The 72,089-nt window shown below is 33.9% G+C and overlaps 6 protein-coding genes across 7 annotated transcripts; 2 read left to right on the forward strand and 4 right to left on the reverse strand.

Moving 5' to 3' along the window:
• The first annotated feature begins 17,531 nt into the window (after positions 1-17,531).
• On the forward strand, positions 17,532-20,056 carry LOC148206182 (uncharacterized). The gene is made up of 5 exons (XM_088107075.1): positions 17,532-17,740; positions 17,854-18,826; positions 18,918-19,141; positions 19,218-19,475; positions 19,564-20,056. The coding sequence occupies exons 1-5, from the start codon at positions 17,532-17,534 to the stop codon at positions 20,054-20,056; spliced, it is 2,157 nt and encodes a 718-aa protein (XP_087963201.1).
• Positions 20,057-22,792: 2,736 nt separating this feature from the next.
• LOC124822118 (glutathione S-transferase U17-like) lies at positions 22,793-23,935 on the reverse strand. The gene is made up of 2 exons (XM_047294086.2): positions 23,617-23,935; positions 22,793-23,296 (listed from the first exon to the last, which is right to left on the reverse strand). Exons 1-2 carry the CDS (start codon positions 23,929-23,931, stop codon positions 22,943-22,945), a joined length of 669 nt encoding a protein of 222 aa, XP_047150042.2. The 5' UTR covers positions 23,932-23,935; the 3' UTR covers positions 22,793-22,942.
• A 2,732-nt stretch (positions 23,936-26,667) lies between these two features.
• On the reverse strand, positions 26,668-31,357 carry LOC124822119 (Pentatricopeptide repeat (PPR-like) superfamily protein). The gene is made up of 2 exons (XM_047294087.2): positions 28,658-31,357; positions 26,668-26,806 (listed from the first exon to the last, which is right to left on the reverse strand). The coding sequence occupies exon 1, from the start codon at positions 31,025-31,027 to the stop codon at positions 28,811-28,813; it is 2,217 nt and encodes a 738-aa protein (XP_047150043.2). The 5' UTR covers positions 31,028-31,357; the 3' UTR covers positions 26,668-26,806; positions 28,658-28,810.
• A 9,605-nt stretch (positions 31,358-40,962) lies between these two features.
• LOC124838074 (hydroxyproline O-galactosyltransferase GALT6-like) lies at positions 40,963-44,792 on the reverse strand. Its single transcript, XM_047313591.2, has 7 exons — positions 43,746-44,792; positions 43,037-43,269; positions 42,675-42,962; positions 42,431-42,559; positions 42,179-42,349; positions 41,533-41,640; positions 40,963-41,431 (listed from the first exon to the last, which is right to left on the reverse strand). Exons 1-7 carry the CDS (start codon positions 44,578-44,580, stop codon positions 41,222-41,224), a joined length of 1,974 nt encoding a protein of 657 aa, XP_047169547.1. The 5' UTR covers positions 44,581-44,792; the 3' UTR covers positions 40,963-41,221.
• Positions 44,793-52,107: 7,315 nt separating this feature from the next.
• Positions 52,108-55,012, forward strand: LOC124838073 (uncharacterized). Its single transcript, XM_047313590.2, has one exon. It carries the CDS (start codon positions 52,453-52,455, stop codon positions 54,379-54,381), a length of 1,929 nt encoding a protein of 642 aa, XP_047169546.1. The 5' UTR covers positions 52,108-52,452; the 3' UTR covers positions 54,382-55,012.
• A 96-nt stretch (positions 55,013-55,108) lies between these two features.
• Positions 55,109-59,432, reverse strand: LOC124838072 (uncharacterized). Of its 2 annotated transcripts, XM_047313589.2 has the most exons (9): positions 59,159-59,431; positions 58,335-58,418; positions 57,825-58,220; positions 57,056-57,191; positions 56,727-56,889; positions 56,214-56,342; positions 55,894-56,088; positions 55,381-55,503; positions 55,109-55,285 (listed from the first exon to the last, which is right to left on the reverse strand). In XM_047313589.2, the coding sequence occupies exons 1-9, from the start codon at positions 59,358-59,360 to the stop codon at positions 55,178-55,180; spliced, it is 1,536 nt and encodes a 511-aa protein (XP_047169545.1). In that variant the 5' UTR covers positions 59,361-59,431; the 3' UTR covers positions 55,109-55,177. The 2 variants fall into 2 exon arrangements, with proteins under 2 accessions (XP_047169545.1, XP_087960251.1); XM_088104125.1 differs by lacking the exon at positions 58,335-58,418 and having other exon boundaries at positions 59,159-59,432.
• Between the last annotated feature and the right edge of the window lie 12,657 nt (positions 59,433-72,089).

Genomic DNA, 72,089 nt, shown 5'->3' on the forward strand with positions numbered 1-72,089 from the left:
AAACATGTTTAGAAGAAAATGTACATTATACATATATAGCAAGTTGAGTGGTACATTATTATTTCCTTGACAAGTGTACCAAGTTGTATAAGTAAAATGGAAGTCTTAGTATTGTTCTCCCAAGATAATTGCTTTTTTTGGTTAATAACTTTTATATACCAATCCAAGTTATGAATATAGACATCAATTGATCAAATATTGGCAAAAGATGAAATCAAATTATAAGCATGTAACGCTACTAAATTAAAGTTATAAAGCGGCCAAGAAAAATATTAAGTGGGTTGGATTTCAAAACCAAACTCAATGTAATAATCTACACAATGTATTTCTAACCAACTCCAATATTCACACCATAAACACACAAGCCTTGATTTCTTAGAGACGAGTTCTAAACCTCGACGTTTAAACCTTTAGTTATTTTAACACAATATTTGCATCAAGAAAATATGTTTGGGATGACCAAGCAATTAAGTATATGTCTATAACCAAGTCTTTCAGTTGTTTTATCCATGTCTGGTTTCAAAACATTGTCCAATGATCAGATATCACAAAAAAAGCATAAATACTTACACACATTAAGATTGCAAATATACACAAGAGTAATGAAGGAGATTATATTTCATAGGAAAAGTTACAAAGAGTTTAGATACATTACATCAAACCCTAATCAAATCAGAGTTTAGTTACTTTTACATATTTAGAACTAAAAAGGTGGACCAAAGCAATGGAATGGGTGAAGAAAAATAAAGTTTTTGAGTTCTGGATGTGTCTTTGTCTATCACTTGGTCTCTAGTTTCGTTCCAAAACAAAAAAAATCTCCTTCATTTCATTCCCTTCTTGACTTTTCAACCATTTTCAAAAAGCGGATTCTTGTTGGATGAACATATAATTTCGTTGAGCGAGAAAGCGCTTACGTGTCAGGACAATTATTTTCCTTCGTTGGACGAGTATTTTAGTGGCTGAATGAGAAAGTCCTCACAAACACTTATTCATTCTTCTCTCATCTTTCACCTTTCTACAAAATAATCCAATTCAAAGATGATTATATCTATCTTAAAAGAAAACATTAAAATTCTAAATCTTTTCATAAAAATAACAAAATACAAAATGCATTCTATGAAAATGAATAACGAGTTATTAAATAAGTAATTATCATATTTATCATACATAATAAAATACTATAAAAGAAGAACATGTTTAGAAAAAAAATGTATTTTATACATAACAAGTAGAATAGAGTAGTACAAAGAATGATGTCAACAGAAAGACTATCAACCTTTCCTAAATATATTTGCACATAACCTGAATGGTCTTTTTAAGACAATTTTTAATCAGAGGGTTTGAGAGTTAAAATAAATAAAACAAAATCTAAAACAAAAGAGATTAATCAAATTATTAAACACTTTAAGAATCACGAGGAAATTAATAACATTCAATCTTTAAATCCAAATTTAATGATATTCTAATTCATAGGGCAAAAGCTGAATTTGACTGAAATCTTAATTCAAATAAAATGTGATCAGATGAAAAAACTTCACTATTTGATTAAAACAGAATCAATAAATTCAAAAGAATCTATAATTTAATCAAAACATTAATTTTCTATACCACTTAATAACCCTAATTTTCCAAATTTGGCTCATACACTTCAACTAAATATTGACTAAAATCAATTCATAAAATTAAACAGATCAGAAAAAAAGAGTAAAAATCTGAATAGAGTACAAGTATTGTGCAACCCGGTTCTTAAGAACGAGTGTTCCTTGATCTTTTGGATAAAAGAACATGAAAATATGTGTTCTTCTAATACTATATATTTTGTGTTTTCCCATTTCTCCATTAAATAAACATTTTAAGGAAAGACAACAACCAAATTATGCGTAATCTAAATTTTGAAAAGATATTATGTTTTTAAAGAAAAAGATATCCTAACAGATAATGACATAAATTTCTAGAATAATTACGTTGCTCCTATGATTCAACTTATAACTTCACGGTTTTAAGGTAAATTAAAACCTTAAATATTTGTTTTCAAATGCTACAAGAACGAGTCTCATTGAATATTATTAGACGAAGATATGGCCCACACACTCGACACCAACCAGAAGATTTATGTCAGATTCTAGTTCTGCAATTTAAACAATTAAGAAGTCATAACAAATCTTATCAAGAAAATAATACTACATTAAATTGAGACTTTTAATAGTGAATCAAATGTGTTTCGGTATAGATATTCGAACCGAGATACAGATCTTGCTGATGTGTCTTTCTTGCTTCTAGATGTTCGGGACGTTCGCTTCTCCTCAACTAATGTCGTTCGCTCATCTTTCTGGAAGTCGTTCGTGTTTCTTCAGTTCGTACTGCTCGTCCACTTTCACCAATGGAGAGAGAAGGTATCTGCGAAGATACTCTGACGCTCAAGTCAGGCGTGAGTTATGGAGCATCATCTCTCAAGAAAGTGATTTTATTATTACTATAAAATATTATCTAGTCCATAGAACGTAAGTGGAATGTACCTGGCCTTTGGCCCTACCATTATATTTATAAGTGTTTCATAAGCCAAATAAAAACAACCTTACCTGGAAGTCTGGTTAGTTACTCATAAATATCTTAACCGCATCATATCTTTAATCAGATATTTTATCCAATAACTTAAATGTTGGCCCAATTGTGGCCCCACACCTTTTAACCTGGTTTGACCTGGTGTTGACCAGCACTGCTAAGTGGATAGACCGATTGGCCCTAGATGCTAACCGTTCGGCCTAGATATCATACTATACATAATGTCCCAAGTTTGACTTAAGCGTTAGGCTTTAGCCATGGTTAACTATAGGACTTATGAGTTTGAGGGAGGCTGTATTCGCTATGTTGGGGAGCGTGCTTCTGGTTATTGCTCATCTGTGGATCGAATGGCGGGCTTTATGAGTTCTCTTTTTGAACTTTGTCATAGGCCGAGAGGTTAAATGATGGGAGTCCTTTTTAGAACTTTTTCCCATGTTGTTTTATAAGGTCGTTTGCCTTTGACACATTTGATACGTTGCTTTGATATATTTACGATCGTCTGGTAGAGTTTGTACCCTCCGCCTGGTTCCATAATAGGTAAATAGCCTTTTATGCTAGCATGCGCTAGGTGTTCTTGGGCGAACATAACCTAGACCAGGGGATGGTCCCCTAGGTTTGATGTTCTGGAGGGCGAACATCTACCAGAGGGAGTGTATCCCTTCATTCAATGCGCTTGGGTGTTCTAGGGCGAACATCCACCAGAGGGAGTGTATCCCTATATGCAATAAGCTGGGTGTTCTAGGGTGAACATCTACCAGGTATGGGAGTGTTTCCCCGGTTTTGAGTGCTTCAGCATGAACGACTCTCTGGTGTCCGTCTTTGTATGCAAGATGTGATTATCTGCACTGTAGAATGAGAAAATGAGTAGCCAAACAAACCAATGCATTTATAAGGTTAGGCAATTAATATCAAAAATAGATTATGCTATAAGGCCGATTGGCCGAAAGAGTAAGACTGGTTGGTCTTCGGTTGATTGTCTGGAGACCAAAATTTGAAATTCATATTAGGATGTGTCACGGATGAGCTTGTAAATGCTTTAGTGCCTTGTGACCTGTAAGATATGCAATTTCAAAAATATTGGTAAGACCGTTCGGTCTTTTATTGAGTGTTCGAAGAATCTATATTAGGAAGTATGATAGTCGAGGTGTAATTGCTTTAGTGCCTTATGACCTGTAAGATAATATCAAGAATCTAAACGAGACCGTTCGATTGAGATGTAACTGATTTACGGTCTTGTGACCTGCAAGATACATAATATAAAAAATATAACGGTCTTTGGTTGAATGTCTGAAGAATCCATATTAGGATGTATCCCAAATGATTTGTGAGTGTTTAGCATCTTGCCTAAGAACTGGAGATGTTGATGGTGACTAAATCCTGCACAAATAGAAAAACGATCCAAGAATGGCCAAAATGATCATGCACTTATTGACCGACTTGAGAAGGTGGGATAATCGTTTGGCTATACTAAATTGTTTTGATATTTATGAATGTAGCTTCTCGTGCACCAGTTGTGGTGCTTTATGTATCCTGCAGTTTTATGAAACCTTTGGATCGATAGTGATTGAAGATCACGACTTATGATTCTGCTGAGATCAGTCTGCGTACGACATCTGCTAAATTTTATTTAAGCTTCAAAGAAAATCCTGCTCTAAAGAATGAAGCAACGTGAGAAGCTACTTCCAGATGCCCATTAGGCAATTCAATTGATGTCTCTATAGGTGCAGACATCTTTTCTTCAAACCTGGTTCTAAATTCAAACCTGAAGATAGGAATCAATAAGCTCACCAACATTTATAATTAATTTCAAAGATTAACAGTCATCCACGGCGCCTGGGGACATTCTTCTACAAAGCATAAACAACAAAAGTGGACTTAGAGATGGCTTTGGATCATAAGTTGGATGATGGAGATGCCCTTGCTTTTTAACCGATTGAAGTTTCGAGATTTAAATTTTATATTGACTTTTTCGTCAATACACTCATGTTAGTTTCATTTGCAACCAAGTAATAAATCAACATCACTGTCCATCACAAACATAAGTAGTGAACAGAGCAGTATGATCTTGCGATTATGCACCCCCAAGCGAGCTAACGTGGAGGCTGGACCGGACGGTGCGACGGATGACGCGGAGCGGCTCTACTGATTAACAATCTATTTCTGCGCGAGAGAATCAGATTCGCTTTGGATTAGAAAAGGATCTGGGAGACGCGGGAGCAAGGAGATGATTCTGGAAACGACAATCGTGACACTATTGCTGGTACATTTATCGGCAACGCTTGTTATGACCGGAGTGAGGCATACGAGCCCAACGCGAGCACAATTGCAGCCTCGCTCTGCCCCTCGTGAGGCCTCCGTGGCTTGACCCTACATTCCTGCGTTAAAAACATTAATTTTGTTTCATAGTGAAATCTTCACTACCTCTGAAACGGCCGAACGTGAGGGTGATCGATGGAGGTGAAGATTTGTTTGATCTGAGAGAGACAACGTTCGTAGTCGGAGAGATCGATGAAATCGTCGTGCCGTAATAGAAGATTCTGCTCTTGTCGACGAAGAAAATGAGATTTCCAGCGAGGAAGCCTTGACGGCCCCGATGTGTGGTTCTGGTAGCGTTTGTGATTTTGGTCATCTTATTGTTACAACGCTCCAGATCTAATGAGATGGCAACAATGTATGGTTTTGCCCTTGCTTGTTTCTTAGGTGGATGACGCGGATGCAGACCCTAACAGCGCGACGGACGACGTGGAGGCAAAACTGAACGACGCGGTGGATGCGGCGAGTGTTGCGGACGACACGAAGGCTGGACCGGACAATACGGCGGACTTGGAGCCGAAATAGTCGTATGGGGACTGTCGAAAGATAGCGTAGGTCCAGCTTTCTCTGACGCCCTAGAGAGGGCCTGTAGGCGGTGTTAGAGGGTGTCCTGGCTGAAGACGGCGCACTCAGTGCCCAACATTAGTTTTTGTGCTGGTGGCATAATTTTATACGACATCTTTTCGTTGCGTACAAGGAATGTCATCCTTCTCTTCTTAATTTCATGATGCTTGAGCTTGTGTGCCGAAAGGGTTTGTCTCTGGGTGGTAGTCGTCTCCTCCATAGGTGACGGGGATGCGGTTGATAAGGGCATCCAAGGTCTTTCCTCAAACTGCAGATTGAATTTCCTTATGAGTTCTGTTTTGACAAGAAGTCAACTGATATAGACCCTCTATCTGGAAAAGTCATGCTATCCATTGTTTCAAGAATTGTTTACATCATGAACTAAATGATGGAGATCACTGGATCAGAACCCTAAAGGAAAAGAGTTCCCCTATATGATAAACGAGGTTCATGTAGACGGCAACGGAGCCATAGAATTTGTTTAGTTTTTGAACCCAACGCCAAGTAAATATATTATTATAATGATACATTTTTCTTTTTTATATATCATTATATAACTTTTATAATGATATAATGAAAAAAGTGATTGTAATGCTCCTAGGTAATTTACGGTAGGTTTTTATTATTTTATTTTCAAATAAAAAATACTTATCTGGTTGATGAAACTCCACATAAAGATGATGACTCATGTGGTGTGGTGTAGTTTTCGCCTTGTTGTAGATTCTTGATGTTGATCCGAATAGTGATGTTGATATCAAGTGCTTGTCTTGGTTTCTCATGGCTTTCATGGGGATATCGCTTGGTTCCACGGTGGACGCCAAAATGTTTCAGTATATTGCTGATGTGTCTTTCTTGCTTCTAGATGTCCGGGACACTCGCTTCTCCTTAATTAATATCGTTCGCTCACCTTTCTAGAAGTCGTTCGCTCACCTTTGTGGAAGCCGTCCGCTCACCTTTGTGGAAGTTGTCCGCTCACCTTTGTGGAAGTCGTCCGCTCACCTTTGTGGAAGTCGTCCGCTCACCTTTGTGAAAGTCGTTCGCGCTCCTTCAAGTCAGGCAAGTTATGGAGCCTCAGCTCTCAAGAAAGTGATTTTATTATCACTATAGAATATTATCTAGTGTCCATATAGAACGTAAGTGGAACGTACCTGGCCTTTGGCCCTGTCATTGTATTTATAAGTGTTTCATAAGCCAAATAAAAACAATCTTACCTAGAAAGGTTAGTTACTCATAAATATCTTAACCGCATCATATCTTTAATCAGATATTTTATCCAATAACTTAAATGCTGGCCCAATTGTAGCTCAACACCTTTTAACCTGGTTTGACCTGGTGTTGACCAGCGCTGCTAAGTGGATAGACCGATCCTGAATGCTATACAATGAAATTTGTAATTATACATTATCAAATGATTTCAGTTCTGCAATTTAACCAGAAAATTCTTTTTTAACTTTTTTATTTTTTATTTAATAATAATATTAATTATTATTATTATTATTAAATAAAAACAAAGTAAAATAAAATAAATAAATAAAACTTAAATATAATCTTAATTGATTTTTAAAATCAATTAAAAATTTTCTTTAACAACTTTCGAAATCTAATTATAAAATGATTTAAGCAATTTTTAAAGCCGATTAAGAAATTTACTAAACTGTTTTTGAAATTAGATTATGATTATTTGTTTTTAAAATTTATTTAATTTTGTTTTTTTTTATTATTCTTATTTAACAATAATAATAATGTAATTATTGTTATTATTAATTATTATTAGTATTATTATATTGTTATTATGAAATAAAAAATAAAAAATAGACCAAAATAAAAAAATCAAAAGAAAGAATCGATTTTGAAAGTAAATTAAAGAATTATTTTAATCAGTTTTCAAAATCCAGAATTTACCTAACTTTCGAAAATCAATTAAAAATTTACTTAATCGACTTTTGAAATCTAGTTAAGATTTTTTTTTTTTAAATTTTTTTATTTAATAATATTATTATTATTAAATAAAAAACAAAAAATAAATTAAAATAAAAAAAACTTTAATAAATATTTGAAAGTTAGTTAAGAAATTTCTTTAACTAGTTTTTAAAGTTGATTGAGAATTTTACTTAATTATTTTCAAAAACTGGTTAAGAAATTTACCATTTTTAAAATCTGAATAAGATCTCATTGATTTTCAAAATTTGATTAAAGTTACGGTTTTTGAAATTTATAAAATTTTTAATTTGATACAGAAATTTAGTTAAGTGTTTGTGGATTTTAAAATTTTAAAGATTTTCGAAATCTATTTGTTTTTAATGAAAATGATAGAGTTGGAATTTTGGAAGTGCTGGAAGAAAATAAAGAGGTGCATGGAGGAGCACCTATGGTAAAATGCAACAAGTTAATTATCGAAAGTAACTAACAATTAAATAGTTAAAGACATGTGGAAAAGTTGTTGTACCTAACGAGAACAAGACTTAACCACAACATATTGGCAAGTATTGATGTGTGCTCTTCCCTATATCATGGCATTACAGATAGTTTTAGTCCAACTTTCTAGCATAATATTATGCATTATTACATATTTATTGTTATAATATATTACTATTATATTATTGTAAAAGTTAATGTGTGATTTAAAAACATTAATTGTGAGGTTGAATTTTGGAAGTTTGGTGGCAATTTTCATTTTTCTTTCAACGTTCCATCTCTTTAATGGTTGCAACAATCATTTTGCTTTCAACGTTTCATTTTTCCTTTCTAAAACATATCAAAACCATTTTCTCTCCTTTTATTATTTTCTCATTCTCTCTTCTTTCCTTCTAAAATTATTCTGGGTTATTTTATACTCTTTTTAGAGATCCTTGCTAGTTTTGAGATCTCAAAAATTCTGAGAAGTTCCTGTTGTATCCTTGACTTGCGCAATACACCGCGAATAAGTTCTCAAGGAAAGTGACTCGACATGCCTTAGAAAACAGCTTTTCTACAACAATCTTAAGGGCTTATGACTACATCAACAACATGCCTTCGGAGAGCCAAACCATTGTTTCCGGAACCCAGTCGGTCTTTGCAAAATCACTTCCGAACATGCCAAAAATCGAGGTTTTCTCTGGACAGAACTTTCGACGTTGGCAAGAACGTGTGTCCACCCTTTTAGACATGTATGGAGTTGTTGCTGCTCTTTCATCTCCGAAGCCCGACTCCACTATTCCTTCAAACTCAAAACTAGTTGAAGAGTAGACTTACTCGAACAAGGTATGCCGACATACTCTGCTTAGTGCACTTTCTAATGATTTGTTCGATGTGTACTGTTCCTACACAAGCAAAAGACATTTGAGACTCGTTGATTCTCAAATACACTGTCGAAGATGTCGTCAGACAAAGATTCGTCATAGGAAACTACTATCGTTGGGAGATGATTGAAGACAAGGACATAAAAACTCAAATCAATGAGTACCACAAGCTGTTGGAAGATATCAAAGCATAAAATATTATGCTACCGGATGAATTTGTTTCAGAACTTCTGATTGAGAAATTGCCGCCATCCTGGACATATTACAAACAACAGTTGAAACACAAACACAAACAAATGTCTCTACCAAAACTCATTACACACATAATAATTGAAGATACCAATAGGAAGGAGTCTGCTACTACAAGGGCCAAAGCTTTATCTGCGAAAGTAAATATGGTAGAAGTAAAACCTGCTCCCAAAAGGTACGAATACAAACCTGATCACAAAAAGAAAAATAATTTTCTTAAATCCTGTCCCAATGAATCTAAACCCACCTTTAAGAAGAAAGGAAATTACTTCGTATGTGGAAAGTCGAGCCATCATGCACCACAGTGCAGGCGCAGAGCGAGAAACAACAATCCTCTTAGGACTAATATAGCCGAAGAAGATGACATTATTGTTGCGATCGTTTCTCAAGTAAATCTGATGACCAATATGAGCAAGTGGGTGGTAGACTATGGTGCTACCAAGCATATCTGTGCAAACAGAAGTGACTTTACCTCTTACACTAGTGTAGGGGATGGAGAAGAACATGTTTACCTCGGAGATTCTAAAACCACTCTTGTTTTGGGAAGAGGAAAAGTTCTTCTCAAACTCACATCTGGAAAGACTCTGAACTAGAGTGATGTGCTACATGTGCCATCAATCAGAGTTAATTTAATCTCTGTAGCACTATTGGGAAAGGTAGGGGTTAAAGTGTCATTTGAATCTGACAAGATCATTATGACAAAAAATAATGTTTTTGTGGGAAAGGGATATTGTGATCAAGCACTCTTCATTTTAAATGTTTATGAAAATATTAATGAATCAAGTTCTTCTGCTTATATTGTTGACTTGTATGATATATGGATGCTAGATTAGGACATGTGAATTCCTCTTATGTTTTGAAATTACAACGACTAGGATTGATCAATATGCATGATAAATAAAGTAGTAAATGTGATATATGTGTAGAATCTAGATTAACAAAGAAAACATATTTTTCTGTAGAACGCCAAACTCAGTTATTAGAGTTAATTCACACTGATCTAACTGATATGAAACAAACCATGTCTAGAGGAGGTAAAAATTATTTGGTGACCTTTATAGATTATTATCTAGATACACCAAAGTTTACTTAATCAAACATAAAGATGAAGCCTTTGATGTGTTTTTAACCTATAAAGCAGAAGTAGAAAATTAGTTGAATAAGAAAATTAAGAGGATTAGATCAGATAGAGGTGGTGAGTATGTGCTCTTTAATGACTTTTGTGTTAAAGAATGAATTATCCATGAAGTGACCCCACCATATTCACCTGAGTCTAATGGAGTAGCTGAGAGAAAAAATAGAACCCTTAAGAAAATGATGAATGATATGCTTATTAGTTCTGGTGCACCTGATAACCTTTGGGGAGAAGCCTTGCTTATTGCATGTTTTTTACAAAATAGAATACCCCATAAGAAAACCGGTAAAACTCCTTATGAGTTGCGGAAAGGTTACCAACCTAACCTTAAATAATGCTTAGCTAAGGTGATGTTACCCGATCCTAAGAAAAGGAAAATAGGCTCTAAAACCTCTGATTATATGTTCTTAGGTTATGCTGAACATAGTGTTGCCTATAGATTTCTAGTTGTTAAAAGTAACATACTTGAGAGAAATTCTATAATGGAGACGAAAAATGGTGAGTTTTTTGAACATGTGTTTCTCTTAAAGGTTAGTGAGATGTCTCAACCTATTGATGAACATAATAAAAGTGATACCATGAATCGGGATTTGAGAATAAGTAAAAGACAGAGAAAGGAAACTTCCTTGGGAGATGACTTTTATACTTATCTTGTTGATAATGATCCAATAAGCTTTATAGAAGCTACTAGTGCTCTTGATGCAAAACAGTGGGATAAGGCCATTGGGACTGAAATTGAATTAATTCAGAGAAACAATACTTGGACTTTAGTAGATTTGCCTAAAGGAGAAAAACTCATTGGTTGTAAATGGATCTTTAAGAAAAAGTATCACCTTGATGGATCCATAGATAAATATAAGGCAAGATTAGTAGCAAAAGGTTTTACTCAAAAACCCAACATAGATTACTTTGATACTTTTGCTCCAGTGACTAGGATTTCCTCTATTCTAGTGTTGTTAGCTCTAGCAGCTATCCATAAACTAATGATACATCATATGAATGTTAAAACAACCTTTTTGAATGGTGATTTAGAGGAGGAAATTTATATGACTCAACCTGAAGGGTGTGTTGTACTTGGTCAAGAGGATAAAGTATGTAAATTCTTAAAATCCTTGTATGGGTTGAAACAAGCACCAAAACAATGTCATGAAAAACTTGATAATGTGTTGCTTTGTGATGGTTTTTCACCTAATGATGCTGATAAATGTGTGTATTCTAAGTTTGAAAATGGTGATTGTGTCATTATATGCTTGTATGTGGATGACATGTTAATCTTTGGTACATGCAATGAGATTGTCGCTAGAACTAAATTGTTTCTAGGATCAAAATTTGAAATGAAAGACATGGGTGAAGCCAATGTGATTTTAGGTATTAGAATCATAAGGAAGGGAGATAGTATAATACTATCTCAAGAACAATATATTGAGAAACTTCTTAAGAAGTTTGAGTTTTATGACTTAAAACCATTGAGTACCTCTTATGATGCTAGTTCTAAATTAATGAAAAATAAAGGAGAATCATTATCTCAACCTCAGTATGCCCAGATAATTGGGAGCTTACTACACTTGATGAGCTTTTCTAGACCTGATATTGCTTATGCAGTAGGTAGATTGAGTAGGTACACTCAATGTCAAAATCACGAACAATGGGATTCACTTGCTAGGCTTATGAGATACTTAAGAAGTCCAATGGATTATGCCATTGAATATAGTGGATTTCTCGCTGTACTAGAAGGGTATAGTGATGCTAACTGGATCTCTGATTCAGATGAGACAAAATCCACTAGTGGTTATGTATTCACACTTGGGGGTGGTGCGATTACATGGAGATCAGCCAGACAAACAATTATTGCAAGATCAACAATGGAATCTGAGTTTGATGTTATTGAGATGACTGGTAATGAGGCTGAGTGGTTGAAAAACTTCTTAGCAAACATTCCACTACGAATGAAACCAACCCATCGGTGTCAATACACTGTGATTGTCAATCGGCAATAGCTATAGCTAAAAACAAGATTTACAATGGAAAGAATAGGCATATCCAATTGAGACACAATTTGGTGAAGCAGCTGCTAAAGAGTGGAACTATTTCCATTAATTATGTGAAGTCATAACGGAATATAGCAGATCCTTTGACAAAACCCCTGGAAAGACAAATGATATTAGAAACATCGAGGGGAATGAGACTTAAGCCACTTGCAAACAAACAAGTGATGGTAACCCAACCTTTGTGATTGAAGATCCCATGAATAAGGTTCATATGGGTAAAAACAAGTCACTTGTTAGTTCTGATAGCACTAAATTGATTTTTAATCAATTATTTCCCTTCCTATGGTGTGTGTGTGTGTGTGAATGTGCTAGAGAATGCATTATTGAGAGGCTAACCTTTGTTATTAAAATTCTATGTGGTTAAATAATTTTAGTTTAAACAAAGTTTTTAACGATTTTCATGATCTCTAGAGCACTCATGAATACTGGGCACACACATGACCTAGTAAGCGCAACACAACGATAACAACAAGGGTTGTGGGGATGTATTGTGATTGATAAACCTCTAACACACGTCAAGTGTCTTTGGTTCATATAGTTTGCTATACCAACTACATTGTGTGTTAAGTATCTCAATCTAAGACTGGTTCATATAGCTTGCTATATCAGCTCTGATGCATTACATCCTATGAGACCCAGAATAAAAGTTTCTTATCTTTCTTTTAATGATTGAACTATTTGAGTCAAAGACTGTTTTTCAACTTCTTTTGCAATATGTGGGGGATTGTTATAATATATTAATATTATATTATTGCAAAAGTTAATGTGTGGTTTAACATCATTAATTGTGAGCTTGAATTTTGGAACGTTGGGCGGCAATGTTCATTTTTCTTTCAACGTTCAATCTCTTTAATGGTTGCAACGATCATTTTGCTTTATTACTTGGTGCTTTACATGTTCTATAAATAGAACAACTTTTTCCTTTCCAAAACACATCAAAACCATTTTCTCATTCTCTCTTCTTTCCTTCTAAAATTATTCTGGGTTATTTATACTTTTTTTAGAGATCCTTGCTAGTTTTGATATCCTCAGAAATTTTGAGAAGTTCCTATTGTATTCCGGGGGACTTGCACAATACACCGCAGATAAGTCTTTAAGGATAGTGACTCTACACGCCTCAGGAAATACTATTTTGTCAGCTTTTCTACAACATTTATTCCATGATCTTTATACACTCTTGATATCTAAATCACATTTTTTGTTGTTGTGATATTTAATCAACTTGTCTAACTTTTCAGGAAAGAGTAAAGTGCCTAAAAATCGATTGCCACATTATTTCTGAAAAGCTTCAAACCGAAATGTTCAATCTTTTACAAAAATCAAGTTTTCTGCAATTGACCTATATATTTTAACCAACATTTGAATATAACTCCATTCACAGAAAATTTCTCCAAGCTGGGAGTAAATGTTATGAACTCTCCAATATGTGGGGATTATTAGAAGATAAAGAAACAAATATTTATACTTTTTATTATTATCATTACATATAGAGTTAGTTGTTTCTCCTCATTCTATGTATAAATTTTTATTAAATGATTTATTTCACAAGATCATCACTACTACTACTAAACAATTTTACCCATTGAGTTTTATGTGCAAATGGAAACGAATATGGTCAACCTTCATTACAGTTTTAGATTGAGTTTAACAATTAATTGAGATAAAAACTTTTAATAAATGAATATTTAATAGAATATGTACAAACTTGGTTGACCAATGTTTCAAGGTGAAAGAAATAGATCTTTTAATATATTTATTATAAAGGGTGTCAATGTTAGTTTGAAAATGGTACAACAACAAGGTTATGTCAAGGAAACGGCAAATACGAGAAGGTTGGAAAAGCAAAGAGGCCACATCATAAAAACAGCTCTGACATTAGACTTGTGATGGTCTTTTGGTTTTAGAGAGATGAGTACCCAGGACATCCCGACTTTAAGGTGTGAATCGATAGTTTCGAATACATGTGTCAATCTTTTTCCCTTCTTTTGGCTTTTCTTATTTTCTTTTCATTTTTCTAAAGGGATTTGCCTTTTCTATGTATCAATTTCAAAAACAACAATAGCTAACATTTTATATTTGACTTGAATTTTAAATCTCCCATGATTAAAGGCAAAAAGCAAAATATAAAGAAGAGAATCCTAAGGAGTCAAGTAATATTGAGAAAACCTCAAGAAGACATAATAGAAACCTAATTCTAAAGAACTTGTTTTGAAACTAAAAACAAACATGAACTCAAGATGTAACACAAAAGAACAAAGAACCAACAAGACTAAAATGTTTTGTAAACTTCAAATTTTAATGATGTAAAATGAAAATAAAAGGATAAACCAAGTAATGACAAATTGGACTAAACATGACATTAGACAAAACATCAAGATCATAAAATTCAAGAAAAGACACAAATATGGATATACTGCGTATATTAATCGATTAAAATTTCTCCTAATCAATTAAAATAGAAATAGAAATCCTATTACACACATGAATGATTCAAGAAGAACAAATGGTTGTGAACCAAGTTTAAAGACAATACGAAACACATATATCATTCAAACACAAACATAATACATATAAGGAAAGCAAGAAACAACATGGAATTGGATCAAGAACACTTATCTCTTAAAGAACCATGAATGGAACCCATATTAGGATGTAGCCATTGTTGGGGATATCAAAATGATGGTAAAGGTTCTAACCATAGCTCTGAATACCAAATGATGGAAAAGTGATTTGGTGCAAATCCAAATGATGAAGGTGGACAAAATCAATCTTCATTAATATGCACAATAGACTCCAATGATAGAGTATGATCCAAAGAATGGGTCAAAACCCACATGAGGAACATGTCTTGGTGCCAAGATGATGGAAACCCTCTTCACTCAAGTTGAAGAAGAATCCATGAAGATGATGTACTAGACGCAAAAACATAAAAAGATGAAGGATGTTGTGTTTGAAGAGTGGGTTTTGAGTGTTTCTTGAAGAAGGTTGGGCCAACCTTCAAGGAAAAGGTTAGGAGAAGTCAAGAATAAGACTATCCTAATGAACTTAGAAAAAGGGAGAGTTGGAAAATTTAGTGACAATTTTCTCTATATTCAAGGCTAAGTTGAGTGTATAGTTGTCTGAGCACTCCTTTTATAGAAGGGGAGTGAACTCAAGTCTTAACAATGAAGAAAACAAAGGTATATTGAATCAACAAAGGTGCATTGAACTAGAAAGCTTTTTGAATCTTCTTCAAGAGTAGATGCAATATATAAGAGCCTTTTCATTTAAACCATTTTTCAGAAGGTTCCTTAATGCCCAAACAAGCCTAAAAACATGTTAGATTGTCTTCCACTCAAGAAGTAAGTTAAAAATCCAAAATTTCACTTTCTAATGTAGTCTGCCTATTTTAATCGATTATGAGCTTTCTCAATCGATTAAACCAGTACATAATGTTGTTTTTATGAAAACTTGTTTGTTTAATCGATTATGAGTTTTTTTTAATCGATTAAAACAATACATGAAAAATAAAATTGGCCAAAATACAAGTCCAAATGAAATGTAACATTGGCCAAAATACAAGGCCTAAAGAAAAGACTTATTTACATATTTGCAAGGCTTAAGAGAAGGGAAAAACAAGTCAAACCACTATCTTCCACAAGAGTAGAAGTCCTTTAAGTCCTTCTTCCTCTTCCATTCTCCTAACCCTAGTTCAAGTTGTATCTCCCTTGGATGAATCTCCATCAAGCTTCCTTCGATGAGTTTCCATCATTTCTCCTTGTTCGCTTCCATGTAAGAATTATAACCTTGTTTTTGTGTGTACTAAAAGTTTTAGAACAAAAAAAACAAGTATTTTTAATTTTAAAAGTCAAATAACTTCCATATAAGATCCAAATAACACCAACTCACAAACATTTTAATAAAAATAAACATACACAAACACCAACATTAATATACAATTGACAAGAGAAACTAAACACAACTTATCCCATATGCCCAAATTTTGGAGTAAGAGAAACAAATTGTGACATTTAATTGATGGAAACATAATTTTTAATTTATGCGGACAAGCCCTACCCTGCTATGGGGTCACGTGAGCTGCATGTTATGCAAATCTGGTTTAGTGAATCAATAGACTCAAAATGTCAGTCTACCACTCGTTTTACTAGTGGGCTTACGAACTGACTCGCTTGACCCGCCCCACTTTGTCAGCCTTTAATTTATACACATTAACATTCTTCTGCTGAGAAAGATTCCAAATTTGGTAAAAACAATTGTACTTGAAACTTTCTTTATATACATTTTATGATTAATAATATAATTGGAAAAAAAAATAGAGGTTCGCTTGGTTATTTGTTTTTGTTTGTATTAATCTTATTCTAGGTAATATACTTTTCATTTTCTCAATTCAATTTTTGTTAATAGACTTTTTTAAGATACTGTTTATAGGTGTAGTTTAGGAACAGGGTTTCCTAAGTGAGTAATCAACTCTTACATGCTTCAAAATTTAAGTTTATGAGTTCTTTACTGTTGTTTTGGTTGTATGCTAGTAAAAACTTTCAAATTTTAGTGTGAACTTAATTAGTAAGAGCAACTCGATGCAAAACCAATATAAAAATGTATTATGTTAATGTTTCTATATGTTTATCATTCAATTTACTGATATAGTTTAGTATTGTTTTTAGGTTTAATCCTTTAATACATCCCTATTTATGTACGAATGTCTCAATTGGGTCCTCGTTTTTTAAAGTGTATCAAAATGGTCCTTAATTTTGAAAATTCATATCAATTGAGTCCTTCCCGTTAAGTTGGCTGGACGGCGTTTAAAAAATTGATGACTGGGATGCTGAGATGAGGAAATGTTAATGACGTGGCATTGAGCTGGCTTTAAAAAGAGTTTTTTTATGGTAAATCAAAACGCAACGTTTTGATTTTGAACACAATCAGTGAGTGTTTTATGAGAAGGAGAAATCCCTAAATTGCAGAGGGTTTTGTCGAGGGTTGTCGGTTGTGTTTTGTGGTTCCAATTTGGCGGACATTAGGTATCGTTTCTAGATTTGCGAGTGATCTATCGGTGGTATTTCGGTAGAATCAGGAAGGTGTTGGCGGTGAAGCACGTGGAAAGCAGTGACGAAAGTGTTCGAAGTGAACCACGTGTTCAGGTTAGTAAATGTGCTTTTGATTGAATTTTGTGATGATTTTGTCGTTTATGGTTGTCGTAACCTGTTGTATGTTGTATATTGTTTCGTTTTCGATTGCAATGTGGTCCCTCGTTATTAAAGCGTTGTTTGATTGTCTTTTTCAGTGGGTTGTGTATATTGTTAATGCTTTTTTTTGTGGTCCCCCATTGTTAAAGTCTTTTCTTACTTTATAGGTTAAAATATAATTGTTGTGTTGTACGTAATGGAAGGAAATTTTGAAGTTGTTTTTCACCATGGTGGAAAGTTCATAAATGAAGGAAAACTTAAGTATGAGGGGGAGAGTACAAGTTTATCCTTTGACCCAGACATGTGGAGCTATTTCCTTGTAGTCAGTGTAGTAAAAAGTCTAGGTTATGATGGGTTTAAGGAGTTGTTGTACTGCGTTGGTGGTGGTTCTGTTTTGGAAAATAGGTTGGAACCTTTGTTGGATGACATAGGAGCCATGCACATGATTACCTTAGCCAGGCTTAATGGTGAGGTTCATCTATTTGTTGTTCACAACGTCTCTGAATGGAAATCAATAGTGATGTGGATCATGGAATCAATAGTGATCATCATAGAGGTTTGTCCGATGATGAATGGAAATCTGATGAATTAGACAGTGGAGCAGAAAGTGAAGCAGAAGATGCGGAAGAGGAGGGTTATGGGAAGTTTGTAACCTTCTGCATGCCTAAGACAATGGTAGATTATAAATGGGATGTGGGAACTTATTTTGCTAACAAGGAAGACTTTGTGGATGTCATTAAAACATATGCAATAGAAAATGGCAGAAATATTAAATATATTAAAAATGATAAGAAGAGAATGAGGGTAAAATGTATGGGTGCTAAAGGAGAGTGCCCCTGGATGGCATATTGTGGTTATATGGAAGCCATTCATACGTGGCAATTAAGGACTATTGTTGATGACCACAAATGTAGTAGAGAGCACAAATTAGGATTAGTTAATGCAAAATGGCTCAGTAAAAGGTTGGAAAAAACTGTTAGAGAAAATCCACAAGTAAAGGGAAAGGAAATTCGTGAGAAGATAAATCGAAAATGGAATGTGGGTGTATCTAGATGTATGGCTTATAGGGCAAAGGCCATTGCTTCAGAAAATGTTGATGGGTCTTTCAAAGACCAATATAGAAGGATTTATGATTATGCCAATGAGGTTTTAGTTCGTAATCCAGGATCCACAGTAAAAGTCAAAGTTGAAGAGAATGTGGATGGAATCAGTTTTATGAGGTTTTATACATGTCTGAAGGCCTGCAAGGATAGTTTTGTGTCCTGCAGGCCAATAATTGGGTTGGATGGTGCTTTTCTGAAAGGAAAGTATGGTGGTGAAATGTTAACTGCTATTGGTAGAGACGCAAATGATCAAATGTTACCTCTTGCGTATGCCGTGGTCGAAGTAGAGAACAAGGATACTTGGAAATGGTTCCTTCAACTTCTGGTTGAAGATCTCGGTGGGGAGGAAGTAAGTTCATCATTTACATTCATGTCGGACCAGCAAAAGGTAATGCACATGACCTATTCCCCGATTATGTTAATTATCTTTGAGGTTGAAATCATATCTCTAACAACACTGTCATAATTTGATTCAACAGGGACTACTACAAGTTGTACAAGAAGTCGTGCCTGGAGTTGATCAACGTTTCTGTGTTAGGCACTTATACGCTAATTTTAGGAAGAAATTCCCTGGAAAACAACTCAAGCGTTTGATGTGGAAGGCAGCTACAGCAACCCATCCACAAGCATGGGAAGCAGAAATGAGAAATATTAAACAGCTTAACGATGAGGCTTTCAAATACTTGTTAAAAATCCCTCCCAGGTGTTTATTTAAATTTCTATTCTTAAAAATCTGCCAAATATTCACAGTAACATTGACGAACATATATATGTTGTAGGTACTGGTCAAGATCAAGATTCAGCAGCAAGGCTCAGTGTGATACTTTGGTTAACAACTTGTCGGAGGCTTTCAATAGTGTAATGCTGCATACAAGGTCTAAGCCAATCGTAACCATGATGGAGGAAATCCGGCTTTACTTGATGAAGAGATGGGCAACTAACAGGACAAAAAGTCAATCACTTTCTGGGAACATTTGTCCAAAAATAAAGACTAGACTAAAGAAGGAGTCTCAATTAACTAAATATTGGATACCGTGGTAAGAATGAGGTTTGTTGACTTATGATTTCTTTTTAAATGTGTTAGTGGTTTATGATTATAATGTGTTTCTTGTTTGGATTTTACAGCTGGTCAGGAAACAAGATTTTTGAAGTTCGACATGTGTCCCAAGCCGGTGACAAATTTGTAGTCAATTTAGATGAAAATTTGTGTACATGCAGGAAGTGGGAAATCACTGCCATACCATGTTGCCACTCGTTAGCTGCTATGAAATTCCTAAATCTTGATGCAGAGGAATTCATTCCATGTTGTTTTAGGAAGTCAACATATGAAGAAACATACTCTTCAATTATCTATCCAATAAATGGTAACAATATGTGGGAGATTACCACATATGAAGATGTTCTCCCTCCACCAAAAAGAACTTTGCCTGGAAGACCAAAGAAGAAGCGAAGGTTGGAGCAATGGGAGTTGGTGAAGAATGACAAAAGAATGAGGAAGGGTGGTTTCAAGAAAAGATGTGGCATTTGTAAGGAAGTCGGCCACAACAGGACTTCTTGCACCAAAGCACAACAAACACAACAAAGTAACCCATCAACTCAACCAAACATCCCATCATGAAATGAAGAAGAAGCTGCAGTTTAAGGGGATAAATGAACAACTTCAATGTATTTTTTAATGTCTCTTTGTATTAGACAGTACTTTGGTGCTCGTTTTGTATTACACAGCAACTTGGTGCTCTTTTTGTATTAGACAGTACTTTGGTTACACAGCAACTTAATGCTAATTTTGATGTTAAATCCTCTTTTTTGTCTTCTTTTGTAAATAATTATGATGTCTTCTTTTGTAAATAACTCGTCGCCCACCGATAAGAGGACGCTCGTCCACTCTGGATGGTCGAGAGGACGCTGCCCAAGCGATAAGAGCACGCTCGTCCACTGCTGACGCTCGAGAGGACGCTGGCCAAGCGATATGAGCACGCTCGTCTACTGTGGATGGTCGAGACGACGCTGGCCAAGCAATAAGAGCACGCTCGTCCACTATTGACGCTCGACAGGACGCTGGCCAAGCGATAACAGCACGCTCGTCCACTGTGGATGCTCGAGACCACGCTGGCCAAGCAATAAGAGCACGCTCGTCCACTGTTGACGCTCGACAGGACGCTGGCCAAGCGATAACAGCACGCTCGTCCACTGTGGATGCTCGAGACGACGCTGGCCAAGCGATAAGAGGACGCTCGTCCACTGTGGACGCTCGTCCACTATGGACGCATTAGACAACGCTCCCTCAGCGAGAAAAAAAACGCTCGTCCACAGACGACGTTCGGTGCACGGTCGGCCAGCGAGAATAGGACGCTCGTCCACAAAGGAGGTCTATGATAGCAATATATACACTCATAAAACAGTGACCCTGACCAATGCAGATTGTATTACACTCATAAAAACACCTCAGATATGCAGAATTTTTTAGACTCATAAAAACATTACAACTTCAACATAATAACATTATTTTTACTCATCACATTTCATAACAAAAATAAAGTTTTCAGTAGTAAGAAGTCTGACTTTCATTGAAATGGAAGAAAAGTACAACACGGTTACAACCCATCAGCCCATTCTCATCAACATTGATACGCAAATTGTATTTATTACACATAAAAGAAAAACCAAAAATATCAACACCTTCATCCAGTTTTGAACAACCAACAAAGATTTCTCAAACTTAACTAAAATTTTCCTATTACTATCCATTTCTTCACTGTGCACCGAACTTTCTTTGTTTCCTTCACACTTTAAGCATTTGCCCCTTTCCTCTTCCACAACATCATTGAACCATTTGAAGTAGTTGCAACCACCCTCTTCAGCACCATTCTGTATAAACAACAATTGATTCTCAAAAACACTTCCACATAATACAAACGTCAAATAAATCATACCTTATACTTCGAGCATCCCCAAAATTGCTTGCCACGATTCTTCAAAGTTTTAGCAGTTCTCAGCGCGCATCTCAGTCCACAGTGGCAAATCGGTGAACACAAATTACGGTTTTCCTTCCGCCACACACTGCATGTCGACGAACAACAAGAATGCTCCTTCGACATCGTCTTCGAACAACTACGTTCTTAAACCCACCCACCTGCGACGAACAACTACGTTCTGCAATTTAGGGATTTCTCCTTCTCTTTATGGTTCACTTGGAACACTTTCGCCACTGCTTTCCACGTGCTTCACCGCCAAGACCTTCCTGATTCTACCGAAAACCCTCGACAAAACCCTCTGCAATTTAGGGATTTCTCCTTCTCATAAAACACTCACTGATTGTGTTCAAAATCAAAACGTTGCGTTTTGATTTACCATAAAAAAACTCTTTTTAAAGCCAGCTCAATGCCACGTCATTAACATTTCCTCATCTCAGCATCCCAGTCATCAATTTTTTAAACGCCGTCCAGCCAACTTAACGGGAAGGACTCAATTGATATGAATTTTCAAAATTAAGGACCATTTTGATACACTTTAAAAAACGAGGACCCAATTGAGACATTCGTACATAAATAGGGATGTACTAAAGGATTAAACCTTGTTTTTATGCATAAATTTGAAAACATTATATCCTTAAATTCGTAGATTTAACAAGATTCTAGATCCTTAAATTCGTAGATTTAACAAGATTCTCATTCTGAACTTTGCAAGATTTGGTGATAGTTTAACTCATTTACATTTTGAACTCAACCCCTTAAAACTAACATGACATTATAAATAATTTTTTGGTCCAACTCTATAGCATAATGACAACCAATATGGTTTAATTTCTATTATAATTTCATATTGGGTTGACCAAAGCATTTGAGATAATAACTTTCAATAAATATATGTTCGAAGGGGAAAAAAAAGACAATAAGAGGCAACTCTTCTAATTTGAGGTATGCATTTGATAGACAAAGAAACGCCATATAACTTTAATGTTTAAATAAATACACTTTACGTGGTTAAGACTGTCATTTTTTTTTCTTTGAGGGACTAATTAAATTTTACTCGTTATTAGTATTTTATTAACAAAAATTGTACATTTTCAGCCTCTTTATAGTTACTGCTACTATATTACAAAATTTTAAAGACAATATAAAAGTAAACAGAGATTAACTTTAAAAGAAAATTCATATTTTCGTAAAGTGAAACATGTTCGAGTTGTGCTGAAATTATAGCTGCGTTAACTTTTTTTTCTTCTCTCCAATTCTTTTTCATTTTTAATCATTTCTCTCAAATTACACATTCTGTGCTTATTTACGAATTTAAAAAAGAAAAACTTTCCAAGACTCCTTTTGCGTCTGGTTTAAATTTGTAGGCAGAACAACAGAAATCAGGCGAGAAACAATATTCATATCAACTTCCAACTACACAGATTTCAATTAAAGAAAAGAAAACTAAAGTCTGAGGAAAGCATGAGCAATACTGCATGGCATATTATTTTATAGAAAACTTCAATAACTTTGAGTAGAAGCATCCATTTTCAGCCCTTAGCTAGAGTTTTGGAAAACTCAAGAAGCCTCCCTGTCTCTGGCATAACATCTTTGACAGCAGAATGTGCACAAAACCTTTCAGCCCATTTCAGCAGCTCAGGTGTGTTGTTTTGGTCAAGCAACTTCACCCCGTTGATTATCTCTACCACCCTCAGCCACCCCAAGAAGCTTCCAAGTGCAATGTCCAACAACCCAATTTGGTCACCACCATAAAAGCCCTTGCCTTTGCTGCTATCTTTAAACACATCCTCCAACATTGCCAATCCTTTTCTCACTTCCTCTATCAACCTCTTCTTCTCATCCTCTTCCGAAGCTCCTCTAATGGATCTCATGGTTGGATACAACTGCTCACGTAGTCACAAACTTCATAAGCTACACTTTTTTTTTATCATACATTATTTCTTAGGTTAAAATAATGAAAATGAGTTAAACATTCATTCAATACAAAAAATAGTACACTTTCAGCGCTTGTTAATTATCACTAATCATTAGATATGCATCATTTTTACAATTTCTTTTTCATGAAAATTTATTTGAAATTTACAAAAAGAGTAAACTTGAAAAGAAATTTCTTAAATTGGTAAGTTGCCTTTGGAAACATAAAACTGCATCACTTTTAAAACTAAATGGGGAACAATGACAGGGATTAAGAGAGTTATTATACCGTTTGATCAATGTAGACGGTCCAGAAACGAGCAATGGCGCGGTCATAAGGATCAGAAGGGAGAATGGGAGAGGCAGAGAGCCAAACATCATCCACATATTGCACAATGATCAAAGACTCGCAGAGGGGTTTGTCCTTATGAATGAGAACTGGGATTTTCTTGTAAATGGGGTTGGATTGAAGAAGAAGCTGGCTTTTGGACGATAACTTTTCCTCATGGAAGTCATACTTCACTGATTTCATGTTTAGAGCTATCCGAACCCTCAACACGTATGGGCTTGGCCATGCTCCCAACAACTTCACCTCACTCTTCATTGTCACCTGTTACAATTCCCTAGGTTTGTCTTTCTACTTGGATGCTCATCACTAATAATTAAATAGAAGAAGGAAGCAATAGTGATGAGAAGATTAGTTGATGTAGAGTGTTAGGAGGTTAGTTCACAACGTGAACGTAGAATGCTAGATGAAGTTGTGTACTGTTACCTACCCCTGTCCAATATTCTACTGCACCTACTTCCTACCTTTCATTAATGTCACTGCTAAGTTATTAGATTGAATTATTAAATATTGTAAATCTTATTCTTCAACGTTCATATTCACATCCTAAAATCCACTCAAGAATATACATGCTTTGATATGAGGCCTCGAATACAGGCATTATAATTGACTACAAATCAGATAAAGCCACTGTAATTGCAAAAACTGGATCCCAGGGAAAGCAAATTCATACCAACATATCAGAAATATGCATCTAAGTCCAGTATCCCAACATCAGGGAAATCTCAAGCTCCTGTGTGGACATACGGGTACACCAATACCCACATTTATGCCTGTTGAATATAGTGAAAAACTATATTTGGATTTATCTTCCTTGTGTTGAATACACACATAGGGTTCTCTATTTATAATAGAAGAAATATGGGCTAAGCTCAAAATACAAATGAGAAATAATAACAAACTAACTAAAAGATAAAGGATATAATATATCTAACACTCTCCATCAAGCTGGAGCATACAAATTGTATGAACTAAGCTTGGAATAGATGAACTCAGTGTTGAACTAGATGATTTGTCTTCAAGAGTGAGGCAAACATAGATGGACTAACAACAGCTTGTGAAACTTCAACTTCAAAAGTGGATGAAGGAGAGCAGTTGTGGATAATGACAAACTGCAAGGACTGATTCCCAATCAATGATGGATGAGTGACGGGATCAACAGTCGTAGCTGAAAGCTAAGAGCTACAAAACTGCAGGGACTACACTAAATCCTCATCAATGATGGCTGGGTGACGGGATCAACAGTAGTAGCTGAAATCTACAAAACTGCAGGGACTACACCCATATTTATGTGACTTGTAGTGTCTTGGAAACGTACTCCCCCTTAGTGTGAAGGGCGGAAATATGAAATATCACAGTTGCTGGACCACTAAAACAAAACAAAATATTAAGCTACAATGCTGAAACAAAGGCATCAAAGATCCAAAGATATGTTGGAGGTCCAAAATTCTTTGCTGGACAACTCCCAAGTGGTGATACTTAGTAGTGTATCATAAGAAGATCGGACTAAACTCTAGCCCAAGAAGAACTGACGCAGTTGCGTCTGTCTGAGGCGGTAGCGACTGCAACGGCAATTGACTGCTATAAAACTGTAGGGACTAAATTGTCATCACTAACTGATGGGGCCTGTAGTGGCTGGAAGCTACAAAACTACAGGGACTGCCATCACTAACTGACGAGGTGATGGGGGCCTACAGTGGTTGGAAGCATACGGTGCCTGGACAGCGACAAACGACGCGTGGACAGCGGCAAACGGCGCGGGACAGCGGCAAACGGCGCGGGACAGCGGCAAACGGCGCGGGACAGCGGCAAACGGCGCGGGACAGCGGCAAACGACGCGAACAGCGGCAAACAGTGCCTGGACAGCGGCAAACAGTGCCTGGACAACGGCAAACAGTGCCTGGACAACGGCAAACGGTGCCTGGACAATCAACGACGGAGACGAAGACAGACGAAGATGGCAGCAATGGCTGCTCTGGAAGGTCTGAACAGAGAGAGGGAGGTCCGGCGAGAGCTGTGGAGGTGTCGCGGTGAAACTCCGACACCGGGAAGGCGGCGCGTGGAGGCGCGTTGAGCGGAGTCTGTGCTTGTCTCCGGCGGGGTTGGCCGTTGCTCGAGGAGACGCTTCAGATCTGCTGGTCACCAGTCGAAACTGTGACGGTGGCCGGCGGTGACGGCAGCATGACTGACTGGCGGCCGGCGACGGACTGGCCGGAAAGAAGCGCTGCGTGGCGGCGCGTGACTGAGAACTGGCTCCCGAAACCGGCGTGGTTGGCCGTCGCTCGAAGAGACGGTCCAGATCCGCAGGTCACCCGTCGAAACTGTGACAGTGGCCGGCGGTGACGGCAGCGACGGTGGCCGGAGTTAGCAGCGACGGCAGCGGAAAGTGGCGGCGACAGCAGTGGCACACAGGGTCTGGACTGGTGCTGACTGTGGCAGAGATTTAAGAAGAAAAAATGGACTGCCCACTGAGATTTTAGGGACTGCCGGCGGCCGGCAGACAGCAGAGACCACCAGAAGAGGATCAGAGAACTTGCTCTGATACCATGTTGAATATAGTGAAAAACTATATTTGGATTTATCTTCCTTGTGTTGAATACACACATAGGGTTCTCTATTTATAATAGAAGAAATATGGGCTAAGCCCAAAATACAAATGAGAAATAATAATTATTGAATAAAAGATAAAAAATATAATATATCTAACAATGCCATATTGATTTCTGTTTTCCACTTAGAAGAGCACTCCTGCATCTCTTTCAAGAACAACTTGTATATTGCAACATATGATGGAAGAAACTGAGTCATTATCATGTTTCACCTTTTATTGGCTATCTATCCAGGTAACATCTTACCATAGGCAGGTGAACAACCAACAAGACAACTTTGTAGCCCTGGGTTGGAGGCTACAAACTGTACAATCCCTGTCACAATTCGTCCCTCGAACGGTGTTAACCCCATTCAACGATCAGCTTAAAGTAATCCCTCAAACATAGTTAACATGGCCAAATAGAATCATCAAATATTGAAATTGTCAAATACTTGCCTTTGCCTTGACATTTGTCAACTGAGAATTACGACTAGTAAGAAAATATTTCTTTAAGCATCGTACCCTCTCCATATACTGAGAATACTGAAAGAAAAATAATCACAGTACAGAAATAAGATAGAAAAAGTTACCAGCAGACCATATGGATATAAAAATGTATCTATGCTCCCATGATACAAAATTCTAAGTACCCAGGTAGAATACCAATGCAAGAAAAAAAACACAAATAAGCAAACATTATTATTCATATGTTTTTACAGCTAAAATTTTCTAGGAGTTTATTTCCTCCTAGCACTAAATTAACTAGAAATTGTTTTAATGGATAGAAGAAGCAAGTTATAAAACTAATACAGAGAAATGATAGTGCAATAAAATATGAATCTTTATTATGTTTTTCAGCCCTCCAACCAGTATCAGTGTGATAATCAGATAAGTCACTGAAACTAATAATACAACTCGATATACGCTCTTTAGTGGTTTGTCACATTTGGGCCTCACTATTTTTTCTTGATAACAATCTTCCCTCTTCTCTTCTCCCTCTTTCACCATTTATACCATTTTGTTATGCTAACTGATGGCTACTAATCTGTTTATATAAGTAACTATTCTATTACAATTTTCTTAAAACATTTCCAACCCCCGTCCCTCCTTTAATAATTTCTCTTCATTGAGGTCTCCTCTTACAAGTTAAATCAAACTTTGACAGAAATTTCAGTGAGATGAAAGGAATTTAGACTTTTAGACCTTGTATCAAGTAGAAAGTAAATCGTCATTTATTACTGTTCTCCGTAACAGGTCTCAAAGGATGGAAAAAATACAAGAAAAATAGAAGGTTTCTAGAGTTACTTTCCATAAAAATTTCTGTTTAAATATCTATACTGTTGCGCTTGATCTTGTTATATTTCCAACACTGTTTAGATCTCCATGCTATCAAAATGCCTGATTTTTCACTTTAGCCGTTGCTGATTATTGTTATTATTCTTAAAAACAATTAAGCCTGTGTTAGGTTCCTAGGTAGAAGAAACCAGGAAAAACCCACTGCAACCACCTATACTCACTGAATAGATCTTGTATTATTGATTCTAGGCAACATGTACAGCATGAATGCAGCCAAGGGACAATGTTCCCTTCACAGGATGCCAATGATCCTGCCAACACTTCTCCAAACTTTCAAAAATGTCCCCTGCATACAAAGACCCCCATTATATATAGAAAGCCTCACTCCACCTAACAAGCCCCTAACAACCCAACTAACAGTTACTTCTATATATGTTTCCTTCTAATATACACATTACATATCCTATCACCCTGGTACCAAATTCAGATTACCATTTCAGACATTTTAACGAACCAGTAAGTAATGACTAAAAATTCTACCAATTAATATATTCTTTCCACCAAATTAACTAAAACTAATTGTAATAGATTCAAGCAAACTAACATAATTTTTAACACCATGTAATCTTTACAGATTTCAATAGATATTAATAACTTATTTACATCAGCAGTAATGCTTTTTCATGAAAACAAGTCTTAGCACTTCATGACTATTAACGATTCCTTTGAAAGAATTTCAAATTTTAGCAGATGAGTACGTCAACTCTGAAGTAAATCATCAATTTTTCATTATTCATCACAGCTCTCTATAACAAGTCTTAAAGGATAGGAAACCTACAACAGGAATATAAAAAGCTGCAAGAATTACTTCCATTTAAAATCTCTATTTACATTCTTCTACTAAAAAATGTCTATCACATTCGAAGAAATCTCTATTACATTTGTTCAGTAAACTTACTAGGGCAAAGGGATTTAGGTGTATGCACAATTCCAATATTACCCTACAACATCTTGAAGTTTTCTAAGGGATTTGAACAAGTAAAACTCCCTAGTCGCTACTGTGATGTTCTGTTTCAATATTTTGGAATTGAAAAATACCTGGAGGTCCCATGTCACTCCTTTAATCATGAGAGTAACTGGTAGCATCATATGCAAGTTACTTTCAGTGGAACTACCAAGAAAGAACGAGCAACACAGACAACAATTACTGCCCTGATAATTCCATCATAAAGTGGCATACGCAAAACTCAACTAAGTTCTCCTAACAAGACATTTCTCTATTGCTTCATCACAAAGCTCAAGAGTATTTTCCCAGTTTCCTTCTTCATAGTTTACATCAACAAAAATATCATATATCTCTTTTTCGGCAACAAATCCTTGAGTTCTCATCTCCTCAAATAGCTTCTTAGCCTCCACATATTTCTTCCTCTTACAGAAACCCTTTATAAGAGCATTATAGGAAGCAGCAGTTAGACTAAATCCCTTTTCAACCATTTCTTTATGCAAAAACCATGCCTCTTTCATATTTCTAGCTTTACAATGCCCTTTAATCAAAATATTATAGGTATTATTGTCAGGCATCACTCCTTGAGCATACATCCTCTTATAAATCTCTGTTGTAGCACGCATGTTATTTCTAATACAGTACTGCTTCAAGAGAAAATTGATTGTTGTGGCATTCGGCCTTATACCTTTTTCGAACATCCATTTAATTAGTCTTTCACCATCTTCCAGCATCCCTGACATGCAAAACCCATTCATTAGCACATTGAATGTAACAATTGTAGGCTGAAGTCTTTTACCAAGCATAACCCACAGCATTTCATGAGCCTTGGCCATTTCACCCATCTTACAATAAGCGTCCATGAGTGTAGTATATGTAATAGTGTCAGGATAAAACCCTGCCAGATCCATTTCTTCCATAATTTTTATGGCTTGCTCTATATTTCCTACCTTACAAAGACCATTGATAAGTGCATTATATGTGTAGACATTTGGTTGAAAGCCCTTCTCAGACATTTCAAGAAGAAGTTCATTTGCTATATCTACCTCACCACGTTTACACAGGCCATCAACCAATGCTGTATAAGTGACAACATTAGGAGTCAAACCCTTCTCAACCATCTGGTTGTGAAGAGAGAATGCATCATTCATTTCCCCGGCCTTGCAATACCCATCTATAAGAGCAGTATAAGTAACTTCATCTGGTTCCAACCCTTTCCTAAACATTTCACTAAACAGTTGGCGTGCTTCCACAACCTTTCCAGCTTCACAGAGCCCGTTAATCATGGAAGTATAAGTCACGAAATCGGGAACTATTTTCTTATGCCTCATTTCATCAAACAGTTTGTATTCAGCTGAAACATTCCCAGACTTGCCGAACCCACTGATGAGAGTTGTATACACAACCTTATCAGGAAAAATACTCTGGTTTATCATCTCCTTCAGGACTTGCTCCGCTTCAACCACTCTACCAGTCTTACAAAGAAGGGAAATTACGCTATTGTATGTGTATTGATTTGGCTTACACCTCTTTCCCTGCAACTCTTCCAGGAGCTTCAAGACCTTTCCTATCTGTTCAACCTGACAGTATCCATTAATTATAACACTATAACTTACAACATCAGGAAAGCTCCCCCTAAACTCCATTTGTAAGAGCAGATTATGCGCTTCTTTTAAGCAACCCAATTGACAGAGTGAATGGAGAATAATATTATACGACATGGTGTTCCAACAAACACCCACTTCTGGATACTCTTTGAACACCTTAATTGCCATCTTTTTCCCATCAAAACTGTTAGATAGCCTAGCTAGAAACAAATTACAAGAATCTACAGAAACAAGAACGCCGTAATTTACCAATTTATCAAACAGTTTCCGAGCCTCTAGAACCCACCCTGCTTCAACAAGAACTTGGAAGAAGACATCAAACACAAAGGGATGTGCACCCCAGTCCTTGTAAGTATAAATCAACCTCTCGGTAAATTCACCAAACGAGTTACCAACATCCAAATGAGGCTTTTCCCAGAACTCAAAAACCAGCCTATGAGCCGTTCTCAAGTCCTTAGAAGCCACAGCAATATGAACAACAATGCAAAGGGCTTCCAAAGAAGGGTCCCTCCGCAGGCGCGTCCAGTTGAAGAAATCCAACACCAGTTTATAATCATCCTTGATGTTCATAAGAACCCAGATGAAATGGTCAGGCTTGAACTTTGCCTCGAAGGGCTTGAGAATCCGGCGAAGAGGCTCGGAGCGGCGCTGCTTAACGGTGGTGGAAATATGGTGCACAAAGTCAGTGTCTTTAACTGAAGGCTTTCTTGGGGAGTAATCAGGAAAAGGTCTGGCATTGCTTAAACCCAAAGAAGAGGAAAACTTCACACTCAGACATTTTGGACCAAAACCCATAAATGGATTACGATCATTATAACGAAAACAGTTGAAATAAGAGGAGATAACTGCTCTCTTCATGTGAAAAAGGTAAACCCATTACACAAGTTTTGAAATTTCTCTTCTACACTGCCAACAGAGAAGGTTTCTCATGGACAATTCAAATAAGTAAGCAACAAACTTTGGTGGGGTTTTGTCAAGGAAAGGAGAAGCACAACACAGTACGAGAATACTGCGTCTTTTTCTTTATTATTATGGCAATTTTGTAAACATAAAATGAAGATTAGAGTGAACTGAATGATGAAAAAATCTGAGAAGAAGGAAAAGGTGAATGGGGAAGCTCTAAAGTTTTGGTCTTCGATTTAGGGGTGCCGCTATGGTGGCAAAAAGACTGTTTGGAACCTAAGGCAAAGAGGGCCAAGAGACCAAGCCAACCCAAAAAATATTTCCCTTTTTATTTTCGCAATAATATATTTGAAAATACCTATAATGATATACTTTAATTAATTGAAAAGTAACCAAAGGAGAAAAAAACTCTATTTAATTTATTTGAAAAGTTTATTCCTCTTATATTTTAAATTTACTATTATTCATTCAAATTATATATATTGAACATAGAATGATTTGGTGAAATTATTTTACCATATTATGAATTCCTTTGAATATGGCCGGATCATGTGGATAATTTTGGTTAGGTGTAGACATACTTTAATTTCAAGTTTTTCATCTTCTTCTTCATTCTATAGTTTTTATTATGCAACTAAACGTATCCACATTTAAAATACTTTAATTATGTTTTATAGTTGGAAACAGATATTATTTTGTTTTATACTTGGAATGAGATATTATTAACCAAATCGAATCAGATATATAATTATATAATTCAAAAACTCGTCTATTTGTAATATTATCTCTAATATAATATTTGATTGCAATAATATATCGTAACTTAATAACATAATAAAATATAAATATGCAAATAGTTATAACTAACTTTTAATAATAGAGAAATTATCTCTAGTATAAATACCTAACTATTATATTAATATTGAGAAATATATACAATACCATCACATCAATATTTTACTTTAAATTATATTTTTTCTATATTTATATACGTTATTATTTATTATATTTTTATTTATTTATTAACTTGATAAGTGTTAAAGTATTATTTACAAATGAAGTTTCGTCTGTTCGACATATTCGTTTATTATTATTGTTGTCCATAATTCACTACAAAAGATTAGACTTTTTCAGGAGGTTATTTTTTTCGTTTTCGGCGGTTTTAACTTCAGGAAAATATGTTATCCGCGATTAGGAAAACCGTTGGGAAAACCTGCGTCGCTAAGTAATTACCGGCGGTATTTTGCATAACCGCCGGAAATAGCGGGGGTTTTCAAAAACCGCCGGAATTACCAGGGGTTTTACGAGAATCGCCGATATTAGCAGGGGTTTTGAGAAAACCGCCGGTATTACCAGGGTTTTATGAGAACCGTCGGTATTAGCGGGGGTTACTGGAAAACCGCCGGAACTAGCTGAGGTTCTCCCAAAACCGCCCCTAATTTGCATACGGGGTTTTAAAACCGTTAGAAATGTATCTAGTTAATTTTTTTTGTATTTTTTTATTGTAATAAAATTGGATTATAATAAAAATGGTTTTTATTGAGAAAACAAACAATAAATTAATATGAACTAAAATTGAATAATATTGTATAAAATAAACATTGTTCAACCTAATATCGTTCATACAACTAATTGTTCATACATAAAAATTAAAAAGAAAGATGTTCATTACATATGTTCTATATAGATGTTCAATACATATATTCAATACAAATGTTCAATACTAAAAATATGACTCATAAAGATATTCAATAACAATATCTAATTTTCTTCTTCTTCATTACATCCATTGTTTGACACACTCCCTTGATCAGATACCTACAATATAAAAATGAAATCACAAAAAATTAAAAATAAAATTCGTCAAAACTTTAAAACTGAGGGGTACCAATTTTCTTATTTTTTCAGTTGAATTGTACAATTCTAGAGTTGTCAAATTAAAAGAGAGAGAGTATGTATCAAATAGTATATGGTAAATTAAAGCACAAATAAATCTCAATCAGTAAAACTTAGCAAAAATTGTCCAGAATAATGAGCTGAATAAAGAATCATACAGTTAATCAGTCCAATATTGAGGCAAGTAACCCATAACAAGACCACTTAAACACGACACAAAAACACATAATGAAAAGAACATCAAGGTGAGCCCTTACATTTACCCACATAATGTTAGGAATTGCAATAAAACTTGTCAAAATGGTGCACCCAGGGCGGATATAACCCTCCAACTCCACAGGCATACTTGCCAACCATTGGAATATCTGTAAATGCATTTGGCAGCCTGTTAATCAGTTACTAAGACGTATACAACAGAAGGACTTGCCACTATTCAAATACTAAACTGCAATAACAATGCTTTAATATACTTGGTGTCGCAGCCTTCTAGGAAATTCTGCTGGATTCCAATCATAAAGCTTAAACGAAATCCAACCTGTTTGGCACTACAAGTGAACTTTCAATCAGTAAAAGTTAACAACAATTATTCCACGATACTAACATACATTTGGAACAAAAACATAAACAAGAAGGTTAATAAAATGATTGACTCTGTAATGCATAGCTTAGGCATAATACAGCTTGAGAGTGAAACTAAAATAAAAACAAGATTAAATTAAACCATTGGCATGGCAAATTATATACAAAAAACTTGATCTTATCATTCCAGTGACTTTTGAATTTTGGACTAATATGTTTGATAGATTGCATTCTTAAATACTTATTTAACATAACAATATAATACAAGTTCCTTAAAAACATTCTTTGTGATATGAAAAATGCATGTTCTTCTATGATCTCAGGTTTATATTATTGTCAATGCTCGTTCAAAGATTAAAACTGTTAGACCCCTGGCACAGGCTTATCTATCTATCTTAGAAAAAGGACAATGATATTGAAAAAGATAAGAAACCTTTTGTGAAGCGGATGAAGGTTTGAAATACTTATTGAGAGGAGCATGCTCTTCTTGGAGCGGTTCCTCCACCTCCAACTTCAACGACACCATTTCAAGGTAAGTCATGAAACTCGTTAGTAGAACCATGAAAAACTTTGAGTGAAGCAAGAAATGGTGAGTCGCAAAAACCCTTAAAAAAGAAAAAGAAAACCCTTTCAACCTCTTTTCTTCAAGACGGAACTGTGTTTTCACAGTTTGGGTGGCGCAATGTTGCTCGTGGTAGCGAATTGCAATTTTTGGTTTTTTACAAGTGCTGATTTGTGATTTGTGGTTGATCTATTTGTAGAATGTGGTGGTGATTTAGGGCTTTGCATTTTGATTCAATGAGAGAACAAAAATGGCATTGTTGTAGATTTTGATGACTCACGGTGATCGATATGAGCGTTAGGTGGTGGCTGGAAGGTGAAGAAGATGGAGATCTAATGAAGGTGGCGCAGTGAATGACGGCGTGAAGGAGATGGTGGCCGACAAAGATGAAGAGTCGAAGTGGAAATGAAGAGTTGAAGTGGAGATGAAGAGATGAACTCAAAACGGCAGTGAATGAAAATAAAAACGCGCTAAGGAAGGCAGATTAGGTTAACCAAAATAATATTTTACTCCAAAAATGATTTTTTAAAAAAATATTTATAACTTAACTGCGGTTTCATGAAACCGCCAAAACTTACCGGAGGTTTCCCACACCGCCGAAATTAAACCTCTGGTAAAATTGAATGTTTTTGTAGTGATTTACACCAATATAAATAGAAATCACAACTTAGTAATGCTTAAATGAAAAAAAAAAGGTATAACCTTAATATTTGGTTAAGTTTGAATATTTTTTAATAATTACATATTACTATATATGTGTTTTTTTTAAACGATAGAATATTAGAGTTAGTAGGTGTTTTAAAATAATGAAATCAAGTATTATAAAATTAAAGTAATTTGATAATAGAATTTCTTAAACTTATCTTATTATCTAAAACATTCGCCTTCTATCTAAAACTCTTTTCCTTGAAGCTTTCTCACTTCTCTCTACATGTTCTAACTCTTCGATCATTTGTTTGACGATCAAGAAGTGTCTAAGAAATCATGACGGAGTAATCTCCACTTCTACTCTATCAGCTCTTTGTTTAGAACAAGTAAGTTTCAACCTCTTTTTTCTTTTATTCTCGGTCTTTAATCATGCATAGAATTCTATTTTGCATGTATCAAATGTGGTTCTTTCTTGATTATTGGATAATTTGATGTTCTTCGATCACCATTCGGTCCATTGTAAGCTTTTCTAGAGTTCCTTGCGATGGAAGCAACGATCAGGTGTTATAGAGTTGAAATAGTTCCCCCTAAGGTAAGGGAAGCTAATTTGTCTTTCATATATGTAATAGGAAGATTTTAATTTGTTATTGATATGTATATAATTATATGATGGCTTGGATGGGTTGTGTTGAGAAGTTAGAAATTGTTTGCGACCCATGATATGTTCTTGAGATTGTACGAATGTGTGAATGTTGTGCAAGTGCATGTATGCTGAAATTGGAATGGATTTGAATGTGAAACTGTGATGTTGATGATATTAGTGGAAAGGAAATGTTGATATACTACTTCATGGTTCAAATTGAGGAGTGTTGTTATACAAACTCTTGAAATAATGAGTTTAAAGTGGACCTTACAGTTTGGTAAGTGTTATAGGGTATTTTGTGGTTTGTTTATATATCCTTAGATGGTCAAATTATGATGTTAAGTTGAGAGGGAGAAATTGAATACACTTTTATACTTGTTTTAGAGTGAAATTAGGAGTTTTTATAGGTAAGTTTTTTTAGGAAATGGTTGGTTGAGGGAAACAACAGTTTGAGGTCAGTTGTGAAGTCACTTAAGACTTATTGAAGCTTCCAAACCAGTAAAATTTAGTGTATGACGCAGTAATTGGTTAGTGAGGGTGTTTTTGCATGATTGTGGTCCAAACAAGGGGGGTTTTTGGTAATGAATTTCTAAAGGAGTAGATTTATGATTAATTGGATGGTTTAGGGTATGTTGTTAAGTCAATTATGACTTGTTCATGTTGTTGGTTTTTTGCTGAAATTGGTGTTATAAGGTATATAAATGAATTTAAGTAGTATAGTGAAGTGAATTTGGTTTGGGATAGTCTAATTGAGTAAGGTGTGTCTTTTGAGTTTTCTCAATGACTAGAGGGTCCTAGGAATCCAACAAAATGGTGGGAGAAGTGTCCAAAGTCAGATTATAAGTGTATTAGTTATTGTCATGGTGTTTGGGCGCCAATTCTCTGTTTTCGGGCGTTGAGCGCTACTATTGGGTGCCTGAGCACCAGGTCACTGGTTTCAGGGCGTTGAGCGCTAGTTTGGGGCGCCTGAGCGCCAGTCTATAGGTGTCTAAAAGTGTGTTTTAGGTGGTTTGTGATGTTTGGTTTAATTGTTCTTGGTTCTTTTCTAGATGTTCAGTGATTATATGTAATTGGTATGCAGTAAGAGTATGAAATTGTAATTATGAAGAGAATGTTATGGAAAAGAATTCCAAGGAGGAATTTCTTGTTCAGGATTCAACATGTGTCTAGTATAAATGTAAGAAGCTCAATATGGGGGTTATCTTGATACTCTAATGATCATTTATGCTCAATTAGAGAGTGATGAGTCATATCGTGAGAGAAGTAGGAGGTTCTAACCTGGGGGCCTTTTTTCATGGTGGCAAATGGCATTTTAACAGAATAACCTTGTATGGTAGCTTTGAGTATGTCAGTTGTTCCACCACACAAGTGCATAACCTTTTCATGACTCGACATTTATACTATGTCCGAGTTAAGGGTGAGAGTAGGAATGATGTTATACTAATTGAGAATGTATGATAATTTTTATCTTACCATGTTTAATTGTTTTACAATTAACTTATCTTTCTTGTGTTTTTCCTGGTTGTTTGTATTATGTGTTGTCTTCTTATGGCGATGATCATCTGGTGGGTGTGAGTAGAGCTTAATTACTTGACGGTGGAGCAAACATTAGTTGTTTTAGTAGTTTTCTTTCTTAGTAGACTTCTTCTCTTTTGGTTGTTTTGAAAACACTATTCTTGTACATAGTTTGATACATGTACTTTGTACATAAAGATAGTATTTATAGTTGTTTTAAATTACTTTAAACATAACTTTATGTTATCGTGTCTGTAACTGATCTATATTTTAATTATGTGATGGTTCCTTTTATAGTTTAATACTATATAATCGAGATTGTAATATATAATAAGACCTTTATTCAAAGAGTATAATGTGATAAAATAAAATAGTTAAGAAAAAAATAATATAACAAATCAAATACTTATACTTAGATATATGATTTCTAGTATAAGTCTTTTTTAAGCTAGACTATTTTACTTTATATCAATCATGACAAATAAACTTGTTTAGTGGATGTTTACTGAATTTCTTCCTATTTTAACGAATAATCTCAATATTGATTGGGTATAAGTATGGAGATAATAATATCCAATTTTTTTCAATTGGGTATTAAAATGAGGATGTGTGTGTTTGACTTCCATGAGTAACATTATTTAGTCCATGAATAAAATAAAAAGTAATTAAATGAAAAACATGATGTTGATTTATTTCTTAACTCAAATATCTCACATTTCCTTTTCAAACTCCAAATACTTTCTAAAACTCTTCATTCTCAAAACTCCAAGAATGTCTTTCTTATAAAATCCCGAACAATGTCATTCCTAACAATGTACTAGTGTTCATAAATCTCCAACAATTTGGGGTTGCCAAATTCCTAATAGTGCCTCAAAATCCTAAATCCATAAATTCAATAAAGCTTTATATATGTTCAACTTTTCACCCTGAGTGTTTAATCTAATTCTCCGTGAAAGCATTGAATTGACGTTTCAATTGATATTGAAGTTAAGCCACCTTGAAGAATGTAAGTCATAACAGCCAAACTCCATGGAAGGAGACCTTTAAGGTGGCCAACATTGAAGTGTCCTAGTGAAAAGTACTCTTTTTCTTTCCTACTCGATGTGTTTAATTGTTTTTTTTTTTTTGTGTATTGTTGGTAAGCAATGCACTTGCTTATTACACCACTATCTTAACAATGTCTTTGTTCAAAAATCACACTAAATGTACGTTGAAACTCGTGTTTTATTCTTATCACTCTCTCTATATATATAACAAAATTTAAATTTTCTACAACTTATTGAAAAATTATTCAGGTATAAATGATACATGATAGTGCCAACTTTGTTATGACAAAATTACAAGCAAAATTTTGTTTTAATTTATGAGTACATTAATGAATATGACGTGGTCGACTTATTGGTAATATATATAACTCTTGATGTGTTTAAAGTTATATAATCTCATTTTATAAGTGGTTATAAAAGTAGGTTAAGTGGCTAGAGTAAAGTTAGAAGTGGATAAAGGAAATTTTATTCAAAACATTACATATATTTTGGTAATTTTTTCTTATAAAATATTAATATGATAAAATCAAGCTTATTCTGTTAGGTGGTTAACCATATATTTGCTTTGTGCAACCTAAGAAAGTTGTTGACAATTATATGAATGTGGAAAATTGTCTCAAGTAGTGTATCATAACAGCTTGTGGTTTTTTTATTGAAGTCTTAGACCACTAAAGAAGGAGAGAGCTTTCATTCAAATGAGAAACCTTAATTTTAATTAAAGTTAATATGAACATTTTTTTTTTAAAGGTTGATGTGGTTGTAGAATGACACTTATGAATTATATTAGTCAATTCTAACCATAGATAAGTTTTGGTAAGTCAATTCTATAAGTATCACACTACTAAAACAAAACAAAAAAGGAGAAAAAATTATACATTATGTGGTCGCAATGCATGTATATATAGAATTATGTGGAAAGCAAATAAAATTAATAAAATAATTATATTGTGATCGATGTTAACAGTGGGATATAGTCAACTTCATACATGGAATGTGTGAAAGTTCACCTTTTACAACTTCAGATGATATAACATTTACATTACCATTCACATTTATTGTTAGTTTGACCTGATGTAATCACTTTATGAAGATTTTACTACAAATAAGTTACATAGTAATTACTCTTTTGATGTGACATCCATCCCTTATTCCTACCATTATAATAAAAAACTTGCTAGACTTTTGAGTGCTTTCCTTTTTACCAAGTTAATCGAATTACTATCAGTTGAACAATTTTCAGCCACCATCATAATATTGTATGTGTAAAAGTAGTCAAAACTTTTAAAGAACTATAAGATTGTGTCTTGAATTTATTGACCTTTAAGATAGATGTTGGCAATGCTATAAGAAATGGATTCTACAATATTTATTTTCTGATAACTAATTTTATCTAATTAAGAAGATCTAGGTAGATTCATATAATATTAATACAAGGGGGATGACTTTGGCTTAGAACGGTATGCTTAAAGGTCTATAACATTGGATTCGAATGCAAATGTAGGTTTTTCAACATTTGAACCAAGTAAATGTTGCAAATGATGCAGAGGTAAAATTACACAAAAGCTTATAGGATGGTACTGCAAGAGGAATTTTTGAAGGCATTATAAGACAATGACAAGAATAAAAAAAAAAGAAGGAGGTCAAAGCATATAGTGGTTGCATTTGTGATGTAGATCTGGGATGAGAATGAGTGTCGACAAGAGATCAATTAATAGGGTATCTTTAAAGGTGAAACAAAAATTAGGTAAAGAGATACCTTAGGCATTGGAGCAAGGTCTCTCAAAGGTTGTTATCATTATAGCACAACAATGGTAAGACTTCTTCAATGGTAAGTTAATTGGAAATAGTTTCTCTTTTGCTACAAAGTTAAAGGCAATAAGTGTTAAGTATCATTACTTTAAGAATTTTGTTCTCTTGGGGTTCAAAATGGGTTATGATCAACTTTAATGGTAGGTGTGAGAAATATTATTGAATATTTGTAGTCTTGTTTGAAGTTAATATAAAGTAGAAACAATGTATTAACATATTATTGGTAAAGAGTTTATTTTTCCATGTATAAGATTAGATGAAGGGAGATATTAGAGGCTTTAAGAGTTTCCTCATATTTTAGGTCATGTTGGTGATATACATTTTTCATCTTCTCACATGTATTTTCTCTGCTAAGCTTAACTGCAGCTATAGACTTTTTGCTTGCTAGTTCCTTTTATTATATTTGTTTAGGTATCTTTAACGTCTATCATGCTACATGGGGGATGTAGTAAGACATCTTTCATAGGATTCTTGACATGGATTGTCTGTCTCAATAATTACTTAATGAAATTAACTTAAAATGAAATTAACTATCATGAGAGGTATTCAAGCCTTATTGAATGTTTCATTATGTGTGGACCTCTTTATTATAGTGAAATTTATTTAACTTTTGTGCCCAGTGTGTACAAGCCTAAAAAGACTAAGCTTAAAGAAGCAAGTGGTTGTTTACATACATGTGACTTCATTGGTACACATGAATATGTCATTCGTATGATAATTAGACACAACTTAAATGCTACTTTATGTTTGATTTAATTTAATTTAATTTTGGATTATGTTTGAATATAATTTTGGATTATTATTGAAATTAATTTTGAATATATATGATTAGGCAATATTACATTGCATTATGTTTGAAAGAGGTATTTGAGTAATTGGCTAATATTGCATTGCATTTGGGTAATATTAATTATGTTTGCTTTTAGGAATGAGTTAGGTCGTCCTGTATATATTAATGAGATATTTACTCACATAAAAAGGCTAATGACAAATTTGTTGATGAAAGATTGAGAAGGACACATGTAAATTTGTTATTTTGATGATTTGTAATGTATATATGAAATTTCGTTTATTTATGAATAACAATAAGAATTTAAGAGTGAAGAAAAAAGAAGGGGAGATTGAAGGTCTTTCCAAAAGACTAAGCTAGACTCAGTATTCACACAGTAATTTTGGTATGGCAAACCAAATATGAAGTAAAACCAGAAATAAACATTTCATTTGGCTTCTGGTACAATGTGTACCACATTACAAATTCACAAATCATTGGTTTGCTCCTTCAGCGATCGCTGGAGTATCCAACTTTATATGATACACCTAGGCCTTCTACTTATGAGAATCCAAATGGGGAAAAGTAGGAGGTAAAACAATGAATGAATATGTGGAGGCCAAAAATGTCCTCAGTGCCTATGTACAAATATATAATATGAATATTATGATCATAGGCTATATTATCTCATGTTGCAACACAAGGGTTTTCCCTCCTGTTGCAACTTATGCCACATACAAGTCATTTGTCGTGGAGATTGGTAATGTGCAGTGTAGTAATCTTCAATGCAACCAAATTGGCAGAACTTCAAGCTGTGCACATACTCAACTGCTCTTGAACTGTTGAATTGTTCTACCCACATTCCCATGCTCACATCCTCCATTTTAAATAACTACAACACATTGAAATTGTCCTTAATAAACAGCCAAAACTTCAACCCTTTATGTGACAACACAAGTATATGCACACAAACACAAGATAATGAAAACGTACTTTTAATTTGTGCTTCTCAAAGTTCGATACAATGAAGTGGGCAATGTCTGAAGAGATTATATAACCTGGACCATTAGCATAGGTAGGATACTCTTCCTTTGACCATTCCTGGTAGATATGAACCATAAATTTAAAAGAATACAAAAGGGCATAAAACAATTAGTCTGTGATAACAGTTTTCAATCTTGAAAATCCAAGGGTCACAAATATTTTGCATGGAACTTCCTAGCTTCAAGCTCACTGAAATGCAATCATGCTACATCTAAGCTGTAACTCTTACAGTCATATGCCTAAATATAACATTTGGTCAGTTAAGAGAGGAATACAGAATGTTCCATAAACATATTGTGCAAAACTTCAGGTAATTCAAATGCACAAAATTCATCAGCCTCCCAAATGTGATGGCAAGTTATTTAAGCAACGAACTTGCATTCACACGAGACATTCAGAAATAATATCCCTGATCAAAGTATTAGTAATAGTTTCTTTCATCACTAAAATTTAACCAATAAACCTCTGAGCGTTCTTAGAAAATTAAATGTGATAGCAACTGTTTTAAGCCATAATCCACAAAATAATCTAGTAAGCTAACTATATATGTTGAAGAAAGATACGCTATAAACAGAAATGATAAGAGAAGCTATACCTCAAATGTTACAGCCCATTTGCCATTACGTAGAGGCCTGTGGTGATAATTCATATTTCCAATATACAGACTTCTACCATTTCTTACATTTCTTACTTCGTTGATCATAGAATCAACTCTGACAAATGTGTCATCATCGCACTTCATGATATATTTGGCAGCCACTCGAATCTGCAAATAATAATTTTCAACAACAATGAATAACTCAACTCTGACATTACTCGCCCTATATTCAACTCTGCTATTACTCACCCCATATTCAGTGATAGCTATTGTCTTCAACACAACCAGGTCATAATGATCCATGTATGGGACAATAACAATGTCGCCAAAATAATCAGCTTCTTTCTTTATCTCCACATTTAAATCTTTCCTTCCATGCTATTATACAAAAAATGAGAAATGAAAAAATTGTAGATATTTTTAACAAAAAGAAAGGTAGTTATGGATTATACTTTATCATCATTGGTGGGTAGGGAAGATGCATTACTCTTACCAAGGCTACAAAGAACCGAGCCACAACATTTGAAGATTTGACTAGTTTATGTTGCATCCATGATTTCCTCACTGCCATCCGTTCAGCAAAATGGTTGCCAGCAGAAAGTATTCCAATGAAAAGCTCTACATTTACATGAAGCAGTGGAGCTTTCCACTGAGGAAGTAATTCAAGATGCATTTGTGGAGCAAAACTCGGATGTGATGTAGGTAAGGAAGCTGCAAATATAGAGTGCACATCAACATCCCCTTTTACGGATAGACCAGTCGCATCCTCAAGAGAGAAGCCCTGTCAATATAGCACAAACAATTCAGAAATGTCTGAATTCACACAGCAAAAGGAAACATGATCAGTGTACCAACCGTGCGATAGGGAAAAGATGTCACATGCCTTCCATCCACACTAACATGGTAACCTTCCAATCCAGCACTTACGGTTAGAACAAATAATCTCCCCTCAACAAAAGGGTATGGCCAATCAACAGTCACCTTCTTAGTTCGCCCTATCAGTCTGGTCAACCACCATGTTGCCTTTGCCTCTTCCGTGCGGCTGTCATCATCACGAATCCACTTTTCACATTTCACCTGTTCATCAACTACAGAAAGCACAGAAAATCAGCATAGGGGGCAATGTCCCTTGGACCTGCCATGCCACAGCAGAGAAAAATGAAGCACACCAAATGCACACATCCACCATTGAAAATGAAAATCGCAATAAAAGAAAGCAGTGGTGCTTCTTTTATATTCTAGTTCACAGCAGACAAAAATCAAGTTAATTTGTGGTCGCAGTTCAAGTTGGGTCGTTTTCCTAGTTATCTTAAAAAAGTCGCTGAGGTGGCTATAATTGCAATGCCGGATGTTTTTAAAACCTTTTCAGTACATACATGTTATTTGCAGTGCCTTTGACAAACCCCCTGTACCTATATTTGGTTCGATTCCATTGGAAATCAAAGATGCTAACCATGGTTTTAATGCAGTTCACAGCCCCAATTCAAAATCATGATGCTAATCAAAGAAAGCACATAACAAAACATTTTCAAAACTGAAAATGAGAAAGGATGAAATGCATCACCAGTATCCTCGTGAGCCCGGGATTTCCATCCCTCGCACCTGAGAGCAGAGCCCCACTGCATTCTGTAACAAGTGTTCTGCTCAATAACAGGCTTCCCACTGTAATCCCCCTTCAACCTGGGGTTGAAATGCAATATCCTGGGAGGGTCTTCCTTGTCCACACTCTTCAAACCCTGAAGCTCCATCATGAACTGTGACACCATCACCTTCCCCTCCTGTTCCTTCACCACGGATATCTTAAGATCATCCTCCCAGTGAGCCCAACGAGGGGTCCCCACGACAGTAACATGAGACCCTAATGTCAACCCACAAGGAAGCATCATCACCGTGACCCCTTTCAGCCCCCTCAATTCAGTACCAGATAAAGAAATTGAATGCTGACACGAATCAGAAAGGTTCTCAGCCTTGAACCTTGTCACATTCTCGATTTTCGTCAGACTCTCCACTTCTTCCCAAAGCCTCTTCCCTTCAAACCAAGCATGCCTGGCAGCCTTGTGGAGTTCAGAAACCTCGTTTTTAGCAACACTACTGTCGTTCAAAACCTCAATAAAACTCAAGGTAGAAACTTTCTGCAACCCCTGCATAGTTTTCCGATGCACTGAACCTTGGAACACCCCTTGTGAGGGAAGGTTTGAGGCTTTGCTGAGATGGGTGTATTGGAGTTCCGTACCCAGCAAGGAGGACACTGACACAAACCTGGTCTTGAAAGCAAGAGAAGTTTCGATTTCGAAGGTGGTGAAGAGCAAATAGAGAAGCATCATGGCCATGAAAATTTGAAGAGGTTTAGGCCTATAGGAAAGAAACAACAATTGTTCTAGCTTCTTCACCCTCTTCATTGTCTTAAAAATTCTCAAACTTTTGCATCAACCAACCAGGGGAGAATGAAGTTATTGCTGAGTTCTACTCAGAAAGAACAAATGGAAAATTTCCCTTTTAGAATATCGTTCAATGCATCAACAGGGGCTTTGGAATAGAAGCTTAGCCGTAAAGAGGAAAAGAATCAACTGGGCCAGCTTGTGCACTACCGAAATTTTATCACATGTATGTGCAAAAAGAGAGAACCAGAGAAAAAAAAAAAAGCTTGTCCTCTGTGTAAAGTTTTAAACTTTGTTAAAAATTATTTTCTTTTATATAATGCCAAAATTTGTTTTCTTTCTTTTGCAGCTAAAATCTTTTTTTTTTGTTTATTAAAACTTGGTATATTATGTATTAAAGATTAAAAATTTCTTATCACGGTTTCCATAACAAAACGCTGCCACGTGTATTTATCTAAAAAATAGTGACACAAATTATAATTGACTATTTTATAAAGGAATATTTGTTTGTCCATAATAAAATTTTGAGTTAGTTTGTTTAAATTTAAAATAAGATTTAAAAGAAATAGTTGATTTGAAAAGTATATAGGATGTGCGTATTAAAACATAAATGATTGTTTAAGAATGGTGTTTTAGGGGGCATCATGAAAGAGTTGGAAAAACACGTTGTGTTCATGAATTGTACAGCTCACATTCTTAACCTCCAGCTCCGGCTAGAGCAGCTTAGGTTGTCAACTTGTTTGTTCTGTATCTATCAAGCAACATAGTTTTGCTATTGAATAAAATAACATAATTTGACTCGCTTTATATTGCATGCTTAAAGAACTTTAAAATACTGCTATCTTTTATTTTAGTAAGTGGAAAAAAAGGTTAGAGTTGGGAGAAATGGAAAGAAGAAAGGGGAACAAAAAGGATTTTGAAATTTCAGTTGGGAAGTGAAAGACCGTTGGAAAGAAGAAGGACAAGTCACATTCACATATGTTTTTTTCGACATTTAGTTTTCTTTCATTTGGCCTCTCACTCTGTTAGCTAGAGTTCCCACGTAGTTTATTATAATAATTATCATTAAAATTATAAATATTTTTTATTTAAAGAATTATTATTTTTATATCATATTTTCAAAATAAAAATAGTTCTTTTCATTAACAAATTTAATTCAAATAAATTTGTGATCCAAAAATCCCAATCGAATTAACCCACAACTTAAATAACCCAAATAAAACTAACTTGATAAATTAAATAACCAAATATAAAATTTAAAATAAATTCAGGTTATACTAAATTGATCTTGGATCCGAATCCAATTCAACACAACTCATGTTCAACCCTTACTAAAGAGAGTGAAAAAAAAAACAACCAGTTCGTCATGCGTAAATTTGTGCATAGAAATTAGTTTAAAGAAAAGGTTTTACTGAAAAAAGTTTTGATGACTGGTAATTTTTCTCTTCTCTATTTTATACATCTCATTATTTTGTTTATTATTTATATAAAAAATATATATGAGATTTTCTTATCTGTTAATTTTGCTATCTTGTTGACAACATTGAACCAATATCATCATTGTTGAAAAGGTTAAGTTGATATAAATGATAGTTGAGAATGAATTTCTTACCATACTTTCTGGAAGGCGTTGAAAGAAAACCTTGTCCGATGAGTAATAAATATGCTAATCATCAATGTTTACCTTTACACCTTTTCGTTTTACTTTACTCCATTTTCTGCTCATTGGTTTATTTCTCTTTGTATTCTCTCGGCTTATTTCATTGTCCATTTTTGTAGTCTCAGTAATGGTGATTTTGGTGACGGTGGTTTCTGCGTGTTGCTGGTTGCTGAGAGTTAATTCTTCGAAGTTGGAAGTCGTAGCATTCGAAGTAAGTGAAGTTTTTAGATTTAGAAAATGTTTGACCTTTAATTGATTGTAAAGAGTTTGTCTGCTTTCAAAACTCAGTTAAGAGTTAAACATATTTCAAAATTCGGTTTATTCTTTAATTTGAAATAATACTTTTTATTTATTGGTTATTTTTTATATGTCTTTCTGTTTTTTATTTTTTATTTAATTTTTAATATGTGTTGTTATTATTATTACATAGAGGAATATTGAGTGATAAATATATTAAATTGTATAGGTTGTAATTAATATTATAAGATGAATAATTATTCATTTCAATCAATGGATTCTCTCAAATAAATTCGACTTTTATGTTTGAATTTTCATCTTTCGTAAATGAAGTGGTTGAAGATAATTATACAAATAATTTATTGTATAGGTTGTAATTAATATTATAAGATGAATAATTATTCATTTCAATTAATGGATTCTCTCAAATAAATTCGAGCTTTATGTCTGAATTTTCATCTTTCATAAATGAAGTGGTTGAAGATGATTATACAAATAATTTATCACTGATCAAATATTTTCCTCATGCGATGATTTAATTGAATAAGTTTGAAGGATTGCATTCGATCTTGGATTTGTTGTAATTATTATAAACTCTGACACTGCAATTGGTGAAGCTGAAAGAAAGACATTTGTTTTGTTAGATTGTAAAAGGAGTGGAAAGTATAGAAAGTATAAACCTGATGTTCAACCTAGTGTATCCGGGATAAGAAAATATGAGTGTCTGTTTAAGTTGAGGGGCAAACCCTATTATAACAGAGAGGGTTGGGTTTTAAAGGTAATCTACGAATATCACAACCATGAATTAGCTGAGACTTTGGTTGGTCATCTTTATTTGGGAGGCTAAATGTTGTTGAACAATCAATACTTGTTGACATGACTAAGAATTAAGTAAAACCCTCGAATATTCTATTGACTCTCAAAGAACATAACAATTTTGATGTGACAACAATAAAGCAAACATATAACGCAAGGTACACATATAAACGGTCTTTGAGAGGGTCGAGAACTGAAATGCAGTAATTGATGATAATGTTAGATCGAGATAAATACATCCAATGGAATAGATGTTTGGACGATTCTGACGTGGTCAGTGACCTGTTCTAGACACATCTGAATGCAGTGCACTTGTTGAATGCGTTTAATATTTTTTTCTTGATGGATACCATGTACAAGACAAACAAATATTGTTTCCCCTTGCTTGAGATAGTTGGCATATCTACGAGGTTGACATTCTTAGTCGCCTTTGTATTGTTATCAAGTGAATGCCAAAATAATTTCACTTGGACATTGGAAAGGTTCAAAGGATTATTTATGACATCTGGGGTAGTCCACACGTTATTGTTATTGATAGGGACCTTCCTTTGATGAATGTTATTGGCAATGTATTTCTTGATACTTATCAAATGCTTTGTAGGTTCCGCGTTATGAAAAATGTCAAAGTCAAATGCAAAATGTTAATTAATTCAGTTGAGGCATGAGATGTGTTGATGGAAACATGGGAAAATGTGATGGATTGTGAGAAATAGTTCATGTTTAGTGCTTATTTTGATAATCTTTAGTACGTATTTACTACATGACCTCTAGTTTTTGAATGTGTCAATCACACTTGGATCATTCTATGTAAGGCATATTTCGTTAAGGAGTCGACGAACAAAGTTATGCATATAGGCAACACATCTTATCCTGAAATAAAATTTATGGTACCTCATTCGCATAAAGTGAAAACTAAAGGTGCAAAGAAGACTAAACTTCCATGACATGAAAGACCTACAAAGTGTGACCCGTCATATTTTGTGCACATAGACATTTTTCATTCGATGATGAGTCTTCATCACAAAAAGCACAAGTCAAATTGAAGGATAAACCAGTTCAGCAAAGGCGAGTACCGATGTTAGAACATTTCCATCCAATTTGTCATCCATACATTGTTGATGTTGTTGATTTGTAGCCGATGGTCATTGTGGTTATCAATGCATAGCTAATTTTTGGGCCTAGGTGAAGAGGCATGACCTGTTATCCAATATGACCTCCATGAAGAACTTACTATGTGGCGTGATGAATACATAAGATTAGTGGGAAGCTATGATCAATTGAAATAACTACGAGAGTCTTTGGTGGTCCACGATCAATCACATGTATGCGTTCTTTAGGTCACACACATTACTTATTATTTGTAATGTACTTCTTTTCATAACAATTTGTTTCATGCCTTACAAGGTAATCTTACTAAGTGGATGACCATATCAAACATTAGGTATGCCATCGCAAATCGATACAATGTCCTCTTAGTCTGTCTCTCATATGATCAAAGTTATACGATATTCCCATTATGAAATTCACCGCCTCTTGATATCACACAACATCGATTGATATGCATTGGACACATTAATGGATTTCATTTTGTACAAGTAAAGTTATATTTCTTTTGTCTCATTATAAATTAAGATTCATTGACTAATATTAACTTTGCAGATTCACTTACAAGAAGGTTGTCCATTACCAATGGTGGACATGATATCCTCAACTCATTGTTACTCAGAGCAACGATGTGTCATGTGAACCTCTTGGGAATCCACCTATTTCGTCTTCTTGTTGAGCAACATCCTTCTGCTCAACAACATAGCCCTATTTTTCTTCACTAACAAAATGTTTCTCAATCACATCGACATCAACTTCTTAAGTTCGTGCTCTACAAGTTGATGTCGTAGGTTTTCTTCTTGTCTCACATTGTGATGAACTCTCACAATGATAGTTAGATGCACATCTTGTTCTAGCCATCTTTCTTAACCAAAATATATAAAATTACAAAATAAAAATATGGTTAAACCACTTCCGCAGTCCCTATTTAATGTTGAGTTTTCCCAAATAGATCTCTTTCTTAAGTTTTTCCCCCCAATTAGGTCCTTGAAAGTGAAAATTTGACTCAATTGACTTCTTGCCGTTAAATTGGTTAACGGGGTTAAGTTTTTCCTGACGTGTTAGTGTGAAGTGGATTAATTTAATGACATGGCCTCTTAGGTGGAAATTGTGTAATTAAAAAGTTAAAAGAAGGGTTTCTAAAATCTGAAAAGAACAGAGGAATATCTCATAGCGTTATTGGAAGTGGTGGAGTTGACTTGGCTACCGCCACCCATGCTGGAGAGGGCTAATACATGTTGGGACAACAAAAGCATATCAACCCAATAAGAACGATCTGAATGATAGGTGAATTGTAATTGAAAAGATTAAAACTTTTTCATCTTCAAGGATCTGGGTGTTTTTTAATCCCCATTTCCAGAGTTACTCATTTGAGAAGGATAATTGATTTGGCAGAAAGTGAAAGAGCGGTAGAAGAAAAAAATGATGATTGTTTGAGGGAATAAAAGAGTTTAAGTAGAAGAGTAACAGAAGAAGAAACTGGGGACCATAATAGGACAAATTTAGAGTAAATTTCCTTATTTTCTTTTGTAGTTTGTAATTGAAGGGTTGTCACAACGCAGTGAAAGAGGCAGTCACTTTCATTGTTTATTCCCCTTATCCTTTCTCTTCCTGTTTTAGAAGTAGCATATGGAATAGGAAACAACTTTGGGACATCAACTTTTTTATTATCTCTACTTTCTGCTTTACTTTATCTGGACATTAACTTTTTCATTTTTTCCTGCTTCCTCTCTAGAATGCTCAAGACTCATAAAAGGGGTTTTTCTCTATATTAATACACTGCTCATTCTTCTTCTTCTGCGAGTAAGTTTCTGACCCTCCCATTCTTTTCTTTTTCTTCATAATAATCTGCATCTTCTTCATGAATCTCATTGATTTTATCTTGATTGTACATCACTTTAACAACTCCATGTACCATTCTAATATAATAGAACATCTTTAACAATAAGTTGTAAGTTGTTCCTTAAACACTTTTTAGATTTAAGCTAAAATCTTAAAATATAACGTCTGTAGACTTTTGTCATTTATAAACTATTCAACTTGAATTAAAAAACGAAACAATATCCTTTAGAATTAAGATGGTAATAAAGTTAGAAAAATACAATAGTTGTATTTGTAACATTGGGGTGAGCAAAAACACAGACACTAATATGCTTTATGTATAATATTGAAAAATTCATATAGAAAATATGAACCCAACTCATGTAAAATAAAGTAACATACTATAGCACAAATTCATTTAATAACATATTATAAAAATAAAATAATCATAAAGTAAACTTTTATATTTATAAAAAAAATATTAAATGTGTATAAAAAAGTTTTACGCTTCGAAATATCGTTATTCTATAAGATATTAAGGTTACCTTTTATCTAAAATTTTAAAACAATTAATTTATGATCTCTTCTTTATATATTACTTAACTTTATACTTTAATTATACGCTAAGATTTAAGTTTACACTTAAATTTTCTATCATATAAGCATATTCACCACATAAAGAGTGCAGTTAGGAATTTAATGCATATCTTATAGTTTAAGACAATGGACAGAGATGAGTCCTTGAAGTGTACAAAATTTGCAATAAAAGTACACAAAGGAAGAATAGTATAAAATGATGAAAGTTGAATAACTTCTAAATTGCACAACCACCAACAAGTTGAATCCTAAGCTTGCTGTTTGGTAGCCTTTTGACAACTTTGAGAGAATCATGCCACAAAAGCTGATTTTTACAGTGCCTTTATATAAATTTTATTAATTTAGGATGCATTACTATTATTATTATTATTACTATTATTATTATTATTATTATTATTATTATTATTATTATTATTATTATTATAAAGTAAAGGTTTTATAAAATAGACATTGATATAATAAGTTAATAACACTTGGACGTTTGAGGTTTTTATCTGTTACGATGTTATTGTTAGAATTTTAAGTATAAGTCTAAGTTTCACGTTGGGTAAGTAAACACCTTTCATTAATTCATTTTTTAAGATTTTGGATAGAAAATAATATTAATCTCTTATATAACTACGCTTTGATTTTATTGATGTTGTATCTTTGGAACGAGTCTCCTCTCCCATCAATCCAACTCTTTTAAAGTCTACATTAAAATTATGACTCTAAGTGGACAATATGATACAAACTCAAGACACAACAATATATAGTCAACATGATAGTTTTAAATCTCAGATTAAGGTTTATATATCCACCTAAACAAAGTTATTAAATATAACAATTTTCGTATGACAACTTAACAAAAATAATATTAAAACGAATTATTTAATTAAATGGTATTTACTAAGAAATAAGGAGATGAAGTATATCTCTTAAAGTAAGAACAAATAATTCAATCCTACTATAACAAGCTTTACAAAAAAAAGAAAAGTGATAAAAGTCTTGAAATATTTACAATATAAGTTGTCTCTTTCACTCTTTTAATAATAGGTGTTTTTTATATAATAGGGGTATCTGAGAAGAGTATGGCAAAAACATAGGGACTGGTTGAATCTCTTGACTTATATTCAAACTATATTGAAGAAGTGCTAAAAAACATTAATTGTTACAAAGATAAAAGATGTCTGATAGGAGCACAACATATTTCACAAGTGTCATGTTCCAGCAGTATCTGACATGTTGACATACGATATTGGAGAAGTATCTCTACTTTATATCATAACTGCAATGCCAAACTCAAGTTGATTCCCCCCAAAAACTCAGGTAAAATTGGATCCTAACATTTGATTTTAGAAATGTAGGAGTGGTTGTAAGGGACGAATTCAAGTCACTTATCCAGATAATCAAATGAGATGGGCCAGTCTTTGAATTAAATGGCCACAAGCATTATTAAGCACATAATGACACAGACAAATATTCTTTTCATATTATAAAAATATTTAAAGGGAAAAGGTGATCTAAAAAGAAAAAGTTAGATCTCTGAGAAGAACTAGCTTTTTTTATCTGTGCCTTATGATCTATTCTCAAGGTGAAACCCAAACCAACAATCTTAAGTACATTTTCAGTTGCAAGAGATCACTCCAAAAGAACCAACTTCATTTGCTAGTAAAAATATGAATCATCAGCTGCTGCAGGTAGTTGCACTGCTGACACTCATAGCATTTGGAGGCACAAGTTGGACCATAGAAGCCTGCAGCCCCATTGACCTGGAAGCTTTGATGAGCTTCAAGAATGGAATTCAAAAGGACACATCTGGTCGCTTAGCTAAGTGGATTGGTGCGAGCTGCTGCAAGTGGGAAGGTATTATCTGTGAAAATGCAACCTCTAGAGTGATACAGATCAATCTCCCAGGATTTATTTCCACAGATACAGATTTATTTCAAACACAAATGATAGGGCGGATATCTCCTTCCATAACACTCCTCACCTCCCTTGAAATCATTGATCTTGGTGGTTTAGTTGGTCTTAGTGGAGCTATTCCAAACACCATTGGTTTGCAGCTGCCAAAGCTCCAAAAGCTCTACCTTTATGGCAACAATTTAACTGGTCCAATACCAGAAAGCATTGGACAGTTTCCAAACCTCCAAGACCTAGCTCTGCAGGAAAATAAGCTATGGGGGTCTATTCCTATGAGCCTTGGAAGCCTTAAAAGTCTCAAAAGGTTGCTGCTTTATTCAAATAAATTATCAGGTATAATACCATACTCACTTGGGAATTTGATAAATTTGGCAGAATTGGATGCTCATGACAATGCTCTTGTGGGTAATATACCCAATAGTGTTGGTGAGATGAAGGCTTTGACAAAGCTTGATCTTTCAAACAATTTGCTACGCGGGAAGATGCCTTCTTCATTAACCAATTTAACTGCCATTTCAGTTTTGTATCTGAACACCAATTCTCTTGAGGGAACCATAGCATTTCCTTCAAGATCTGGTGAAATGTCTTCTCTCGGCTTCTTAAGACTCCATAACAATCTCCTTGTTGGAAATATACCTTCCAATATTGGCTATTTGGTATCTCTTCAAAGACTTTCACTATCAAACAACAAACTTGAAGGAGTACTGCCGTCTAGTTTAGGAAATTTGGTATCACTGACCGAGTTATATCTCAGTGGTAACTTCTTGTCCGATCAAATACCAAAATCACTAGGCCAACTTTCTCGGCTCATAATGTTGAACATCTCTAGAAATTTGATTGAAGGACCATTACCTCAGGAGTTATCTTCCCTTCAAAATCTTCAAACACTTGATCTTTCTTTCAACCATCTGAAACTCTCTTCCATTCCAAAATGGATGGCAAACATGTCATCACTTTCCAACATTTACTTGGCTGGTTGTGGAATCCAGGGCCAAATTCCAGATTTTTTCCAAACAACAAATAGTCCAATACAGGAACTGGACTTGTCAGTAAACATTCTCAGTGGAAGCATACCATCATGGATAGGACGCCTCAGTCAACTCTACTTGTTAAATCTCTCTAGGAACTCTCTTTATTCAGACATCCCTGATTCCTTTAGAAATTTGCAAGATCTTGGTGTCCTTGATCTTCACTCAAATAGACTAACAGGTTCCATAGCTCCAGTATTTGATATAGAACAAGGTATTTTCGGGGGTTCACTGAAATTTGTCGATCTTTCAGAAAACAGCTTCTCAAGTGGTATTGAGGAAATTTCTGGAGGGCAACATAGTATTCAGTTTCTGAATTTGTCTCATAACCATCTGGAGGGTAGGTTACCAAATTCAATTGGGAGATTGAATTCACTTAAGAGTTTGGATTTGAGCTTCAACGAATTAGGCTCCAACATGCCAGAAGTGCTGGCAAATTTAACTTCATTGGAGATATTGAAGCTACAGGAAAATCACTTCACCGGTAAAATTCCAAACGGATTTCTCAAGTTGTTGAAGCTAAAGGAATTAAACGTATCTAACAATCATCTTGAAGGGGAAATTCCAGAGGGCAAACCTTTGATTGACTTTCCTGAGAGTTCATATTCTGGAAATAAAGGGTTATGTGGAAAGCCTCTCGGTCCTTGTAAACTTTGAAAATTGTCAAGCGTAATGCTTACTTAAAGCTACTCTCGCCATCATTCAGAAACATGATTTTCAGCTTGATACACAACCAGAAAACTGAGCATTCACATATTTCACCAGGAAAGGGATAGATACATCTCTTATTTCATTCATTCTTTTTTTTTTTTAATTTAGAAATCGAAACTTAAGACAAGGATTGGATTTCTGTGACAGTTTAAGATCCCGGATTCACAATATATTTATTAGAGGATCTCATTCCTAGAACACGAGAAGAAATGTTGTGCTTTTAGTGTTAGAAGCCAATCATGAAAAGTATCCTAAAATTTCCGAACAACTTCATGAGGGATAATTAAAATATGTAAAATCCTGAAATTCCGTTTTTTTACTATGGCTATTGATTGTTTGCTTGAACTACTGTACACCCATAATGAAGCATACTTGACTTAAAAATTATATGGTTGTTGCTACTAGCTGAATTACCTCTGTTCCGCATCAGAAACCACTAATTAAGTTGATTTAGTTACCTTGATAGAATAAATTTGTTTGCATATGGAGACTGTGGACCCTGTTGTCGTTATTTAAGTTGGTGTAGGTAGGCCCCTATTTGAATTTTTGTGTCAATGACATTTCCTTGAGCCTGGTCTTTCCACTATAAAAGTAGGCTATGCTATAAATTCCCATCATCACAGGCTTATTTCCTATCATTTGTGATAAGATATTAAACTCTATACCAACAAAATAAAAAAGATGACACTGAAACCCATCTTGAAATGACAATTGCTGATCATAATGTTTTGCAAGCATATTATTAAAGGGAATCCTCAGTTAGCCCCAGTTGCGGGTAATTCAAATAATCTATACAGTTTAGCCTAATACAACATAAAACTTGCTCTGGCAACTCCTCTGCTTTGTTCCCCTGAATTGTGATGCAAATATAAGAAAAAATGTTAGTAATTAACTGGAAAATAAGCAGAAAATACATTTCATTTTTACAATAGAGAAACTACTTGCCTGAATAGTTAGACCAACATCTAGAATGCAGTTCTTTAATCTGTCCAAGAAAGTATCGAAACCTTTCCTGGAGATATAACTGAACCTATGCATGTCCAAATCAATCTCAAAGTAATTCTCTCCCTGCCACAATATCATACTGATCAGTTTTTTCCAAAGATTCGAAAATAAAGTACTGCATGTGCACATTATGTGTCTTGCAAATGAAATGGCACCACCATAAAATGTGGTCCAAAGATATAGGTCTTACAAAGACAAAACTAAATCTACATTATCAATAAACTAGTGGAAGTAGCCCAGAGAAAATTGTGTTCCCTTTTAAGTCTAACTAGTGGTTCACAGTCTATTTTTGTCGATTGATGATCGTTTTTTTATAAGCAACTGATGACCGTGTTTGAAAATTAACTGCTTGATGAGACAATTTTTATCAATAACATAACAACAGAAAACATTCACTGGAGATATCAAAGACGTTATTGAAAAACCATTATGAGAAGCACTGAAGCAGCTTACTGTGTAAAACTCATGTTGCGGTCGTGAGAGAAAAGGTTTCTCATTGTAAGACTGTAAAAGCTTCCGCTCTGGTGCACTTAAATGAAGATCTTCTGGGTTGACAATACGGCCTAAAATTTTCAATCTTTCGCTGAAGGGAACAATTGCATCTCCTAGAAAAGTCTTTACTGTTTCAACTTCATCGTCCATCAACCTCTGTAGGCACGAATACGTTGTTACTTCATCAGAATAGAAATCATGACATTGTTCAATGCACACTTTAGCAGAATTTACGCTGCGATATTAAATGATAAATTAACTGCATTAAGGACCCATCGTACTCTGATGTTTTCTTGAAAATTCAACGGAAGGTCTTTGGAGTAACTTTCAGAAAGTTTGAAGTACATAACAAAACTCATTCCTTCCCCATCAGTTTCACCTTGAAAAAGTGAGGGAGGGTAAACAGGAATCTGAAATCCACAAAAATAAGAGTATAAGAGTATGCACCCAAAAACAATAGATTAGAGCATATTGAAAGAATTTAATTTATTTACACTTTCAGTGCAAAACCTGTTCACACAGACATCTAATATGGATTCATTTTTTCCCCACTTTATATTAGTCTATAGAATGATGCAGTTAAATGGTCAATTGTTATCGGATTTTGTGTTAAACAATTTTTTTTTAATTTTCCAAATGGAAGTTTTATATACTAAAAGTGCTTTTTGACTTTTCTGTTAGCAATAATGTGCCATGATCAGGCAAAGGTAAAAATAGACATAAAAATCTATCTAGCAATCCACAGTTACTACTCGAACGATTCTCAGCAAGAAGGGGAAGAAAAATATGAGTACCTGAACATTTACTACAAGTAGGGGTGGAAGTTTCCCAAAAGGACTCGCCTGAGGAAGTTCAACAAACCTGGCTATATGGTCTATTTTCCGAGGGGATAAGAATACATCAACACCAAATGGGTAATATGCAGAATAGTTTGAAGCAAATTCTTTCTTCTTATCCCTGCCATACAAATGATATAATTTGTCAAATAAATAAGCCCAAGTCAAACGTAATTTGTCTGTGGATACCTACGTTAAAGTATACACTTTAACTGTGATTCAAGTCAAGGCATCTGCGTACAATATTGTGTTCTTCAAACAAATTGCAAACAGAATCTTAATCTTACTTCAAATAGTTTGGTCCTCGAACTTTAAAAGTGCAGGGGCCAATTTGTGACCAAGAATCAAGTATTCTTTTCTCAATTGGACAAAAGGGTACTTGATAACCTGCCAGTGGTCTTAGTAGAATTGTCTTCGATGAAGCTGAAAACCATAAAAAGAAAAGAAACATGAGTTCATAATAAGAAGCAATGTGCTGAGAAAATAAGGATGCATTTTGAAATCATAACATAACATAAAAGTTGAATTTAGAACCGTGTAATGTTCATCAATTCAAATTAGCATGCATGCTAAGTGAACTTTGATAAAGAATATGGTTCTATACTTAATCGTTTTTTTTATTGGATTCTGCTTCCTTTTGTAAAATCTATCCAGTTATTAAGAAATTTAAGATATTTTCTTTTCTAATTTAAAAACTACTCTTCCATAAAAGAGGTTAAACATACAAGTCCTAACTCAACAATCCATATGACAAAATGCAGAGCTAAATCATAACTAATAGATAAACTCAAAGTGGGTGATATACAGCACGATTTGAAGAAAATTCTTTCTTCTACTCCCTGCCATAAAAGTGTTTTAACAAGAAAATAAGGCCAAGCCAAATATAACTCTGCCTGTGAATATGTACAAGTCTAAATTTTAATCGCGTAATTAAAAATTATCAAGGCATTGGTGTAAACACATATATCAAACAATAGAATCCCAATGTTTGATCAGTCCATTTCAGTGACAAGGATCATTAATGAAAAGAATTTTGTTTCGAGAACTTGAACTCACGTAGAGTAGCATTCCCATTCCATTTAGAAGAATGTTTTGTAGGATCCCTCTTCCTTGTATTAGGACTAGAACATAATGATCTCTGATCAATAGATGCAAGACATGACAAACAATTGTTTGGAAGAAGGCCGCAGTCGTCCAAATCTTCATCATCCCTTTTGGAGTGCTCATTTACTATCGAAAATTCATCAAGAAAAACAGGTTCTTGTGCTTCATTTACACTTCCCTCTTTTTTAAATTTAGAATCCATGATATCTACATCACAAGACTCAGTCTGTGGATTTTTCACCCCTTCAGAGTCATGTGCAGAATGTTCTTTTGATAGCTCCCCTGGTTCATGCATCTGATCTTTTAAAACTCCACGGTTTGATTCAGTTCCGTTTAGAGATATAAAATCTGCATAAATAAATTTTATTCAATCATATATTGAAAAATGTGATCATACACAATGCATTAAAGTGATTGTAACTAATACATCAAAAACTAAATTTAGAATACGCCAAATCATACCGTCAAGAACACTCTGGTAATCATCATCACACTCTGAGTCAAATAATGCAACAGAATCAAACCATGCTTCCTCAACAATTCCATCTGCCATACAAATTAAACACGGGAGAACTACGGATTTCAGGAAATAGCATTTGACACTAGCTAATTTAATAGATGTAAGGGAGAGAAAACTATAGAAAGTCCACTGAAATAGATATCCACTAATTAGCTCAGTTTCAATTTACAAATTTACGTTCAAACTTTTTTCTGAGGATAAAACTATCTGTGAAGAAAAGCGTAAATCCCAAGACCAACGCTTAGTTTACTATTAAATTTCAACACCTGCCTTAGGGAAGAAAAGATTAGTTTAATCCTTCTAATATAGGATCTATTCCCACCACAACCTCCCAGACATTTTATTCATATAACAATTGCCGCAAACTTCTAAGCTTAAGAGGCAAATTTACATCGGTTATTAAAATCTGTGTACTTCAGTGGTTCAAGGTTTGTTAGAACCTTCATTTAGATTCATGTTGAATGCCATTCCAACTATTTCACTCAGTCAGGTTCAATTGCTTCAGAATATGTGAAAACATAAAACCAAACACTCACTAAGCTGTAATAACTGTTAAAACAATCAACAGCTATCTCAGTTTTTCAAATGGCATAACCATTCTAATACATGCTCACATTACAAAGTCTCGTATCACAAAGGCATAAAAGCAAATAGCAAAACTGCAAAATGCAGCTACAAAACATAACACAAACGGCAAATCACTCTCCAAAAGAAGATAAAAACAAAACCAATCAGAGAAATGCATAATAAAAATAAAAGTATGAACCTTGGGAAATGGGTTTGGAAAAGGAGCGCGGCTGAGTCTCTGGCTCTGGCTCAGGCATATTATCAACCTTGTTCAATGATCCATTGGACAACTGATAAGACACTCTTTTTCTGAGTTCATCCCGTTTCTTCATAGTCTTCTTCTTGCAAAAATTCAACATCCCTCCTGCACATGCATCAGTCTTTGACATACAAGTACCCATAGCACAAATATCTCTGTCTCAGATCACTATCACACCACCATTCCAACACCTATGCCACGAAGAAAAAGTGACAATGACAACAACATATGGAGGCTAAACAAACAAATACAACAACGTTGAAAGGAGGAAAAGTATTTGGAAGACACGTACCTTCAAATAACATCTAATTTTATTTCTTTCAGATTGGAGAATAAAATTATAAACTTTTCTCCCTTCTTATAATTAATGCAATCTTCGTCTTTTTCACTTAAAGTATTAATATTAAATATATTCATTATTATAATTTATGACAGAATAAGTTTTTTTCATCTAAAATCATTTTCGTAAAATGCAAGAGTATAATTGTAATTTGACAGAATAAAATTATAACAGACTTTCTTAATTGTATGCTGATTCAATCATAAATTACTATATGTAATTTGTTAGTTTTATGATAATAAATCAATTATATGCTAGTATAACTAAATATATTTTAAAAAAATCTATGAGAATAATTATAAATTAACTGAGTAAAAATTATTATTGGCTTTTCTATCATATGCTTATTCAATATAAATGACCATATATATGCTTCATTAATTTTTACATGAATATCTTAAAAGTCATATATTTTATATTAAATATATGATGGTTTTTAAAATAATATTGATGATGATTTTTAGTTGATTGACTTTCTATAACAATTATTTTAAAAACCATACTGTTTAAAAATCATTATATTTTTAATGAATATTTTAATTTTTATGACAACTATTTTATAAATATATTAAGTATAAATTTTAAAGTGAATTTTATAATCAAAGTATATTTTTTTATTAGTTGATAGAGTAAAAATTTTAGTGATTATGCTTGTATGTGGAATAAAAAATAAATATACTTATCCAGTTCCACTACATTAATTAATAATGCCTATTAAATTAGATACGCTCTCTTATTTTATAATAGTCATTATCATCTAAGTTTGTTGTTTTTAATGTAATTTGTAGTGACTTTTGTCACAATTTTTTTTTTAGTTTTCTTATTTCATTGTATATTTATGTTATCATATTTTTTCTCTATTTCTCATATCGTAATTAATTTTCCTCTTTTCATATTATTAAAATTATGGATGTAATTGAAAAAATGATTATTTTATTTTTAAAATGTAAAACATAACATAAAAGGGAACAATTGTTAGTAAAAAAAAAAATGGACAGTTAAAAAGAAAAAGAGAAACTAATATTTAGTATGTTTACAGTAATTTGAAAGAAAAATAAAGTTCCAAGAAATTGTTTCTTGAATAAACACTTCTTTGGATTCTTGCTATAAATCTTGTTTTAAGTGTTTCTTATTGTTATAAGGTATTTCATAATTTATATACTATTTCATGTTTGTATTAGTTGTTTATCACTGTAAAATATTATGAGTATTTGTATTGTGTATTAATAAATATTGAGAAAAATAATTTTAAAATTTGTTAATAATAAAAATTAGTTTGAAACATTAATAATATTTTTAAAAGTTTAATTTAATAAATATACGTGAAATTATATTAAAATTAAAATTGTCTTATACTTAAGTATACCATTACCCAACGATTAGGAAGATCATGTTAACCAGAGGAATTAAAATAATTAACACAAAAACTAATTACGAGTTCAAATGTTATTATTTTCGTCTACTATATGTGTATATAATTATTTAACTAACCATAATATTAACAGTAACCATAAATCAAAAGTTTAGTATCGTTTTGTTGAATTCGAGAAGAATCTAAAATAAAAATGATGAAAAGGAAAAATCATAAAAACATCATTGTTGAAAGTAGCCAAGTTTGAAGGAATAAAATTGGTGGCACAGGTTCAGTGCGGGAGGGTCCATGTAGGTTAGGCATTTTCCACGTGGAAGGATTTTATTGGGTCAACGTGTGAAAAACTGGCGCAGAATTTCTGGACCAGGTGCTACTGGTTGTGGCTGCTGCTGTACGTTTGCCGTTTCTCCGACGTCGTTTCACATTCTAATTAGTATAATTAAATATTAATTTAATGTGATTATAATTATAAGAACAAAACATAATGTTATAATTAAATGAAATCAAATATTGTAATATTATTAAATTTATTAAATTTTAATTTAATATTGTTGAACACGATAAATAATATATTCATATGCATACAAATTATAATTGTTTTATGTATATCACTTTGAAATTATTTTCCTTCTTCCCAAGATATATGTTATGTACTTCGAAAAATATTATTCTATTTATAATCCCACTATGTCCTATTAATATGCTATCATTAAATTTTTTATAAGGCTAAATTCTTAAATTTAGAAGATTTGTTCAGACCTTGAACATATCACAATTGGTGTTTATACAATGAGTTTTTCAAAATTAAAATAGTAAAGTAAGCTGCATTGATATCTTCTACAGTTTTTTAAAAATATTTACACGTAATTTGACTTTATATTCCATGTAATAACTCCTCTTAAATGTTCGAAATATAGTATACTATATGGTGTACTCCTAATAAATAAAAGAGTTAAATTTAGAGAAGAAGAAAAGAAGACTTTGTGGACTAGTAAGTCTAACGAGTGCTATGTAAAAACTAAGAAAAATAAATGTATGGAAGGATTATTTATACATCAATTATATTTATTAAAACAAAAAATAATATATTAAATAGAAGTAAAATATGACATAAAAGTTCTTTTTTATAGTATGGAAATCATACATTCAACATGCATAAAATGTGTTTTAATTATTTTATTATTATATTAGAGGATCATGTGATATATTTATACATCATTCTAATAAAGATAATTGTGATAGTTTTATTAATTTGATGTCTTTGAAACTTTATATATATATATATATATATATATATATATATATATATATATATATATATATATATATATATATATATATATATATATATATATATATATATATGGGTTTGCTAACGCGCGTACGCCTGTTTTTCAGTTGGTACATTTTAGCAATGTGTACCGGGTTTTAGTAGACAAAAATATCCTTATATACCATGGATTTTAAGTTCTAAGGTTAAGGGTATTTTAATAATTTTCATTCTCAAAACTAAAAAAAAAAAAAGAAACCCCCAAACCCTTACTCACCTCTCTCATTCCTGTAAACCCTTTCTCTTTCATCTTTGTCACTCCATTCTTTTCTCTGTCATCCCTACTGTAGCCCCAATTGAAAAAAATCAGAAACACCCTACTGTAGCCCCAATTGAAAGTTAAACAATCTTACAAAAAAAATGATTTTATAATGAGTTTTGATCTTATAATTTTTGTCTTATCTAATTTTATCCAATTTTCACAAGCATAAAGGAATTGGTAATTGACTTGGAAAAAATCAGAAATATTTGTTGTTAAACAATTTCTTACAAAAAAATGACTTTATAATGAGTTTTTATTTTATAATTTTTGTCTTATCTAATTTTATCTAATTTTATCTAATTTTCACAAGCATAATGACATCCGAAAGAATTGGTAATTGGCCTGGAGGGTTTTTTTAGAGATGATGATTCAACATATGCAGATGATGAAATTAGAGAAATTAGTGAAGATGGTGAAATTGAAGAGATCTTGAATGAACCTTTGCCTCAAGGTGAATATGTCAATGACTCAACTCTTTAGAAAGACAAATTGTTTAAAGGCAAGTGTTTCTGATTTTTTCAATTGGGGCTACAGTAGGGATGACAGAGAAAAGGTTGGAGTGAGAGAGATGAAAGAGAAAGGATTGAGAGGAATGAGAGAGGTGAGTAAGGGTTTGGGGGTTTCTTTTTTTTTTTTTTAAGTTTTGAGAATGAAAATTATTAAAATACCCTTAACCTTAAAACTTAGAATCCATGATATATAAGGGTATTTTTGTCTACTAAAATCCGGTACACATTGCTAAAATGTACCAACTGAAAAACAGGCGTACGCGCGTTAGCAAACCCCATATATATATATATATATATATATATATATATATATATATATATGGGATTAGTATATTTCTTATTTATATAGTGTTAAGATTAAAACTCTAATCATCAAGATAAAGAGGCAAATTTTTTAAGGATGCTATGAGAGCCTAAGGGTGCAGTAAAATGGCATTATCTATTTTAGGATAAGGCTTAGTAGGAAACCAAGGTAAGGGTAACTATCTTTCTAGGTGTATTTTACACTAATTGTATTGGTGGTATGGAATCCATGTTGTTGTTTTATTCTGGATTATTTGTGTGTTGTGTGTGTTGCTATATTTTGTTTTTATTGTTCATGTTGGTTTTTCTTTCATGGTATTCCTATTCTAATCATGCGGTGCATTAATTTCTAAGTGGCATCCTTTCATCTAGTTTCTTATTATGTGTTGTAGTGTTGTCTTCATAAGCCATACTTTCCTTTAGTTGCAGTGCAATCTTGTCTTTTACTTCATTGCATGCCTTTTCTTTGTACAATCACTGGTGCAAATACAATGCATGGTGCATACCATTGTATTTCAGTAATGTATGTCATTTATTACAATTAGCGTTGCATACCCATTTTATTCCATATTTGTCCTCCTTACATGCCATTCAAACCAACACCCATTTCGGGATGCCACAGATAATTAATTAACTTAAAAAAGAAACGACTTTTGATACCATCACGAAATAGTGAAATTAAATTTTATTTCATTGTATCGAAATGAAAATCACGCGAAAATAAACGTTATTCCAGTTACAAATCTTAAAACATTGTTAAAAAATTACAACGAAAATAATCATTTTCTCGAAACATTTCGGAAACTCCTATATGATTCCCCCACATGTCTCCTCGCTCTAAACCTCAACAACATCACTCTTGATATCATCTATTCTCCTATAACAACACAAGTTATACGATAATTGCATAACCACAAACAAGTAAGAATGATGTCACTAGAAAACAATACAAGATAATAACCAATAATTGTACTCACACACACTACTCAAAACATCATATTCAATCTAGAAAGTCAACCACATTCACATCACACGAAAACACATTACCATAAAGTAATATTAACAATATGTCATTCTTTCGTAACCTACTATCACACAAAGGACCTATTTCCCATGTCTCACATGGGCGAAAGGAACCACACTACAACTTCCTTTTTTCAACTACCTCACACAAGCGAAAATGACCTCTTTTCACTATCTCACACATGCTAAAAGGCCCCCTTTCCGTTGCCTCATACAGGCGAAAGGAACAACATCATAAACTCCCCTTTTCCACGGCCAAACATAGGTGAAAAGGATCCCTTTCCACTGCCTCACGCAGGCGAAAAGAACATCATCATAACCTCCCATTTTCCACTACCTCACAAAGGCTAAAATGACCCATATCTGATTTTACAGTTACGACAATGAAATGCATAACACACAACTTCGCCTCTTAAGACCAATTAGGCTTACAATCCACACCATATCAAACAACTCAACCAACAACACAACCATGTTCACACATAACACAACAACCAAAAACAAGCACAACTACATACCCAAATAACATATCAACAGTTCGAAAACACATCCAAAAAGCATGACCTCATATAAAATAGTACGATAATAAACCCAAACAACATGGCGTCAGAAAATAACGTTCATTTATCAATGATTTTTGCATAACAAAAGCATTAGAGAATTACATAGAAGACAAGAAACATCACTAGAGACCAACATGAGAATATAACCAGCAGCAACAGGCTAAGTTTGTTCATTTCATACTATTTTCTGATGGAATAACAAAAGCAAAGTTTAATCCCAATAGATGGAAACAATTCAAACTGCATGAATCACGCAACGCTAAACAAAAACGAGTTAGAAACCAAAGCTTGAGGATAAATCCCAACAAATTACAACAAAAAATAAAGAAAGAAATTCTCTTATCCACCAACTCAGTACCAAAAGAAATCTAATTTCTTGAAAACATAAACAAAAAACTATAAACACTAAACAGAGACAACACAAACACATAAAATAATTTAATAAAGTTTGAACCAACATCAACAAACTAAGATAAAATAAAACAGAGAAAGAAACAATGTGTAAGAATGCAAAAATCAATTGTTCCTTACAGGCTAGAACCGAACTCGAGGAAATAATTCGCAGGATTTTGCAAGAGTCCGATAATGAAGGCAATCTCATCATCTGCAAGGTTGGTTCGATTTTTCTTTCCTCTAAACCGCAATGGGATAAGGGTAAATTTTGTTTTTGGATTTCAGCTCTCAAAGAAGAGAAAGGTGAGCATTCAGGATTTCAGAGGGCAAGTTAAGGTTTAAAGAACTTGACGGCAAAGGCAGAGAGAATACGAACATAGAGTGAAAGTAAGAAAACTTAGGAGGGTAAAATTGTAATTTTATTTCTCAAACGGGTAGCGGGTGCCCGTGGGTACGAATACTGTGATACTCGAACCCGACTCGTTAACAAGCGGGTATTAAAATACTCGCTACCCACGGGTACCTCTTGCGGGTACTAAATACCCGTAGTAGATTTTACCCGCGGGTACGGATTTTTCTATCCCTACGACGACTTCATATAAAACAACACAACAATATACATCAACACCATAACTTCATATAATAACAACACAACAACATGCATCAACACCACGACTTCATATAACACAACACTGACATAAATTAACACCACAGACAACATGTAAACACATCGCGACACATATAATAACAACACATAAAATACTAAAAAAAATTCATATATATAAATATTAAAATATTTACATCAAACGTAATATATATATATATATATATATATATATATATATATATAATATACTAATTTCATAATGTAACAATTACTTTATTTTAATATCCTTACATTTTCTCAAGATTTAGCGCAATAAATTTATAAATATAATATTATATTATCTTTAATATAATATTCTAAACTGAATGCAATTAGCAGTACCTCTTATTTCCTTATTCTTGTATTTGATGATTTCAATATAATATATACCTAATGCAACAAATCTTCAATACTTTAATTTAACCTTTTATATATTATTTTCATCTTTCAATTTTAATCACTTAATAACTCAAGGATAATCCAACTATAGTAATAAAACCATGACAATACATACACCCAAAATAATTCATGATAATTTCAAAAATCACCAAAAGCTTAAACCACATTTATATATTTTATATATTGTCTTTATTGCATACTAATTATGAATCCACACAAAATAGTAATTTTTCATACCATATAATATAAGACACAACATTCCACACACTTTAGTCACTTAAACTTAACAAAATAAATAATCATCCATGCAAATCATAATAATATAAAGAAACAAGATGTGATTGTCATTATAAAATAAATACTTTAATTATAATATGAATAACAAATCACCAAACTAATTAACTCTCTTTACTGATATCACAATTGATCAAGAGAGAGGGGAAAAGGGAGAGAGGGAGAAAGAGAATACACGTCCCACTAATGTCATACTAAACAAAGCTTCACTTATATATATATATATATATATATATATATATATATATATATATATATATATATATATATATATATATATATATATATGATGTACCTTTAAAATTAAGAAGGAACTCTAACTAACTAAGCTAGACTCCACTTTTGTATAACTTATCTTTTTCTTAATTTAATTAATAATGCCTATGCCCACCACATTTCTAGATATTAATTTTCTCCTTCTTACACTCCATTCATTTTTCTCCCTTTTAATTATTAGGCCCTTCAATGATTAGGTTATATGGTGTAGTATTGTGGTTTTAATTCCAAGTATTATGTTATGCAGTTTAGTTTGTTCTTCTTTCAATACTTTTGATTTGTGGTGCAAATCTTTTTATTATTATTTTATTCATCCTATTTGATTTGTTGTGTATATTTTGTTATTATTTATTCTAGTCATCATATTTGTTTAGCGGTGTAGTTCTTTATTTCTCCTAGTTCTTTAATTCTTCCAATTGAACTGTCACTCAACCGATTTTATTCTATGCAGTACAACTTTCCAATTAAAATGTCATGCAAACTATTTCATTTTATATGTCACTAGTGCAGCGAAGGGCAACGACCGCGGTTGTTTTTGAATATATGTTGCGGTTTTAGAACCGCGGCATATACGAGCAAGGTAAAAAGTCTGGGACTTTAGGCCGCGGTTACAACTGCAGTAATAACCTGGGGATATGACAGCGGTTCTTTCTTGAACCACGACCAAAACCCTTTTTAAAAAAAAAATAAATTCGTGTAACCTTTAGTCGCGGTTCCAACCGCGGTATAACGTGGAGAGATGACAACGGTTCATGCTGGAACCGCGGCCAAAACCCTTTTTTTTATCGTCTAACCTTTCTACCTCGGTTTTGGCCCCAACAGGGCCTATTCTCCTGCAATTTTTTTTTAGTAGCAGCTCTGTTTTTGTGATATCCACTATCACAAAAACAGGCCTGCATATCAAACAATATCATAACAACTCAGATTCAACATATTCAACACAATAGTCAATATTTACATCACATAATGTACAAAGTCTAATAACTATAAATCAATATGTTGTAATATATTTTAAATCTAATAACTATGAACTATTATATAATCTAACTAAATGTTTTGCAATTGCTTTCCTTAGAATGTAAGTGGCTTCCCAGGAATTGGAGTAGAAGTCTTGAATTTCTGCACAAGACAATTGTTATTAATTAGTGTATGAATTCCAAATGTTGGAGAAAATCAAAATTCATTAAATTTAAATATTACCATTTTCCAGCCTCTTGTGATATGGGCACGAATAATGTGGGTCATCCAATACATTACATAGTATCCACACTCATATGAACCATTTTGTCTGTTACACTACAATATACCATCACAGTTGTAAATAGTTAGTGAAAATCATTAAAACAAAACAATTATAAGAAAGTATGGCTTTAGCGTATGTCAAACCTTGTGAACAATCCATGCAAGCTTTCTATTGTTAGCAGTTGATCTCCCAACCAACCGACATACAAAGGTGTTTCTGCATCAGTCGACATCGTCTCATACACATGAGCTTTGGCAAAATTTTCTGCGCCAACATCGCGGATCATGTCCTCTAATTTGTCTTCATCCGGTCGATCTTCTTCCATGGTGGAATCAGTAACATTTTCAGTTTGGGAGTCAGTCGGAAATTGCATTTCTTCGTCGTGCCATATCCATGTTGTATAGCATCTTAGGAAACCATCATAGATAAGATGTTCTCTAATTTGGGTTGCGTTCAACTTTCTCGCATTCAAACAGTTCACACAAGGACATCTAAACTTCACTTCATCATCACTTATACCATCATTACGTTGTGCAAATTGTATAAATTCCTCTACCCCTCTCTCGTACTCAGCACTAATGCGTGGTAAATTAATCCAATTTCGATCCATACGTAAATATTCTACAAAATTACAATCATACAATTATACAATATATTCAACACACAATCAATTCAATTATATAATCAAACAATTAATAAACATTCAAATTATCAATTCAAACATTTAATCATACATAATTATTCATATTCAACACAAAATTAAAAAATTAAAAAAATAAAAATTAATAAATAGAATAATACAATCATACAATCAAACAATTAATAAGCATTCAAATTATCAATTCAAACATTCAATCATACAATATTATTCATATTCAACCTACAAAAAATTAAAAATGCACAAAATGAAAATTAATAAACAGAATAATACGAACCTGGGAACGTGAAAAACCACACAATAAAGAAAAAACACAATACCTACAAAAAAATACAACAAAACGTAAGTTTGATAATCTGAATCAATAAAAAATCGTATCAAACCAACGCAAAAACTCAAACAAAAAAACGAAAAAAACTTCGGCGACCAAAGCTAAATTTTATCGGATACAAACGTAGGTGATGAAAAATGAGGAAGGAAGTCCTTCTACAGTGACGACGGCGGCGCAACAGTGGCGGAAGAACGAATGGAGGAAGATCAAGGCGACAAGAACGTCGTTGTAGAGAAAATGGCTAGAGGGGACGAAATTGTTCAAGGAAGACGAAATTGTTCACTTTTTGTTAACCTAATCAAATGTTACTACCGTGGTTCATTGGAAAACCGCAGTAATAGAGGGGATACAGCCTCAGTTCCCAACATAACCGAGGCCTATTCTCTTAAAATAAAAATTTAAAATTGTTCTGAAATGGCAATTTTAAAATTATTTTCACCCTTTATGCCGCGGTTCCCCGTCCAACCGAGGCATACTGTCTTAAATATTTAAAATTTGTTCTGATCAGGGAATAGGCCGCGGTTCTAGGGTAACCGCGGTCTATTCCCTAACGGTCTGACTTCAAAATTTATTTCAGGACTACTTTGGCGGGAATTTCAGAATTTTTGCAGGGAATAGACCGCGGTTCCCCCTAAAATCGCGGTCTATTCCCTCCCTGTCTGATTTCATTTTTATATCAGACTGACTTAGGTGGGAATGTCAGAATTTTGCAGGGACAATAGACCACGGTTCGCCCAGAACCGAGGCCTATTCCCTGTGTGTCTGATTTCAGACTGACTTGGGTGAGATGTCAGAATTTTGCAGGGACTATAGGTCGCGGTTCCTTGGAGAACCGCGACCTAAGGGTGTATACGGTTGCGGTTCTGTGGCAACTGAGACCTATATTGTCGATATAATTTCAAAAATGCCACCACGCAATATTATGCTTCGTGTTCTGGTTAACCGATGCATAATGTACGCGGTAATAAATCAATTTTTTACTAGTATGTGTTGTAGTGGTTTTCGTGGTGTTTGCTTCTTTTCCACACTGCCCATTGTTTTCTCTTTTAGCAATTAACAATTATTCATGGTTATATGATGCATGTTTTTTTTCTCACATTGGGGCTTCACTTAATTGGTTGTGATGTGTGCTTTTCGTTTTTCAGAGGTGCATGCTTGTTCCACTTTATTTTCCTACTTTTCATTTATTAGGCTATCTATGATCATTTGTTGTGCATGCTTAAGGTGCATTTTGCTTTTATTTATATGGTTATTGTGTGGTCAAAGTTTTGGGCAAGGGGATATTATTTGGTATATTCCACATGAATCCCTTTTTATGCCAAAGGTGTTAGTTTGTTTTATTTTAAATTTCCATGTTTAACTTGATGTCATAATGTGTTGTGGCTTGCTGGTTTGATAAACCCATGTTGTCATGTGGTTTTAAGGATGTTGTCGGGTGGTTAATATGATGTCATGTTGTTCTTGGACTGTGATTTGTTGTATTAAATTACTACCATGAGGTTCTAGGGTTGTGTTGAGTTGTTCTGAATGTCACCGTGATGTTTTGATGATGTGTCGAGTTAATTGAATGTTATTATGTGTGGATGTTGTGTCGAGTTGCTTGTGCATAATTATGGGTTGTTTAATACACTTCCATGATGTTCCCATGTTTGGTCGAGTTGTGTATTATGATTTCTGAGTTATGTGTATGTTGGTCGGGTTGTTTGTATTGATTGTCGAGCTATATGTGTCTTTGACCGAGTTGTTTATAATGATTGTCGAATTGTGTTGTTGGTCGTATTATTTTGTTGTGTTGTTGATTTGTGTGGTAGTTTATTGTGTTATATTTGGATTTGACTGTGTTGCTTGTTGCTGATTGAGCTGCTTAATGGTGTGATGACTCGTCGGTGCAATTGGTTTTAGGAGATGAGTTTGTTTGTTGTCGAGTCAGTTCTTTTATTGCCGGAATATGTGATTGTGTGATGTGGCTCGTCCCTCTCAATTGGTATTGGGAGATGAGTTTGTGGGTTGGCTTGTCCGTCTCAATTGGTATTGGGAGACGAGTTTGTTTGTTGTCTCGTCCGTCTCAATCAGTATTGGGAGACGAATTTGGTTGTTATGTCTTCTTTCTACAACTTATAAAGTCGTATTTGATTATTCTTCGGTGACCATTTATAGTGATATATTATTAGTGTATACGTTAATGTTGGGGGTCTTGTTAGGATTTCGATAAAATAGTCTTTGATGATTCTTTAGTTTTATCATGGATAAACGAAAATATTTTGTTTTATCTCGGTAGTTAAAAGGATAATTCCTTTTTCCTGTGTAAGGCGATAGATGGATTCAATTCCTGTCATTTTCCTCTTTCGAGGAAATATAGATATCTCGCTGTAGGTTTCTGACTCGTGCTGAGTATGGTGCTTGGTGAACGTTGTTAGTCACCAATGTTTTTACTCATAAGACTTTGAGGAACAAAGGAGATATGTCCGAAGCTAGAGGACGACTCTTATCTGTGGTCCATATGAGGGACTGGTTTTGATATATGTTTATCAAATGTATGAGTATGATAGAACCGAGATAGGTCCAATAGTTGCATGTGAAGGATCGATGTCCATTAGTTGCGTGGGAAGGACAAAAATCGATAAATCTAATATCTAAGTGTGAGGGATGGAAAACGAAGGGAGACTCATGGTCATTTATTTTGATTATCTAGTGTTACCCGATACACTATCAGAGAATAAAATGAACTTCAATTCATTTAAGAATTTAATTTTCAGAATTGACTAACTAATTACACTTATAGTCTTAGATTGTTTTCGTTAGAGGTAATACAAACTTGTTGGCAGTTAATGTTACTGATGAATGATTAAATTGTGTAAGTAAATTTATTGTTGCTTATTTCTTCTTTGTATTTTGTTAGCTCACCCTACTTGTATGACTACGATGATCT

This window comes from Vigna umbellata, chromosome 1 (genome assembly GCF_029865625.1).
Source record: "Vigna umbellata cultivar VRB3 chromosome 1, Vumbellata_1.0, whole genome shotgun sequence".
In the NCBI taxonomy this organism is placed as follows: domain Eukaryota; kingdom Viridiplantae; phylum Streptophyta; class Magnoliopsida; order Fabales; family Fabaceae; genus Vigna; species Vigna umbellata.

What these genes read in the sequence shown, in the direction of transcription:
- LOC124838072 (XM_047313589.2), bottom strand. Translation starts at nt 59,360, where the DNA reads ATGGGTACTTGTATGTCAAAGACTGATGCATGTGCAGGAGGGATGTTG. An exon ending in ATTTTCAAGAAAACATCAGA is followed by an intron (nt 56,089 to 56,213) that starts GTACGATGGGTC and finishes TCGTGCCTACAG; the next exon opens with AGGTTGATGGACGATGAAGT. An exon ending in ATGTTGGTCTAACTATTCAG is followed by an intron (nt 55,286 to 55,380) that starts GCAAGTAGTTTC and finishes ATCACAATTCAG; the next exon opens with GGGAACAAAGCAGAGGAGTT.
- LOC124822119 (XM_047294087.2), bottom strand. Translation starts at nt 31,027, where the DNA reads ATGAAGAGAGCAGTTATCTCCTCTTATTTCAACTGTTTTCGTTATAAT.
- LOC148206182 (XM_088107075.1), top strand. Translation starts at nt 17,532, where the DNA reads ATGGAAGGAAATTTTGAAGTTGTTTTTCACCATGGTGGAAAGTTCATA. An exon ending in TCATGTCGGACCAGCAAAAG is followed by an intron (nt 18,827 to 18,917) that starts GTAATGCACATG and finishes TTGATTCAACAG; the next exon opens with GGACTACTACAAGTTGTACA. An exon ending in TTGTTAAAAATCCCTCCCAG is followed by an intron (nt 19,142 to 19,217) that starts GTGTTTATTTAA and finishes TATATGTTGTAG; the next exon opens with GTACTGGTCAAGATCAAGAT.
- LOC124822118 (XM_047294086.2), bottom strand. Translation starts at nt 23,931, where the DNA reads ATGAAGAGTGAGGTGAAGTTGTTGGGAGCATGGCCAAGCCCATACGTG. An exon ending in CCGTCTACATTGATCAAACG is followed by an intron (nt 23,297 to 23,616) that starts GTATAATAACTC and finishes CTACGTGAGCAG; the next exon opens with TTGTATCCAACCATGAGATC.
- LOC124838074 (XM_047313591.2), bottom strand. Translation starts at nt 44,580, where the DNA reads ATGAAGAGGGTGAAGAAGCTAGAACAATTGTTGTTTCTTTCCTATAGG. An exon ending in CCGGGCTCACGAGGATACTG is followed by an intron (nt 43,270 to 43,745) that starts GTGATGCATTTC and finishes TGCTTTCTGTAG; the next exon opens with TTGATGAACAGGTGAAATGT. An exon ending in AATGGGCTGTAACATTTGAG is followed by an intron (nt 41,641 to 42,178) that starts GTATAGCTTCTC and finishes CATATCTACCAG; the next exon opens with GAATGGTCAAAGGAAGAGTA.
- LOC124838073 (XM_047313590.2), top strand. Translation starts at nt 52,453, where the DNA reads ATGAATCATCAGCTGCTGCAGGTAGTTGCACTGCTGACACTCATAGCA.